Source organism: Sturnira hondurensis, unplaced genomic scaffold, assembly GCF_014824575.4.
Source record: "Sturnira hondurensis isolate 20B ecotype Veracruz unplaced genomic scaffold, ASM1482457v3 Scaffold0006413, whole genome shotgun sequence".
NCBI classification, from domain to species: Eukaryota; Metazoa; Chordata; class Mammalia; order Chiroptera; family Phyllostomidae; genus Sturnira; species Sturnira hondurensis.
In genome coordinates this window covers 6,399,043-6,471,131 of record NW_028079044.1, presented here as the reverse complement: position 1 = coordinate 6,471,131, position 72,089 = coordinate 6,399,043, and the positions used below count along the sequence as shown (strand labels likewise).

At 37.5% G+C, this 72,089-nt stretch overlaps 1 protein-coding gene across 1 annotated transcript; it reads left to right on the top strand.

Moving 5' to 3' along the window:
• The first annotated feature begins 14,070 nt into the window (after positions 1 to 14,070).
• Positions 14,071 to 66,399, top strand: PNPT1 (polyribonucleotide nucleotidyltransferase 1). Its single transcript, XM_037047951.1, has 28 exons — positions 14,071 to 14,251; positions 19,662 to 19,722; positions 20,298 to 20,372; positions 21,017 to 21,122; positions 22,475 to 22,524; positions 23,471 to 23,534; positions 23,628 to 23,675; positions 24,608 to 24,721; positions 28,882 to 29,068; positions 30,136 to 30,187; positions 30,428 to 30,485; positions 32,062 to 32,158; positions 32,612 to 32,714; positions 42,836 to 42,906; positions 44,210 to 44,246; positions 46,142 to 46,208; positions 46,302 to 46,391; positions 47,787 to 47,840; positions 53,560 to 53,666; positions 54,110 to 54,181; positions 54,270 to 54,333; positions 54,750 to 54,833; positions 55,151 to 55,234; positions 56,141 to 56,247; positions 56,328 to 56,383; positions 57,388 to 57,466; positions 63,482 to 63,529; positions 66,103 to 66,399. Exons 1-28 carry the CDS (start codon positions 14,091 to 14,093, stop codon positions 66,259 to 66,261), a joined length of 2,355 nt encoding a protein of 784 aa, XP_036903846.1. The 5' UTR covers positions 14,071 to 14,090; the 3' UTR covers positions 66,262 to 66,399.
• Positions 66,400 to 72,089: the final 5,690 nt, after the last annotated feature.

The following is a 72,089-nucleotide window of genomic DNA, read 5'->3' as shown; positions in this document are numbered from 1 at the left end:
AAAATTACTACAATGTTGACATAAAATATTTTTTTACATTACAGCTTTCAAAGCACTAAAACATATTAATACACAAAACCAGGATTCTGGTAAACTCTTGAAATTATCTCAAATTATGAGTACTCTGCTGGTCTCACTTGAAAATGCCAATGACTTTCGTTGAAGTCAACAGCTTTGTTTCCATTTACTTGATATTTTGTAAAGTTATCTTATGTATTTTGTAAAATGTCCTGACCTATGGCATGGATCTTGCTGGATTCATAGCACGTACCTATAGACAGGTTCAGAGCCAGGCCTAAAGAGACACAGCTCATGACATCTTTAAAATATTAAGTCCAACAAGTAACCTCTAGCACTTGCATGGTTGCTAGTAAGGCCTACCTTGATTGCTATAACATGATGTCAATATTTTCCTACCAATCCTTCCATCCATCAAAAAAGCTGATGAAAATTTAAATGAATTCCATGTTTTGATATAGCAACTGAATTAGACCTATATTCTGCAGTATTTCCTTTCTTTTAGGCTTCTAATAGTAAGCTATTAGCATTTAATAAATGCTATGTACTCTTCACAACAACCTTACATGATGAGTATTCTTGTTGTTTCCATGTTACAGATCAGGAAACTCAGACTTACAGTGGCTAGAATGCTCACCCAAGGGCATACAGCTACTTTGGAGCAGTACAGAGATAGGCAAGTATACTTCCATCTCCTTTCCTAGAAACATGTAGAGATAGGCTCACAGTAGGACCCAAAAGATGAGGTCACACTGTTTCCCTCAAATTCATTGCTAATGAGAGGTATTTTCCAGCAAATGCTGACATGGACACCAGCCCGCAGTGTCCACGTCATTATGGGTGAAATGAGACATTCACACGGACTACCGAGTCCAGTGGAGGAAAAGGGACAGCATGGCTTTTTCTCTCAAGGGGAGCAAAAGCATTGGCCCTTGCCATGACCAGCCTTTATTGGGTTTCTCAGCACATTACATGATGGTCCTCATTTACTATGCACAGGTTGCTTCAGGTGGTTACCTTTTACAGAAAATGAAGGAGCCGATGTTGCTAATCACATCACAGAAGAGGGATATTTGCAAATGAAAAGGGCGAAAGTGATTAGATCAGTTACACTGGCCCTAGGAAGGTTTAGCATGGATTTTAGGAAGTCATTTTGCAGTAAATATTTGCCGCATATCCAGGTGAGGGAGTTCTTAGCAAAAAGCACAACTCAAAGCGGCCTAGGCACCTTGCAGGCCTGATTCCCCACGGGAGAACCTATCTGTGGGCGTGGGTCCTGTGCATCTCTGAGTGGGAGTTGGGCCCATGACACGCAGAATGGTCTCCTACAAAATGCTATTTATATTGTTCTTAATCTTACTTTTTTCTAGAAGTTTTTCATCATAAACTCTTAACCAGTATGGCACACTACCGCTGTTGTTTTAAATCGCTTTGCCTGTAATAAAGAAAAAGCCAAGTGGGGACGTAGGTAGCCATCTATTTGAAGGTGCCCCTGATACTTCAACCATGCATTATCTTTACGGACCTGTTTCTCTGTTAGAGCCTTTATTTCCATAGAGGCAGCAACGTGTTCTCAATCCCTTGGAATCCAATCATCTATAACCTTTGACCTAGCCCCTCTCTAAAATGCAATTTATTGTCCAATCTATTTTGTCCCTGATCCCCTCCTCTCTGTTCCTGTTTCTAGCATCCTGGTACAGCCTCTTGACTCTTGTCTCTGCCTTCAATCTCTCTATGTCTACTTTGTCTCATATAACATCCAGGATTATTCTTCCCAAAGCATGGCTCTGTTTGGATCATTGCCCAGTGAAAAGCTCAATGCGCATTATATACAGAACACTGAAGGCCTTTCATAATTTGGCTCCAACCTGCCCAACCTCCCTCATCCAGCTTTAGCAAACTCTTTAGTCACAAACAAGAAGTCTCAGTTGTTTTCAAACAATATTGTAAGGGTACCCATGCCTTTGCCTGGACTTTTCCTTCTTACCACATGCCTATACCCATTCTTTACCCATCCTTCAAAGCCTAGATCAAACACCACCTTCTTTATGATTTTGAAAACTATAAATAATTTCTGCTTGTCTGAGTTTATTTATACTTCCTCTGTGCCATTAATTATTTTCAACCTTGTGTTATAGGGCAAATCTACATGGGTGGGCGATAAGCACCTCAAATTTTGCCTGACCAAAACTTGTATCATCTTCTCTCCTGCTCCAAACATTTCAGAAACCTGAGAGGCATCCTAGAATCCTCCTCCCTCACCTTCATCCCTTACTTTGAATCAAGGGCCAAATTTTTTGTTCCCTCAATGTCTTTAGCATTCACTCACACTCAGTCTTCTTGTAATATCCAAGTTTATGTTCCCCTCAGCACTCACGGAACTGTAGCAATTAGTCTCAACACTTTTCTCTTCCTCTGATCTTCTCCCGCAAGTTCATCCTCCACACCACCATACATCTCTTAGAAACTGAAATCTTCGTACCACTGCCTTGCTTAAAGCCACCTACAGTTCTATACTGCCTACAGAGTGCCCTTGTCTAATTTTTGGTCCTATTGCTTTTCACCTTCCTTTTACAGTCTAGTGCCCTGAACACATCCTGTTATTTTACACTTCTCTGCCTTTGTTCTGCCTGGATTTATCTTCCTTTCTTCCAAATCTTTCGAGTCGCCTTACCCTCGGGGGCATCATTTACACAGGATACAATGAGTTGTGCCAGCAGTGGCCCCTGGCACCCTCAGCCCCCATTCTGTGCATGATGAAATCATACCCATTATTCTGCTTCAGTTCAAAATTCTACCTCTTCTACGGAATTCTTCAGTAGTCTGTGCACATAGCTTCTGTAATAGTACCTTGATATATATATATATGATCATCTGGTTATGTGTTTGTCTCTCTCATTACCAGCATGGATGGGAAAGACCTGACTTATCTTTGTAGCTCCAACTCGTAACCCAGCACCTCATACATCAATAAATGTTGCCTCAACTGGAATATTATGGTCATACCATCTCACTTTCAGGATGTGACTTGCTACAGATGGGGAATTCTGGTTTACAGTATAACAACTTTACAGTTTTCCTAGTCACTATACAAAAAGCTGACTGAGTATTAGAACCTTCCAGAGATCTGTTTTAAATATAGTTTCCTGGAATTGAGTATATTACAAAGGTGGCATTACATATCACTGGGGAAACAAATAGCAACTATGTATTCAATAATGCTCATTTTTACAACACACATAGGAATACAATGTGATCAACAGTTTAAGAGTTCGATTGTGATACAGAGCTAACGCTGAGAGAGTAGAGAAAATGTGTGCAAAACATAGGACTCAGAGCCACTTTGCTGGAGTTGCTGGCTACTCTGTGGGCACGTCCAGTATCTATTTACCTGAGTATACATTTGCTCTTGTGTTTACGCTTGGTGTTTGCAAGGTATGCTCAAGTAAAACTGCCAGGTCAAAGCAAAGATTAAAGAGGAGAATGAGCCTCTAAAGTGAGTGCAATGTAAAGAAAATGAAGAAGTTTGCTCTGTTGGCAAATATAATATAATGTATTATTCTTAGCATTTAACAACTAAATGCACTTACATTCAAAATTCCTTTATTTATGAAATCCCTGCAGCAAAAATAACTTGGTTATTGTCAATCTAAAACTCTCTAAACTTTAATTTCCTTTTGCTACTGAAGCAATTGTTTTGATAACATACTTTAAAGTAGTGAGAAGTATCGAGGAGCAAGAGAGAATGTTAACATGGTCTGAAATTCCCCCTAACATAATCAACCAAAAGCAACTCCAAAAATATCCTGCAAATTTTAATCCACATGAATCACACATGATGAACACAGAGAACATAAACCACAAGGGTCTGGACCACTCTGACTGGGCGCACAAGGCACTCTACCACACACAGGCTGCTGTGCTCAGTTGCTCTTCCTTAGCACCAACTTCAAATGAACTGTTTTAAGAGAAAGAAGAATGAATCCACTAATCCACTAACGTGAATATTTAAGTAATAATCCAATGGAGGGTTGAATTTAGTCAGAATCCTAAAGATATAAAAACATACATAAAACTCTCTATTTAAATTGATTCTACTCATCACACTTCTGTAGAACTTCCTCTGAGACAGTTTGTGACGATGAATGAAGGCATCAGGAGTGTGGCCAGTACAGGGAAACCCCTCCACTAGAAAAAAATGACAATGACTAGAGGTGGAGGAAGTAACCCATAGCCATAACCATGGCGACTGGAAATATCCTGATACAGAAGAACACCCATGAGATTGAGGGTCTGGATACTGAGCTTAACTCTTAAGGTCTGGAAAAATTAGGAGTGATCCCCTCATTGGGACAGACCTCCTTCTGATGTTTGATTTTGGGGTTTTTTTTTGAGGGGGTAGGGGGACAAGGGAAATTTCAATACACCAAGAAACAAAATCAGCTGAAAGAGTTTTTACTATCCCTTATTCTCCAAAAATGTAGCAGCAAGTATTGTCTATGAATTATTTAACCTTCTCCTACCCTCTCTGCCTAAAGGTGGGAGTTTTTAATTATCCAAATGACCCAGAGCCCCAAACTACTCAATTCACTTTGTTCCTGGGAAAGATAGAAATGTCTGCTACCTGTTCCACAAGTCTGGGTGACCACTCCAAAAGAGAGAAATATGCTAACCTTACCCTGTTATTGCTTTCCTTATAGCAAAAAAAATGTGGGCCAGTTACAGCTCTCTTGATGAATCTATGACAACGGGAAAGGGGAATTTTCTTAAACGTTCCCTGGACCCTCTTATTTGCAGCACCGGAGGCTTGTGAATTAAAATAACAAAAGACAGATTAACAAGAAAAAAAGGCAATTTTATTGAAGTTGATATTTTCGGCTGCACAGGGGGCTTCACAGGAAAGAAGTAAAAAAGGGCAGTAAATTGTAGAGAAGCAGCTAGGCCAGGGGTGTCAAACTCATTTTCACTGGGGGCCCCATCAGACTCGCAGTTGCCTGCAAAGGGCCAAAATAATTTTAGGACTGTATAAATGCAACTTCCTTAACTGTTAAGGAGTTGAAATTACACTCGACCCTTTGAAGGCAACCATGAGGCTGATGGGGCCCCCGGTGAAAATGAATTCGACACCCCTGAACCAGACAAAGGGCAATGAATTGTAGAGAAGCAACTAGACAGAGGGAAGCGGGGTGGGAGCTTCATGGAATATATCCAGCATCTGATTCCCTGGTTATCTGGAATAGATCTAATGCTAGAAATGGTCTGAATTAATTTCCAGTACCACAATTCTAAGAAGTTGTATGATGCTGTAAAGATATTCAATGTGGGCTTTTAAGGGCAATAAATTGTGAGAAAGTGACTGGGAAATACAACAAGTGCATGAGGAAAGCTAATAAAATGTAAGCTATTTTAGTAAATTTTGTTTATGCAGACTCATCTTAGGGCCAGCCCTCCCTCTCCAGTGATAAGGGCCACTCTCCTCACCCTGGTAGGGGAGCACGGGGAGAACTGGAGTCACCTTCGCAAAGGGAGATTCATGGCCTGCTTTTGGGCATATAAGGGGAGGGCAAAGAACTCTTTCTGTACTTGTTGATCTTCAATTTCCTTCAGCTCAAAATAATTCTTATTCCAAAGTACCATATGTGGGCATACATTATCAACTACTTCATTATATACACACCCACCATGTATTATGTAGAACTATTTTGAATGCAAATGTCAGAGGCCCATAACAAATTCACTCAAAAAAAACCCACAAAAAAAAAAACCACCATTGATTCACTTACCCAGAAACGACCCAAATATCCATTTACTGGTAAATGGATGAACAAAATGTGGTATATCCATATAATAAAATACTATTTGATCATGGAAAGAAATGACATACTGATGTGTGCTACAACATGAGTGAACCTTATAAACAACCACCATCTTTTATGCCCACTGCTATATTCAACTTTCAATCCAATAATCCCAGTTCTCGTTCATAAACATTCACTTGGCTTCACATTTGGAGCTACTTTTTCAGCCTAGACTCCACAGTTCCATACCTATAGTAATTCCTCTGCAAATATACACAACTCCTTTGCTCCTCCCTCCCTCTGTCATTCATGCATAGTGTCTTAGCTTAAGCTGCCATAATAAAATACTATAGACAGGGTGGATTAAACACCAGCTATGTGTTTTTCATAGTTCTGGAGTGTAGAAGTCCCAGATCAAGGTTCAGCAAGATCAGTTTATGGTTAGAACTCTCTTCTTGGCTGGTAGATGACCTCCTTCTCAGTGTCCTCACATGGCAGAGACAGAGAGAGACAGAGAGACACACACAGAGAGAGAGATTTTGATGGCATTCCACCCAAGAGAGCTAAGAGGCAAGACAAGAACATCTTAACAGCAAAAAGCTATGCTGCAGACCACCAGGAGCAGAAGCTGGGAAAACCACAAAGAGTCACCCAGAGAGGACCCACATAGACAAACTGTGTAGTTTGGTGATCCCAGCATAGGTCACCAGCCAACCCACAAATACACCCTATATCATAGTCAACCTTTGGATATCTGCTGTAATGGTAGAGGTGAAATCCAGACAGTGTTAGTCAAGTAAGAACGCCACTGGCTCCAGAAATTGAATTCTTTCATCGATCCGCTACTCTCTCCTCCCATGTCCCAGTCCTGGAATTATAGAGGCAGGACAAAGCTAAACAAATAAAAAAGGGAAAGAACAAATTTACCTTTACTTCACTTTTCCGGATGAGTAGAACAGAGAGGTCTTGAACTATATGTGAGACCTCTGGCTTCCTGCTTAGAAAACAGAAATCTGGAAAGAGCATCCCACCTTTAAACAATCATAAAAATACCAACTGTAACAACAAAGCCAGACAATCTGAAAATTCACAGCTCTTCCCGAACCCATCAGAGAGTTAGAGTGACACAGCAATCAAGCAATGTCAAATCTGAAGAAAAATAAGAGCTTCCCAAGAGAGACAGGAAATGAGTTTTCTCCTACCAGGAACAGTCACCAACAGACATTGGTAAGAAGAATTCAGCTAAATTTTTAAACCAATTTCTAAAAGCCAGGCGTGGGCTACTGAGAGAATATAGAACCCCTGAGGACTGCAGACATGAGAGGAACTCACAACCATTCACAGGCTCTTCTCCATGGGCCTCACCGAGTGCTCACAAAAAAAGACTAGGGTAACAGCAAGTGTCCTGAGAAAGCGTGCCTCACAGTGCCTGGAGAGGACAACAGCTGATGTGAGAAAGTCAGAAGCCCCACTAGATCCTTCTGCTCTATTGCTCCATAGAAATACAGGCCTTATGTGCTGTGGGAAGGTAACTAGTACTGCCACCCTTGAGACACTGTGAAAATGTATTACAGATGGGAGAGGGAACCCTTTACCTCTGAGGAAGGGGCAGACTACCTTCTGGGCCCAGTTACAGTGGCGAGAGAGACATGAGCACTGAGAATGCTAGTCCACTCAACATGCAGGCACACAATGCCTTCCTAAGACTGAAGGTTAATCAGAACAGCAGAAAACATCATGCCCCTCACCTTCCACCCCCAGGATAACAAGCTTCTAGTAACAAGTAATAGTTCCTACTGCTGGGAAAGAGGAAAGACTATGGAGAGAAGCCCTCTCTGAGGAGCAATGTAAAAGAAAGCAAGAAACAGGAAACTCAGATAAGTTCTGAAGCAAATTTAATGAAAGGACTATTTACAGCCAGGAAGGCAGATTCTGAAACTAACAATGAGGAATGCTAAGACGCTGAAGGAGGAGCAACAGTGGAAAACGGTTAAGTCTTGAACAGCAAAAAGAAAGAGTGCAAATAGAGAGATAGCACCAAGTAAGCAGGGCCACCTGGCAGATGCTCTAGTGACAGGGGAATGCAGTCACTGCCACACATAAAAGAATTATGGGTTTATATTTTAAGTTTCTCTCTTCTCTTGCCCCCTGATCTCCAGCTGGTGTCTCCAATGGCTGACCCAACCAAAACTCAGAGGACCAGGGCGCTGGAGTATTGCAGTCTATAAATCAATCCCTGTGGTACAGAGCAGAGCCAAGAAGGGTAGAGAATGGTTGGAGGGGGTGTAAATAGAAAATAACCAATGCAACACATCCTAGCTTTTCTCTTGCACCAACACTGACCCCATCTCCATAGACTTGGCAGCCTCCTCAGAACTCAGACCCAGGCCTTCTCTTTTCTTTTTACCTTCTCTCTAGGTAATATCTGTGATTCCATGGCTTGTGATGCACTTGGTATGCTGATCACTCTTTATATTACTCTAGTCCTCTCCTTGGATACGACACTCAGATGGAACCATTTTGACAGCTGCTCTTGGGTGTCTCAGACACTGCATTTACAAGCCATCTAAGCATATTAATTGTCTTAATTCCTCTCTCTCAGTGTTCAATTCATCAACAATTTCAACACGAAAATATAATCCAAATCTGTCCATCCTTTCTCCTTGTCACCCTTGCCACCATATTACTCCTGATCCCTACATTCCTCTCTTGCCCTCCTCCCATCCATTCTGGACTCAGCAGCCAAAGGGCCCATATTAAAATGTGGACTAGAACATACTACTTCCTTGCTTAAACTTTCCAGTGCCTTCCTTTCCTACCTCATCTTTGCAACATTCCTGCTTACTACTCTCTAGCCACAATGGCTTTTCTTAGTCTTCACAGATGCAGAAACTCTTTTCTGATCAGGGGTAACCCTCTGCTTCCAAGCTGTTGCACCCACCTGGCCTCCGTGTTTTAGAAGCTATCTCCTCATTCTTTAGGGGGCTTAGATATTTCGTCTTCAAGAAGGCTTTCCCTAGCCACCTTCTTTGAAGTTCAGCCTCCTCCCACTAGTCCCTATTTTTGCACCTAGGTTATTTCCTCCTTAGCATTATTTTTTGTAAATAAACTCTAATTTTCTGTCTATTCATTTGGCTGTGTTGTTTGCCTCTCACACTAGACTGCAAGCTCCATAAAAGGATTACTATCCCCTGAACCTATCATAGTACCTATCATAAACAGATATTAAATAAACATGGGCAAAAGGAGGTGTACAGCTGTGACTATGCAAAACACAGTTTATTCTTGTATTACTTTTATTAATCGTTGTATTATTTTCCATACAAACAACTCTAAAACTACTTTGGAGGAGATCCAAGGTGGCAAAGGAGTAAGTAGAAGCTACACTAACATCCTCCTAGGACCAATGAGGAATTACAACTAAATTGTAGAGAAATCATCCTGAGTAACCAACTGAACACCAGCTGGAGAGAAGCCCTATACAGACAGAACAAACAGAAGAAACCGCTTCACCACAACAATACTGGTAGTGAGTGCAGAGGAGGCGTGAGAGGGCTGGCTGGGCTCCCATGGGTGGCAGCTGAAGCTCCAGAGGGATATTTCAGTGGCCTGGAGGTTCCCTCTGAGAAGTGTGGAGTCTAAACCCCAGGCTGGCTCCCTAACCTACAACACCAAAGCTAGAAAGGAACCCAGATGACATCCAGCTATGAAAAGCAGCAGGGTTTCTATCTGCAAGGAAGGGAAGACTAGAGATGCAGAGAACCTCTTAAAAGGCCGCACACAGAATTTAATTTGCAGTCACTTACCCTGGGCTCTGGCAGAGGGAGGGCAGAACGGACTAGAGATGTTTCAGGAGAGACTGGTGTTGGTGGCTCTGGGGAGAGCACTGAAGGAATAGCCACCAGGATTCCTCGGTTGAGTCATTCCCCATACTGCAGGAGCCATCTTTCTCAGGTAAAACACTCCTCTGCAAGGAGCATCAGCCTAAAGGGAAATAATAGCCCTGCCTGCAGGAACTACTCTGCCCCACCCTGTGGAGGGTAAGCCCAGCTGCTTACAGCTTGGTTAGTTTAACAGCTGATCAGTTCAACAGCTGATTAGTTTCACAGCTAAGGCAGATAACACAAAGGAGTCAAACCAGGGAAACAAAGAAGCAGACACAGAATGAAAGAACAAGAGAATTCTCCATAACAAGAACTAGAAGAAATGGAAGCAAGCAATTCATCAGCTAGAGAGTTTAAAGTAATGATTATAAGGATACTCAACAGCATGAAAAAAAGACACAGAGACCATAAAAAAGGACCATTCAGAAATAAAGATTGAAATATCTGAAATAAATAAGTCACTGGAAGAAACAAACAGTAGGTTAGATGAAACCAAGGATTGAATCAGTGATTTGGAAGACAAGGTAGGAAAAAAAACAACACTCAGGCAGAGTAGCAAGAAGAAAAAAGAATTTAAAAAGTGTGTATGCTTAAGAAACATTCTTGGACAAGATGAAGTGTAACAACATTTTCATCATAGGAACACCAGAAGGAGAAGAGAGCAAGCAAGGGATGGAGAACCTATTTGAAGAAATAATGGCCAAAACTTCTCTAATATAGTGAAAGGAAAACACACACAAGTCCAGGAAGCTCAGAGTCCCAAAATATTGAAAGTGGATCTGTCTTTTGACCCATCTATCCCACTTCTGCGAATATATCTGAAAGAACCCAAAACACTAATTAGAAAGAACATAAGCACTCCTATTTCATTGCAGCATTATTTACAATCACCAAGGTATAAAAGCAGCCCAAGTGTCCATCAGTAGATCAATGGATAGAACAATTATGCAACATTTACACAATGGAATACTGCTTGGCTGTAAAAAAAAAAAGACAATTTTACCCTTTGCAACAATATCACTGGACCTGGAGAACATTATGCTAATTGAAATAAGCCAGTCAGAGAAAGACTAATACCATATGATTTCACTCGTGTAAGAGAATCTAATGAACAAACCGAACTAACAAGGAAAATGAGGACAGACTCATAGATGGAGAGCAGATGACAGCTAGTTGTCAGGGGTGTAGTTTAGGGGGTAGAGGGATTGAACAAAAAAGAAAAAGAACCCATGGACATTGACAGTAGCGTCATGATTGCTTGGAGGTAGGGTATAAGGGGACCACATAGTAACAGAAAAAAAATACAATAAAGATTAAGCCAATTAAAAAAATAAACTTACCTTTGCCCCACCCTGTATTATAACACCTTATTTCTATGTGCCGGGGATTATGCTTAGCTCCAAAAAAATAAAACTGCACTTAAATCTGCACAATGACCCCCTAAGAGGTAGGTATTATTATTATTATCATTTTACAAAGGAGGAATCTGAGCCATAGGAAAGGTAAGCAACTTACTAAGAATAATATGTGACACAGGTGAGTTTCCAACCTATCTCATGTCAGAGCTAGCATTTTAACCACTATGAAATACCCACTACCACATGCATCTCCAGGGATGACGTAATGGCTGTATGGATTAATCAGTAAAGTGGAAAGACAGACATAGGTTGTACCCAGAAGGCAGCCTGGGCAAGTAAGAGAGGATAGTGTTGAAGTTGAGCCGCAAGGACAAAGAATCGTACATGCAAAGACACAGTCAGGAGGCAAGGTGGTATGTCAGAGGGGAACAAGTAGTCCAACTCTCACTGGGAGCGTAAAATGAGGAGAGGGAAGACAAGCAGTAGAGTAATAACTCGAAATTGATGAGTCGCTACAGGAAATATTTATAGTACTCACAAAGCAGTTTTGATTTTATTCTATAGATTGAGGATTTAAGAAACCACTGAAGAATTTAATTAGGATGAAGACACAGTTAGGTTTTGATTTAGAAAGATCCCTCTGGCAATGGTGAAGAGCTATCTTTCTTATGGTTGAGGACACTACATTCTTTCAGAGAAAAAATTTTCATGGACCCTCTCAGTGTTTGCTGATATTTTCTGTTAGATTCCTTAAATGTGTGCATATACATTACAAGACATAAAAACTCTTTATATAGGCTCTAAACCAAACTACAAGCCAAGTTAAATTTTAATTCACAATAATATGATGTAATGTTTTACTTAGAATTGCTACTCAGAGTGTAACCATTTTGGTTCACGTTCATTGGATTTTAAAGGAAAAAAAGATAGGAGAAACATTTGTGTTGCATTTAATTGGATTACCTTTAATGTCCTTCAAGAGTTATATGTAAAGAAATTTCTTTTAAATCATATTCTGTTTGTCAAAGTATAACTGGAAGAACTATACTTCTAAACTGTGACATCTCAGATCAAACCCCATAGATAATGCTTCGGTAGTTAGGACCACAAGAATTTCAACTTTTAATATTTTTGCTTCTCTGTTATTCTTAAAATGTTTAATATAAACATAGTCTAGATCACCTGTATGACTACTTCATAACAAAGCTCTACCACAAGATTTTAGTATCAACAATTGCCTTTATGATCCAATAACTTCCATTTTAATCATTTTGTATTGGTGCGAGGAAACAGGTGGGCGTAATGTATAAATGCTGCTTTCCAGTGTTTCAGGTTGGACGAAAGCTAACTGATCCACAAGGGTCTGACGGGAAGAGGATTATTAACTATTTCAAATAAAGAAAAAAAACTAGGGGGAAAGCTAAGAAAAGGTTGGATCCAAGTTGTATCTACCATTTATTGAGTGCTGACATGCCAGATACTGCGATAAACACCTGACAACTTTGTCATGTTTAATCTTTACAAAAACCCTTTGAGATTCATATTATTATCCATTTCTATAGATGGGGAAACTGAGGCTTAGAGAGATACGAACAAACAAGTAAATGACAGAGCCAAGACTGGGACCACTTAGGACTAACTTCAGGTCTATGCTCTAAACTATTAGGCAACACTGCCTGAATGAAAATGATTATGCAGTATCAAGTACATTGCCAAAAGGTGATTTAGTTATTTTAGTGATTTTAGTTATTGTTATTTTATAAACCCAAAGTCATGTTGAGTTATGGCAAATAGATTCTGATAGATTTGTCATTATCAAAGGTTTCCATGGATTAATCTTGAAAATACTGCTGCAACATAAAGTAAAATCAAAGGTAGAGGAAGAGGCAAAAAAAAAAAAAATACCTTAACACTAAATAGCCATAAATAGAGTTAGCAGTAATACCTTCTACTGATGTGAAAAGTCCAAATCAGTGATAATAGATCATGAAAGCAAGGTGTCAAGTAGCTGCTTTGTCACCAAATCACTTGTCTCTTTGGAATTCAACATTTTTAGTTCTGTGTGTGTTTCTTTTTTTTTTTAATTGTTCAAGTATAGTTTTCTGTCTTTTACTCCCATCCCAGCCCACTCTCTCATCACATTTTTAGTTCTTAAAATCATGTCGGAGTGTGTGTTGCATTCTGTTGTTCCAGTTTCTTTGGGGGGAGGGGGTTTATAACCCCCCCAAAAGAAAAATATGACTCTCATATTAAAAATAATAATAATAATAATAATAATAATTGGTTCATTCAAGGAACCACATAAAGATTTTTCCAACACATTGGACTAGGAGTGGTGGGAGAAATTTATCCACTCCTTAAAATTTATCAAACTCAAATTTCAAAAATATTTTCCAAAATTGACTTGGGCCTAGAAAATATTACCATTTAAATTAAAGGGGTAGTGAAATAAATTGCTAAAGAGTAACAATGAAAATGAAGATGAATCAGAAATTACGGTATAAAGATACCTAAAATGATACAGATCGATGAGAAATTAAGTTACTAAAATAAATTAACATAAAGCAGTAATATATTTATTGTGTGAAATTTATAAAATAAAAACCAGGGCACACTGGGGAGATGGAAATCTCTTGCTATGTATGGTCCACCACAAAAGTTCTCCTAATTCTCAATTTACAGAAGCCAAATAACAATAATGTGTTCTCCGATGACTTCTGTTATTACTCCATATATCATATATTTACTCTACTTATTTAACACATTATTCTAGAACTTTCTTTTAAATGACAGCCCCAAAAAGCATTATTTTTCTAATTACCTTTCATTGGCAAATATTAAGAAGAAAGGCGGGTTGTCACAATTTCATTCAAATAGGTTTGACCCTCTCTGGTTCTCGTAGAAAGCGGCCAAGGCATCTCCGTCCTCAGAGTTTCCCGGTGCCACCGAACGAAACTGCAACAGGCTCCTCCCCGCCATCCGTAAAGTGAGCCAATCAGATCGCAGCCCGGGCTGACCGCGTGCCCGGTGTCATGGCGGCTTGCAGGCATTGCTGCTCTTGCCTACGGCTCCGGCCGCTGAGCGACAGCCACCTCCGACTGCCTGGCCGGAATCGAGCACTCAGGCAGTTGCAGGTGCGAGCACTATGGGGTGGCGTGGGGTCCCGTGCCGTGACCGTGGACTTAGGCAACAGGTAAGGAACGGCGTGCATTCTCTGCCCTTTTACAAGGCATTCTGTGTGGCCAGCACGAGTACATTCATCTCTCAGGGTAGGAGTCTGGCACCCCAGGTCTCTTTCCCATCTCTTTAACTCCAAACCTAAATTCCAAGTTTCTCTTTCCGGGTTTGGAGTCTGTCTCTGTGNTACAATTTCATTGGCAAATATTAAGAAGAAAGGCGGGTTGTCACAATTTCATTCAAATAGGTTTGACCCTCTCTGGTTCTCGTAGAAAGCGGCCAAGGCATCTCTGTCCTCAGAGTTTCCCGGCGCCACCGAACGAAACTGCAACAGGCTCCTCCCCGCCATCCGTAAAGTGAGCCAATCAGATCGCAGCCCGGGCGGACCACGTGCCCGGTGTCATGGCGGCTTGCAGGCATTGCTGCTCTTGCCTACGGCTCCGGCCGCTGAGCGACAGCCACCTCCGACTGCCTGGCCAGAATCGAGCACTCAGGCAGTTGCAGGTGCGAGCACTATGGGGTGGCGTGGGGTCCCGTGCCGTGACCGTGGACTTAGGCAACAGGTAAGGAACGGCGTGCATTCTCTGCCCTTTTACAAGGCATTCTGTGTGGCCAGCACGAGTACATTCATCTCTCAGGGTAGGAGTCTGGCACCCCAGGTCTCTTTCCCCTCTCTTTAACTCCAAACCTAAATTCCAAGTTTCTCTTTCCGGGTTTGGAGTCTGTCTCTGTGTCTCAGACTCGTGCCCTTTGCTTCTTGGCCCTCCCTCCTGTCCTGTTGCGGGCTTCCCTTCACCTGAGTCTGACCAGCTGACTTCCATTCTCTGCAATTCCGGGGAGTCCTGGACCCTGAAATATGAAACATCCCACCTCAGTATAATGAGCTGACAATGGATGCGTACGTCATGCAGCCCAATTTCTTGCCTAAGAGCGTAGCTAGTATGACCCTGAGTATGAAGGGGAAACGTCAGTTTACTGAACACCAGTGATATGATACACTCTTTGAAAACCTGTAGTAAAGGTACTATTACGCCCATTTTTATAGTTAAGAAGGCGGAGGTTCAGTAATGGTTAACTTTCTAAGAGTCAATAAAACAATACTATGAGGCTCAGTAAATTTTGAACTAGTGTTTCTCTGTTACAAACCCCGTACTTTTCCCAGGATTCTGTTGCCAGAATTCACGTCTAAAATTACTTTAAAAGATTCTATTTCAATCATTTCTAAAAGAAATGAAATTGCTGATGTCTATGTTATATGTACATATTTACATATACACATTTTTTACATGTACTTAAAATTACTTTTACTCCAGGTCATAGGAAAAGCCAAAACATCTGGCTTTAAATCCAGGCCTCTCTCCCTTAACTTACTGAATGACTGACTGATCTTGAACAAATTACTTTACCTCTTTATTTCACAAAACGAGGAGACTAGACTGGATCAAGTGTCTGCCAACTTTTTCTGTAAGGGACCAAAAAAGTAATTATTTTAGACTTTGTGGGCTGTGTACTGTCTGTCACATTTTCATGTGTGTGTACAATTCCTTTAAAAATGTAGACACATTCTTCTTAGCTGAAAGGTTGTACAGAAACAGGCTATAGTTTGTTTACCTCTAGACCACATGATCTATAAGGCTTTTTCCACCTTTGGCATTCTTCGATTCTGATTTTTTGAGGGAGAAATTATCTCTTCCATTCTTCAAGGACTGAACAAGTGCCCCAGAACATTACATGCAGCAGACACCTACTATGTTTTAGACACTAGGGACTCAAAGCACCAAAATCAGCTCCTGCCCTCCAGATTTTCCATAAATAATCTACCTTGAATCTTTTATTTATTAACCAAGTAAATAAAGCTCTTTTGTAGCTAGTTCTTTTTAAACCTGTGTCAAGTGTTGCAACAACTAGACTCGTAAGTATCAACATTACTGAGTAAGTTTTTTTATCTTTGTTACAAGGTTGTTTGCAACATTTAGTGGATGACTACCATGCACTTTATATTTGCTATCATGTAAATTTAGCAATGAGAAAGTTTTATACTGAGAAAGTTTTATACTATTGTGGTATTTTTCAGATATGTATTTAACACAGTAACCTTTGAGGCAACTGTTTAATTTTCATTTCAACCAGCTTTTATTGAGTACCTACTATTTACAGGGCTCTGTATAAGGAAGTAACAAACACAAATACAGTCCTGGGAAAATCACTGTGGCAGAGGTATGAACGGAGTACTAAGTGAACACAGGCATATTTATCCCATGCTAAAGCTTCCCATCGAGAGTGAATATTGAAAGGCAAGAAGAAAGTAGCAAAGTTTAACTACAATGGCAGAGGTGAGAGAGTGCCTTTGAGTAAGCGACAAATAACTCACTGGATGGAGCAAAAAGTGAAATGTCAGTTTAGCAATGAAGGTGAGCCCAAATGACGTAGGCAGAGTCTACACTATAAAGGTGGTTTTTGGGTTTGTTTGTTTAGTTTAGTATTACTGAATTTTTCTTGGTGGATGCTGGAGGAAGATGTTTCTGAAAATGTTCTTTTAAGTGTCTCCCTGTAATTCTACTTCCTGTGGCACAAGGCTCCTCTCTTCCCCTTCTCATTTCCGGAGCTACCTTCTCCCACTCTTCTTTCCACCAACAGAATCTCCTTGTTTATCTTACTCTTTTTACTATTTATTTCTTCAAATGCATTTTTTGATTAGGTATTCACCTACATGGTTCAATATTTTAAAAGCTCAAAAATCTCCTTCCCACATAGTTCCATAGCCACCAATTTCAATTTACAGAGGACACTGATGTGTTGTCCATCTTATATGTAGTATTTGGAGATGTTTTATGCATGGAATACTGATTTCAACTAGAGGCTTGTGGGAGTCTGCTTGATGCTGCTGTGTGGCTGGTTCTGGGCATGGCATTCACCCCTCCTGCTATTCCAGCTCTGGCCTCATCTCTTCCCCTCATCATCCCATCTGTTAGCGGATGCCATTTTATTGTGGACTGTAAAATGGCATTGAACACTGAACAAAAATAGAAGCCCAACCAGAATTCCTCAAATATTTATTGTGGTTAAAAAAAAATCTCCATAACATTTCAAGGTCAGGGCTGATAGTACAAATGAACGTGTTATTCTGACTTTCAAACTTAACAAAATGTGTCTAACTGAATAGATAAACGTGCTTTTCACAAACTCAGGCTTCTGTGACAGTAATGGATGGCAGTATTAAGATGAGTCATCCACTCATCCCGTTGACATGTGATGGATAAAATAATTTTACTTTGGGTAGGAAATTGGGAGGGTGGTGTGCACATATACATATTTTCTTGTATATTTCTCAGCACTGGACTATGTTAGAATGTTTCTAAAGCTAATCTCATGGGTCTGAACATATTCCTAATTATCCTCAGGAGTCACTGAGGTAGTTGGCCTCACAATACTGTCTCGTGAATTATGGACTCTGACAAGAGTTGTTTGTCTGTTTCAAGCCATTGTACTCTTTGAAGTAACTGGGAAGTAAGGCTGACAATGTTACCTAATTCATATATTGTATAAGATAGCTTTATTAACATATACATTTTAAATAGGTAAATTGTATGGTATATGAATTATACCATACAGTTTAAAATGTACAGTTCAGCAATTTTTGAAATATACAGTTCAGTAATTTTTAGTATAGTCATAGGGATTTGCGACCATCACCAGTAATCAGTTTTAGAACACTTTTATCACCTAAAAAAGAAACCTCTTATTGTTAGCAGTAAATTCTCATTTGTCCCTAGACCCCAAAGTTCCAGGCAACCACTAATGTACTTCGTGTTTCTGTGGATTTGCCTATCCCAGGCATTTCCTATAAATGACATCAAATGATAGGATGTCATTTGTAACTGCCTTCTTTCACTTAGCATACATGTTTCCAAGGCCTATCCGTATTGTAACATATATCGTTTTTAATGGCTGAATAGTATTCCATTGTATGGATTATAACACATTTTATTTATTCATTTGTCAGTTGATAGACTATTGGGTTATTTCCATTTTGAGGCTATTAAGAATAATGCTGCTATGAATGTTCATATGCAAATTTTTGCATGGATATATGTTTTCATTTCTCTTGGGTATATACAGGAGTAAAGTTGCTGGGTCATATGGTATTTCTGTGTTTAAACTTCTGAGGAATTGTCAGATTATTTCCCAAAGCAGGTACACCATTCTACATTTCAGTGTATGAGAGTTCCAGTTTCTCCACATCCTCACCAACACATTCTCCTAGTATACAGGAAGTCGTATCTCATTGTGGTAAAGTAGTATCTCTTTGTGGTTTTGATAAGCATTTCCCTGGTGGCTAATGATTTTGAGCGTATTTTCATGTATTTATTGGCCATTTGTAGATCTTCTTTGGGGAGACATCCAGATCCTTTAGCAACTTTTAAAATTGGGTTGTCTTTTCATTGTTGAGTTGTGAGAATTCTTTACATATCCCAGAGACAAGTTCCTTGATTTACAAATATTTTCTCTGTGAGTTTTCTTTCAATTTTTTTAAGTAGACTTTATTTTTTAGAGCACTATTAGTTTCACAGCAAAATCCAGGGAAAGTACTGAGATTCCCCACCTACCCACTGCCCCGCACATGCACAACCTCTGTGGCCATCAACATCTCCCACCTTTCTTTTACTTTCCTGGTGATAGATATCCCATGAAGCATGGAAGTTTTTAATTTTGATGAAGCCCAGTTTATTTTTTCTTTTGTCATTTGTGTTTTTGATGTCATATATAAGAAGACTTAGAAGTTTATGGAGATTTACTCCTATGATGTATAGTTTCAGCTTTCATACTTAGATCTATGGTCTGTTTTGAATTAATTTTTATTCATAGTATAAGGAAGGGGTCCAACTTCATTAACTTTTTTGCATATGGATATCCAGTTATGCAGCACCATTGGTTGAAAAGACTATTCCTTCCCCCATTGCCTTGTCTTGGCACCACTGTTGAATATGGTCTCCAGAGGCAATTTTGGGGGTACGTATTATCCTGAAAGCAGTGGGGAAATGAAAGGATTTTTAAGTAGGGAAATGATCCAGTGTGTTAAAAGGCTGTGTTAATCAATAAGGCAAGGGATGAAGAGACTAAAGTAGGTGGTAAATGGGAATTAACATTTAGGAAGAGAGTTTCTATACTCCAAAAATACTTCCATTCAGATTACTCCTGTGCCTTGGCTTCTGTATTTTCCTTTACATAGCCTTTAAATTCCCTTTGTACTTTTAATAATGATTATAAACTCTATCCCTTTTTTGTTTGTTTGTTTGCTGGGTGGGGTCCTGTAGGGCTGGTAACCTTTAGTTCATCTGTTAGAGTCTTTGATCATTTTATACTAAGCTGGGAATTAAACTGATGATTTAAGTCCTTTTTGTATTGAATTTTTATTTTTTAAGCAGAAAATTGGAAATATCTTCTGGAAAACTGGCCAGATTTGCGGATGGTTCTGCTGTAGTGCAGGTAAAAAGTCTGGTTTTTTATATTTTCATTTCTGACTGGTACTGAATATTCTTATTTCATGTAACTTTTTGGAATTGTGACACTGGAAATAAATTCAGACCATTTCTAGTGTCAGACCTGTTCCAGATAACCAGGTAGTCAGAGGGCTGAATATGTTAAATGACTTTTAAGATCTCTTCCAAAGTTAGGGTTCTATTTTAGTGTATTAATAAATTCTGTAATGCTTTTCCTGAGAAAGTAATCCTACTGGTTTCTTCCACAGTAATACTTCAGATTTTTTTCTTTGTGTATAGCCTAAAATTTTCTCATAAAAAATAAAAATGTGATTGGATGAGCCTCTTTCCTTATAGTTCTATTGCGTCTAAAAAGCTCAGCGACTGTTCTAATACAGAAGGTGACCATGCAGAAGAGATTTAGATTGAACAACTTATAAAGTTACTTTTGCTGTCATTAGGCCATGGGGTAACAGTCTTCTTTCCTTGAGTTTAACTGGAGTGAGGATTCACTGGGTCACTACTTACATGTTAATATCTGATTTTAAAGAAATTTACCGGTGTTGTTTATTTTTAACTAAGTCAGGTGACACTGCAGTGATGGTCACAGCGGTCAGTAAAACAAAACCTTCGCCTTCCCAGTTCATGCCTTTGGTGGTAAGTGTTTGCTGGTCTACCTGAACTATAATATTGCATAAATATAGAATTTGTAGTAGCTTTGTCCACTGTCTAACTTCCCACAACAAAGGATTTGCCTTAGTTGTCTGATAATGAGTAATTGAAAGAATTTAAACTGATTGCTTCATACCAATTATGTTAGTAGTTAGCATACTTTAGAATGTCCAGGTTCAGAAGTTGACGAGAAAAGGGGAAGTACATGAGTACTTGATGTTGAATAAACAATGAATGCATTATTTTCATAGGTTTCCCTTTAGTATGAGTCTGCAAGTATTACTATGTGTTTGCGAAAAATGAAAAGTTCATTAGGATTTTACAGTTTTTTTCTATTATGAGGAGGGTTGATACAAAAAAAAAAGAAAATATTTGACCTCACCAGAATAAGCTACTGTGAAGAGTAATGGAGGCTTTTAAAAAAAATCAATTTGCTAAAACATTTCTACTAGCTTTCCTTTCCTAAGTGATACAAAACTCTAAAAGTGAATAAAATATGCTCTACTCTTAGTCTGGAATATGTTGTTTGCATCTCACAAGAATTAGAATCATCATAACAATTCTTAAGGAATAGTTTTTTTACTACAAAAAGCAGCCAGTGAACTTCATTCTTTTCATTGCTACTTCAGGTTGACTATAGACAGAAGGCTGCTGCTGCAGGCAGAATTCCTACCAACTATCTTAGAAGAGAGATTGGATCTTCTGATAAAGAAATCCTTACAAGTAGAGTAATAGGTAAGATATTGAGAGAGAGGCATTAACTTTCTCTATAATACCTGTTTTAGCTTCCCTCTTTTTCATCTGTGTTCTACAATATCTCCTAAGTTTTCTTTCATTGCATTAACACTGCCTAAGATTATTTACCTTCTGTATTCCTTCACCCAAATATGGGCTCCAAGAGAGAAAAAAACGTTCTTTTTGTTCACTACTGAATCCCTTGGACCTAGTATACTAGCATTCAAATATTTATTGAATGCCTAGCACAAAATAGGTGAATGAATTTCACTGAGTACGTGAATTCTGTGGCCCATGCCTCTACCCTGTTGAACTGTCCCTAGTAATTTTCATTTTTATGTTTAGCATATAATTCCTAAATGCATTACATTCAACTACTGAAATGTGTCTGTAATCTTTCAAATCTTTGACATCCTTTTTTTTTTCAAAGTTTTTACAGTTTTTACTAAGGCTATATGCCTTTGGATTGAAGAAGCTCAATGAACCCCAAATAGAATAAAGTACAAAACCGCATTAAACCAATCACTGTATCGTTTAAGAATTGACAAAGATATAATAAAAACAACAAAGAAAAGCAAAGGCAAGATTAAACAAAATTCAGGATCATGGTTACCTCTACGGAGAAGGATTGGGAGATGTGATCACAGAGGGCAGCTCAAAGATTTCAAATGTATTGATATGTACTTTTTCCCAGGTGACATAAAGGGTAGATAAGTGTTAATTATTATTCTGTAAATTGCATATATGCAAAATAATATACTTGTATGCATAACAGATTATAATATAAAGTAGAAAATAAATTAATGAAGTTCATGCATTCTTCTGTGTTACCTGTAACACAAGCCAAAAACCTAAGATTCGTCTTTGACCATCCCCTCAACCAAATCCAATTAATTATTTCTCCTGAATCTTTCTCATCTTTCCCTTCCACTCCCATACTCTGGTCCAAGCCTCCACCTGTAGCACTGAAACCTCTTTCTCTCCCTCAAGGCAGAAATCTTTGACATTTAAATATTGTGGGAGCACTTGTATTTGGTAGTTCTTATACCCGGAAGTTGTTAGTTTGTATATGCGTTTATCAGGCACAGAATACTAAGGAAGGATTTTCTTTTAATCTGCTACTGGTCTTAAGTTTCTTTCCTCTGCTTATATAAGTGATACCTGTGGAACCAGAATGAGGAGCTGCTACCCAATTTTATCTGCCCAAAGCAGTGCCTGCTTTGCTGATTTTTTGTTGTTAGGGCATAGTCTGTATTAATTGAAGCGCTGAAATTTATCTTTGTCCTTTTCAGTAAATCTGTCCAGGGTTTTTTTTTTTTTAAATATCTTTCCTTTTTTTTTTTTTTTGGCAGATCGTTCGATTAGACCTCTTTTTCCAGCTGGATACTTTTATGATACACAGGTAAGGTCTCCTTTAGGTTATTTGTTTCCAGGTCGATCAAAAATTATTTAATGAAGCTCTATAATACCTTTTGGCTAAACATTATATAAAGAATACAAAATGAGAGATTTTGACAATGCTACTACATTTGACATTAAATTTTTTAAAAAAACATAATTTTAAAAAGTTAATATTTATTCAGTGTCAATTTGAGCTGATACCCGAATTACGAATAGGAGTTAGCCAACCCAGGAATGTGGGAAAAGCATTCCAGACAGATGGAATGGGAAGCACAAAAATCCTGAGGCAGAAAAGAAATTGGTGAGTTTGAAAGTTGAGAGTGGTTGAGGTGGGTGGGGGCAGATCAGGTTGGGCCTTGTATCAGTAAGAGAGGCTAGCACAGGCAACCCGCCTCACCTTTGTGGCTCATTTTTATTACTTAGTACTCTAAACTTCTGCTTCGTTGTATTTTCATACTTTCTGAATATTTTCCTTCATAATGGCCCATATACTTTAACTATTTATTTCTTTGAAAAAATAAATATGCCTTTGCAAGAATGTCATTGCCTCAAGAAATTACTTTTAAGTATAAGACATAGGCATTTTATTGTAGTATAAAGTAATTCATTGGCTTGTTTTGTCTGTACTTAACAATATTTTTATGTAAAAGAATAGCTAACATTTACTGAATACTTTCACCATGCCCAGTTTTATAAATTGTTTACATACAATGTTTCCAGTAATTTTCTTACAAACCTTTTAGGAAGATGCAATTATTTTTTCTTTTAAGGAATTTGCCCATTGTCAAGCAGGTAGTTAAGTGATAGAGTTAAGGGCTTTGACTATAAAGGCCATGCCTTTAACCATGTAGTGCTTCTATATTTTAGGACAAGATATTAACTGAAATGATAATCATTCTAAATCAAGAATATTTTGTTAAATGCTTTGAATTTTTGCTCTGTACCAGGTCCTTTGTAATTTGTTAGCAGTAGATGGTGTTAATGAACCTGATGTCCTAGCAATTAATGGTGGTAAGTATAAAAATAGAGATTAATATTATCACTATTGAATTTTTAAAGCAATGAAATATTTTTATTTCAGCTCTTTTTTTTTCTTTTTTTAAGCTTCTGTAGCCCTCTCATTATCAGATATTCCTTGGAATGGACCTATTGGTAAGTTAAGACTTGAAAATAAGGAACATTTATGATATTCCAGGAAATACTTGGGAGCATGCTGTTAGCAAGGGCCTAGATTTATTGGCTCCAATGTATTCTCTATTATTTTCTTGAGATAGATGACATTCTAAGATTTCTTTCAGCTCTTTGTGACATTTTCATCCTTCCTTGGGTTTTGTTTCTAATAGCAGAATGTTAATAGTATTAGAGAGTTTGTGTTCCTACATACTTTGACTTCTTAGTTGCCTCTTCTGTTTAAGGACTTTTCTTTTGACTGAGAAATTGTCAAAGTACATACTCTTTCAAGATAAAAACAAATATATGTTTGTAATTTATAGCTCTTACAAGTTATAATGATGCAATATAAAAATGATTTGTGGAGTAATTATTGAGTGTCCTAAATGCCAGATACTGAGCTAAGTACTGAAGGAACAAAGCCAGCTGGCCACCAGCAATTCAAAGACAAATGAGGCAGTTCTTGGGAAACACAAATAATTATTTGTAAACTGTATTGTAAAGGGAAAGTCAAAGTGCTAAGAAAGTGATAAAGAAGCATAGGTTCCTTTAGTATTGTGAAGTAAGGCTGTGTCAAGAGGACTTCTCAAGAGTAGTCAGCGTTTAGGCTGAACCTTAGTAGAATCAGAATGTAAGCATTTGCCTTGGACAAAGTACAGTCTAGATCAGGAGAAGAACTTGAGCATAATCACAGAGACATGGAAGAAATTGTATGTTTGAGCAACTCACAGTGATTCAGTGAGGCAGGAAGGTAGGGTGGGGTAAGATGCTCTTTGGGCCTTAAATACCATGGTGGGAATATGGACTTTATTTTGGTCACCATTGAAGATAGGGATTGAAGCCATCACTGGAATGATGTCTTAAAAAACTGAGAGTCTTGATGAAACAATTGACAATGTTTTAATGTACTCTAGGGGCAGTACGAGTAGGAATTATAGATGGAGAATGTGTCATTAACCCAACACGAAAAGAAATGTCTTCCAGTACCTTAAATTTAGTGGTTGCTGGAGCACCTAGAAGTCAAATTGGTAAGTAGTTTAAGTACTAAATTTGTTCTGGGTTTTACTTATGAGTTCTGGCTTAAAATGCATTTAAAGTTTTTTGTATGTGTGTTTTATCAGTCATAAGAATTTTTGTTTTATTGCTGCCTTATTTTGGTAGTGCGCTTGTGTCATATATATACCTGAGATTACCTGATAATAGCTGAAATTTTAGAATGTTATACAACTTTGATTGAAATACAAAAATCTTTAACAAGATAATTTTAGTAATTATTTTTAATGTTTTTATTGATTTGAGAGAAACATATATTTGTTCCACTTATTTATACATCATTGATTGATTCTTGTATGTACCCTGACCAGGGACTGAACCCGCAACCCTGGTGTATTGGGATGATGGTCTAACCAACTGAGCTACCTGGCCAGGGCCAGAAATTATTTTAAAATTGATATGCTAATCTAAAATTAAAGTTCTAAATCTGGTAATAAATTGTTTTATAGTTTAAATATGTTCATTTGGCTAACTCAGTCATTCTAAGCTTTTTTGATGTCTTCTGAGAAGGAGGTGACCTATTTCTGAAGTGGAAAATTAGTAATAAATTAGAAGAAATGCATTGGGTCACCTTGACTCCTTGTAACAAAAATGTCATAAATGCATGAATGAAAATCAGAGCCTGGTTCTGTTGAAGGAGGATGGGCTTTAATAGTCAGAATGAGCTAGGTTTAAAACCCAGCATCTGCTACACGTTAACCGTGTTATCTTGGACAGATTAATTAAAGTCGGTTCTCGGTTTATTCCACTACATATTTGATGTCCAGGACTTTTTGACATAGGACCTTCTGATGTGGAAATATTTTGATGAAATATAAATTATTAAACTTTTAGTTCTTCTTTTGGTACAGTTAATGTATGCAACAGCTCATTTCTAGTTTCTTTTGGATTATTGGACAGTAATGGAATAAGAAGTAGTTGCTATATATTAGAACTCATGTAACAGGAGTTGTATGTCATCTACATATTAGTTAGGAATTGTGTTGTTAAACTAAACAAAAAGGCTTAAGATGGGAAATTATTTTTCTCTCAGGTAAAAGAAATTCAAACATAAATGAGTCCAGGATAGTTACAGCACTTAGGAAACCTGGACTCCTTCTAGCTTTCTGCTCTGCCATCCTCAAGGCGTGGCACTCATCCTCATGCTTATCTGGCTGCCAGAGCTCGGGCCAACTTATCGGACTTAGGGGCAGAAGAAAGAAAAAGGAAGGGAATAGCAAAAAGGTGTGTGCCAGCTGAGTGAGTTACCCTTCCTTTTAAGGAGCCTTTCCATAAGTCACCACAGCAGTTTCCACTTCCATCTCATTGGGCAGAACTGACACATGATTGCATCCTTGACTACCAGGGAGGCAAGATGGTTTTCGGTTTCTTCCTCCAGAAGGTGGGGTTCATACTGTGGAGAATTAGCACAATGTAAAGAGGGTATTCCTGAGATTTGGGGAAGCCATGAATAAATAGATGGCCCCTACTTCATATTTGAGCATCGCAGAAAGGGCCTTGAGCAGAGTATTAGTTTACTATATAACGTTCATTTATTTGGTCTTCATCTGAAAGCTTTTTTTTGCTTAAAGTTACAGTATCAACTAGTAAATTGACCTGACTACTTTACAGTGTGGTGTGGTGAAGATTAGAGTCAAGGTTTATGAAGTGCCCACCATAATACCCAGTACCTAATAGGCATCCAAGTAATATCTGCTATTACCATTAAGACACAAAAACAAACTTGTTTCTAACTGGTCATGTAACCTCTATCTGCCTTAAAGTTTCAACCCCTCTAATTTAAAATAGACGTTGGAGGACTGAACCAAGCATATTTACTATATCTGTGGCATGCCATGAAAAACCCATAAGGCAGCCTTTCAGCTGACTTTTTTCTCCTGTCACTCTCTAGATGGCAGAATGATACTTTAAACACTGCATAAACCATCAGAGTGTAGTTAGAGGGAAGCCGAGAGTGATTCCGAACCAACCTGTAAGGAGACGGGCTTCAGAAATGACCAGCCTCTATTTTATGACTTTTGCATCACTATTTCCATGAAGATACGTACCTGCTCTCTGTGCTTTCATAAAAGCGAATACATACTTGTCCCCATGTTCATGTTAATGTTAACAGTGGGTCCAAATCAAATACCACTGTCATGGAACTTTGGGGATACAAAAAAGTAATTATTTCATTTTATTATTAAAATATTGAGTAATCAGAATCTTTAAAGTATGACCTTCTGGTGTAAGGATAATTTTCTTGTGCTGTCAACTGCTAGATTACTTCAGTAGCCATTATTCGACACAGTGTCATTCAGATGCCTGTTTTCAACTGGTACACATATTATTGCTATCTTTCTTTGTGTACTCAGGTACACAGAAAGACGAATGATATTACCAAGAGCCCTACTGGGCACCAGTAGTTACCCTGTTGTACAGCACAGATCTCTACATTCCAAACTAGAAGGAATGTTCTTATAAGCATTTTTAAAAACGAATTGCTTTAAAATTTAAATGGTAAAAACCAACTTTATTTTAGAAATATTCATTTTCTTTACCACAGTCTTTTTATAGTCTCTTTTTAACATCAATATACAGAGGTATAATTTATATATGTTGCATGCATTTTTTAAATCTCCAATTAAATTCTGTAAAAGTGAAAGGGGGTGTGTTATGGGAATACAGATAAGTAAAGGAATATAACCATCTCAGTATCATGGTATCAAAGGAAGGTTCTTCATGCTGCATTTGACATATTGAACCCTCACCTCCCTTTAGCCTCTTCCATATATAATTGTTTTAATATTCCTCTACATTTAAAATCACAACAGGCAGTAATATAATTTCTGCTTTGCCTCAGCCATCAAACATAATTCAGAAAACTCAAGAAAAGAAGTGTATATTTATCCATATATTTTCATTGGGTATAGGAAAAATGCTATACTACTTCCTTCTGGCCTCCATGATTTCTAATGATAAATCTAATGTTATTTGAACTGCTTTCCCCATATGGGTAGGGTGTCATTTTTCTCTGGCTGGTTTCAAGAGTTTTTTCTTTATCTTTGGTTTCCAGAAGTTTAATGATGATGTGTCTTTCTTTAATTACCCTATGCAGAATTTACTCAGCTTCTTGAATTTGTAGATTTGTCTTTGCTAAATTTGGGGGGTTTTAGCTATTTTTTTCCCGGTACTATTTAGTCCTGCCATCTTTCTCCTCTCTTTCCAGGACTACAATGACACAAATGTTCTATTTGTAGTTTCACAGGTCTGATGGAGTTGTTTCAATTGATTCATGGAATTCAAACATATAAAGCACTCGGAGATTTTTTTTCACTCTAGATTACACCTAGACAACTTAGAAGTGACTTTTTATATAATAATAAATCTTAATGACAACATGATGTGATTAGACTGTTAGATATGATACTGACTGCATTACATGACCTTTGACTTGGTACAAGTTGAGAAATTCCAGAAATGACATACAAGTTGGCACGACTTGGTTCAGCCTTGTAGAAACCAAAGCCAAATTTGAATAGCAGATTTCAGTGAGATATACTAAAAGGCCTACTTTGAGGTGTACTGTTTAACATGGGAGTCTTACTGTTACAAACCATAAAAGCAACCATTTTATGGTAGTAGCTAGTGTCTGCTCATTGGCTTAGTTACAACAGCATCACAGCAAAAATTTCCCCCCTGGTAGAAGCCTTACACAAATGTGACAGTGAGAGAATTAAGTGGGAGGTCATGTCAAATAGATTTCAACAGGCTACATTTATTGGACACCTACTGTGCTATTTTAAAATTTCATTTTAAATACATATTAAGATCAGTGTAGTTGTGTACTTTAAAAGGTGGGATTTATGGTATTATACCTAAGAAAGATGCTATTTTTAAAAGTACACATAGTTTATTTTCTTTTGTTTCATTTTTTGTGAGCAATCCCTCATAAGAATATAAACCTGACTTCGAATATCAAAGTTTTTTCCTTCATTTAATGAGTTTACATTTTAGAAGTGTGTTGATCCTGAGAAAGTAAATTAAAAGGTAAATGTACCATTAACAAAAGTGATCTGTGGAATTTGTCATGTTAATTGAAAATGTTATACTGGTAACATGTTCAATGGCGACCTTTTTTTTTTTCTTTAAATAGTCATGTTGGAAGCCTCCGCAGAAAACGTTTTACAGCAGGACTTTTGCCATGCTATCAAAGTGGGAGTGAAATGCACGCAACACATCATTCAGGGCATCCAGCAGTTGGGGAAAGAAATTGGTGTTGCCAAGAGGACACCTCAGAAGTTATTTACCCCTTCGCCAGAGATTGTGAAACACACTCATAAGTAAGAACATCTGTTCAAAAGAAACGGCAAAATTGTCACCAGGTTTAGTTTCCTCTCAGGAAAATACTTCACATGGAAGCGCTGTCCATATGTTACTTCTTAAATAGCACCCTTCTGTTTTAAGAGTCATCGCCATAAATACCAGTCTAATCCTTTTAAAAGGAGGCACCCACGTACCTCTTCAATGGCCTAAGCTTGAATTTCAAATGAAAGGGGGAGTGATCTTATTGGTCAAGGTTCAGATAGTCTGCATATCTCTCTGTGTCAAGGAAAAAAGAATAAAGCATAAGATACTTGAATCTCTAAGGACACTATTGAGGTTGTCAAAGAGAAATCAAGTATAGCCACTACTATATGACCAGTGCTTAGAACAAGGCCTGCACATAGGCAAGCTCTCAGTAAGTATGAATTAATCTGAAAACTGTTTCATTTATGTAACATAAATTGAGCCCTGGCTGGTGTGGCTCAGTAGATTGAGCACCAGGCTTTAAATCAAAGGGTTGCTGGTTCGATTCCCAGTCTAAGGCATAGCCAGGGTTGCGAGTGTCCCTGGTGGGGGGCACTTGAGAGGCAACCATGCACTGATGTTTCTCTCTCTCTCTCCATTCCCCTCTCTAAAAATGAATAAATAAAATCTTTAAAAATTTCAAATAAATTGAAAAAGTTAACATTTCCCCTATTATCAGTCTCAGAGCCATCAGATAAAAAGTTATAAAAACTTCCCAACAAAAGAGTTATACATGCAATAACAAAACGGAGAGAAGAGAAAAAAAGCAAGAGGTTAAAAAAGAGAGTGTAAGAAAAATCTATGGTGAAATAAATTGAACAATTAAAAACATAGGACATACCATGTGTGAGTGATTCCCCTGAGAGGTAAGGAGAAAGAAATTTGTGTTCTGTGTCATATTCTAAGTAGTAAACAGGTTAGCAGTGTTAAAGAGCAATAAGTACATTTTTAATCCTTTGTAAAGAAATTAAATATTTTAGCTTATTAAATATTTCAGTTTTGTGATTGACACTGCTTCTTGTTTCTAAATATGCTGATGTTTATTTTTTTCTTAAAATAGGCTCGCCGTGGAAAGACTCTATGCAGTTTTTACAGATGCTAAACATGATAAAGTAGGTGCACCTGGATTTTCTCTTACATAATTGTTCTGGGAATTTCTTTTTGCCATAACTCAATTAAATTGTATATGAATGTCAGTCCCATTTTTATGAAAAAAATCTCCAAACAGAAAGCTGAGGACTACTACCATTACAAAAATCTGAGTACTGTTACAATGTGTTAATTGTAAAATAATTCAAAAATAGAAATGTTGTCATGTATTGCATAAGAACTGAACCTCAACTTTCTTTTAGATTTCCAGAGATGAAGCTGTTAACAAGATAAGATTAGATACAGAAGAACAACTAAAAGGTAATTTTTTTTAATTTAAAAAAGCATTTAAAGGAATAGATTTTTTAATTTTGGGATGTGAAACCTTGAAGGAATCAGTTATTCTCATTGATCCTTAATTTATCCTCAGTAAATTTGTGATAATGATACATCCCAAGATTTTAAATTAAATTCTATGAATGTAGTCAGCACTGCACCTGACACAGTGTGCATCAGTGAATGGTAAATGTGAAATATTCCTGATCTTTTCTGGATCAGGTTCTTACACTCTAAGATGGATATCCTTGTGTCCTGTCATGGATAACTAAAACCTGGAAGATGTTCTTTAAAATTCTTGAGTTCTTAATCTGTGAAACTGTAATACTAATAATACCTAGTTTATGGGGATTATGTAAGTGAATAATTTATATCTGTGCCTGGCACATAGCATGTGTTCAGTAAATGTTAACTGATGATTTTTATTAATATCATGTGGACTTGTGAAATTTAGATTTTAGAGAATTTAGCTCTTAGATATTATTAAGCAAAGGATTTTATCGTAGTCAATCACACAGAGTATGTTCCAAATATGACATATAGCTCTTGTTCATTTTTCTGCTAATAAACAGATGACTTCTCACCTAGCTATTTTAAGATTAAGAATTCTGCTATAAGCACTGCTATTAAGGCCATTGCCTTTAATTGCCATTGAAAAAGTTTGGTCTTCTCTCACTATATCTCATCCCATTAAGAATAACACATTATATAACACCTGTTACCTTATTTTTATGAAGGTGACTTTGTGTATATTGTACACAGTAGAATATCTTCATGACTCTCTGGGTTCATAGGATAATATTTTAATGCTTTGTTAGTAATTATTTTCCTCTCCAAGTGCAACCCAGCTAAAGCATACAAGTTCGTATTAAAGTATAATATTTAAAATTATTCTTGCCTGATGAAGATACAGTACTTCATACATGTCTCTTTATTTGTATTTCTTATATTCTGGTTACTTTAAAGTTATATTGAATAAACCAAGTGCTTGAGAGACCAGTTCTTAAAACTTGACATGAATCTATTGATAAGGTAAAGTAACTTACCATTTAAAAGCATAGGCCTAGGCAAAGGGATCTACATTCAGATCACAGCTGTGTCTGTTCCTGTCTGTTTTCTTAGACAACTTACTCCACCTCTTTAGACCTATTTGTTTCTTCCATTGAATGAAGATAATAATAGAATTTAACTCATAAGTTGTTACAGGGATTAAAGACATTAAAAAATAAAACATGTAAAATACCAGGGGCATGAAAGAATTTGATAAATACTAACTAAAAAACCCATCAGGAGATATTTGTCATATATAAAGAAAATCATTCCTCTATTTTCAGACTAAGATAAAAGTTCCTCAGGCAAAACAGGAGGTGACTACTCTTAAAAGTGTCAGGCTTTTTCATAATATAATTGGCTGGATTTGTCAGGGAACATAATGCAATAAAGAGCTGATTTCAAAGCAGTGTTCTGGTACAAAGCAATTGATACATTGAACTTAAGAGAAATCCTGTCTTCCAAAAAAAGTAAAGTGGCATTTTGTTTTTCATTTGTCTTTCGTCTATAGAAAAATTTCCAGAGGTCGATTCATATGAAATAATAGAATCCTTCAATGCTGTTGCAAAGGATGTTTTTAGAAGTATTATTTTGAATGAATACAAAAGGTAAACATACCCTTTTTTCATGGAATTGAAGCCTCTGCTGTCTGTGCAAGTTGCCTTGAAAGTGGCAACTTTCTTAAAGCAGGGAGCCTTTTTTTTTTAAGTGAACAAGAAAGAATTACATTTATTTTATAAACAGGTATCTGTTGAAGAGTGTGGATTTTGTGGATGTGCTTGACTATCTCTCTTCGGCCTTGTGTACAGAACAGTGCTTTATGGTAGTGACTGCATGTTAGAACTACCTGCAGAGCTTTTTAACGGTGTAGTTGTATGGGTCCCAACCCCCAAGATTCCGATTCAATGGGTTTTCAGGTGGGGCGCTAGAAAAGTTCAGATTTTTACAGATGATTACAATATGCAGCTGGGTTTGAGGCCTTTCCTGGTAGGGATAAAGTAATTATATGTGATTTTTCTGATTTCCAACACTGCTTTATATAATTTCCTTTATTGCTGTAGGTGTGATGGTCGAGATTTGACTTCACTTAGGAATATCAGTTGTGAGATAGATATGTTCAGAGTTCTTCATGGATCAGCATTATTTCAAAGAGGACAAACACAGGTAATATATATAAAAAGTAATTTTATGTGATTATTTGCTGATTCAGGATTGCTTAATTAGATCTATTAGAAGTCCATTACGTAGAAGCTATACTATAGGTTTTTATCATATAGGTTTTTATCTGGTTAATATATTAACCACATTTATATCTGATCATTAAAAATATTCTAAAAGCTTTTTTGAAGTATGCAAAATTGAGTTGTTCATATTCCTTAGGTTATGGGATATTGCCATTGCTGCTGTTTTCAAGACCCTCTGTTTGTTTTCTCCATTTAGCCTATTCCTCAGTCCTGTTCTCCCTTACATGAACATAGGCACCCATTCTCTTGTATTTAACATGCATGTGTATTGTGTGTATCTAGTGTTTTGTATATGATATTATGCTTTATACCTCCTCCTTTTTAAAATTTTTTCAATTTTTTAAATTTTATTGTTGTTCAAGTACAGTTGTCTGCCTCTCCCCCCACTACTCCCCCGGTCCCCTGATTCCACACCCCAACCTTCATTTTGTCCATGTGTTCTTTATAGTTGTTCCTGAAAACCTTTCACCCTTTTCCCCCTGATTACCAGCTCCCACCTCCCCTCTGGTTACTTTCTGATCTTAACCTCAATGTCTCTGTTTATATTTTGCTTGCTTGTCTGTTTTGTTGATTACATTCCACTTAAAGGTGAGATCATATGGTATTTGTCCCTCACTGTCAGGCTTATTTCACTTAGCATAATGCTCTCCATGATGTTCCATCCATGCTGTTGCAAAGGGTAGGAGCTCCCTCCTTTCTGCTGTGTAGTATTCCATTGTGTAAATGTACCATAGTTTTTTGATCCTCCTTTTTCTTTTATTACTCCCTACTTTAATTTTGCCAATCTAATGGATACAAAGTGGTGTGTAGTTTTCATTTGCATCGCCCTCATTATGAACAAGGTGTCTTTGTGTAATAGCCAGTCAGAAGGGTTACAGTGTAAACTATTTCCTGGGGCCTGAACACTGTTAGTGCCCTATTTTCACATACATTGTGTGCCAGGAGCTGTGCAAAGTGGTAGCACTAGTTTAGGTTTGCTCTTTTGTGATTTACCTGTTCATATCCTTTGACCATTTTTGTTTCTTTTTTAAGTATGGTTTACTGTCTTTTTTCTGCTATTTTTCACGGATCTCTTATGTGTTTTGGGGGGAGTTTTTTATTATTTTTCTTTTTATTGATGTTCAAGTACAGTTGTCTCAATTTTCCCACCACCACTTTCCCCCACAGCACTCGTACACACCTCCCACCCTCATTCCTTCCCCTCTTTGGCTTTCTCCTGTCCATGGGTTTTATATACATGCTCCTTGACAACCCTTCCCTGTCTCGCCCCTATTAACCCTCTCTCTCCTCCCCTCTGGTCACTGTCAGTTTGTTCTTTATGTCCATGAGTCTGGTTCTACTTTGCTTACTTGTTTATTTTGTTGATTAGATTCCACTTATAGGTGAGATCATATGGTATTTCTCTTTCACTGCCTGGCTTATTTTACTTAGCATAATGCTCTACAGTTCCATGCGTGCTGCCCTAAGGGTAAGAGCCCCTTTCTTTCTGCAGTGTAGTATTCCATTGTGTAAATATACCGTAGTTATTTTATCCACTCATTTACTGATGGGCACTTAGGTCGTTTCCAGTACTTGGCTATTACAAATTGTGCTGCTGTGAACATTGGGGTGCATAGGTTCTTATGGATTGGTGTTTTAGGGTTCTTAGGGTATAGTCACAACAGCAGAATTGGAACTCAAAAGGCAGATCCATTTTTAGTTTTCTGAGGAAATTCCACACTGTTTTCCCTACTGGCTGCACCAGTCTGCATTCCTGCCAACAGTGTACTAGGGTTCCCTTTTCTCCACAACCTCAGCAGCACTTGTTTGTTAATTTGTTTATGATGGCCATTCAGACTGGTGTGAAGTGATATCTCACTGTGGTTTTAATTTGCATCTCTCTGATGGTTTGTGGTGAGAGCATCCTTTTTAAAACATTTTTTAAAGATTTCATTTCTTTTTTGAGGGGGGTAGGAAGGGAGAAAGAGAGGGAGAGAAACATCAGTGTGTGGTTGCCTCTCACACACCCCCTACTGGGGACCTGACCCACAACCCAGGCATGTGCTCTGACTGGGAATTGATCTAGCAAACCTTGCTTTGCAGACCAGCTCTCAGTCCACTGAGCCACACCAGCCAGCACTGAGCATCCTTTCAACTGTCTCCGGGTCCTTTATATGTCCTAATTGGAGAAGTGTCTATTCAGGTCCTTTGCCCATATTTTAATTGGATTGTTTGTCTTCCTGGAGTGGAGTCCTGTGAGTTCTTTGTATATTTTGGAGATCAAACCCTTGTCTGAAGTATCATGGGCAAGTATATTTTCCCATGCGCTTCGTTCCCTTTTCATTTTGCTGATGTTTTCTTTAGCCATGCAGTTTTTTATTTTGATGAGATCCCATTTGTTTATTCTTTCCTTTATGTCCCTTTCTCTAGTGGTCATATCAGTGAAAATATTGCTGCATGGAATATCTGAGATTTTTCTGCCTATGTTCTCCTCTAGGACTTTTATGGTGTCACAACTCATATTTGAGCTTTATCCATGTTGAGTTTATTTTTGTGTACAGCATAAGTTGGTGGTCAAGTTTCTTTTCTTTTTTTTTTTTTTAGCATATAGCTGTCCAGATCTCCCAACATCATTTGTTGAAGAGGCTATTTTTACCCCAGTTTATGCTTCTGCCCCCTTTGTCAAATATTAATTGAACATAGAGACTTGGGTTTATTTCTGGGCTCTCTATTCTGTTCCATTGACCTATATGTCTTTTCTTCTGACAGTACCAGATTGTTTTGATTACTCTGGTCTTGTAATATAGTTTGATATCAGATATGGTGATCCTCCTACTTTGTTCTTCTTTCTCAAAATTGCTGTGGATATTTAGAGTTGTTTGTGGTTCCATAAAATTTTTTAAAAGTTTCTTCTTTATCTGTGAATATGTCATTGGTATTTTAATAGGGATTGTGTTGAATCTATAAATTGCTTTGGGTAGTATGGACATTTTGATGATGAAATTCTCCCAATCCATGGACACAGTATATTCTTCCACTATTTGTGTCTTCCTTAATTTCTTTCTTCAGTGTTGTGTAATTTTCTGAGTATAGGTCTTTTGCCTCCTTGGTTAGGTTTATTCCTAGGTACTTTTTTTTGTTGTTGTTGCTATAACAAATGGGTTTTTTTTGTTTCTGTAATTTCATTGTTGGTGTACAAAAATGCCTTCAACTTCTGATTATTGCCTTTGTGTCTTGCTGCTTTGCCAGATTCACTTTTAGGTTGAGCAGTTTTTTGGTGGGGTCTGTATAGGGTTTTCTATGTACACTATCATGTCATCTGCAAACAATGACAATTTTACTTCCTCCTTTCCAATTTGGATGCCTTTTATTTCTTTTTCTTGTCTGATCACTGTGGCTAGAACTTCCAATACTATGTTAAATAGAAGTGGTAAAAGCGGACATCCTTGTCTTGTTCCTGATCTTAGTGAGAAAGCTTTTAGGTTTTGCTCATTGAGTATGATGTTGCCTGTAGGTTTTTCATAATATGGCCTTTATTATGTTGGGTTATGCTCTCTCTACTCCCACTTTGCTGAGTTTTTATCATAAATAGGTGCCGAACTTTACCAAGTGCTTTTTCTGTATCTATTGATATGATCATGTGATTTTTGTCTTTGCTTTGGTTATGTGATGTATTATGTTTATTGATTTGTGAATATTGTACCATATTTGCATCCCTGGAATGAATTGCACTTGGTCATGGTGTATGCTCTTTTTAACATATTGCTGGATGCGGTTTGCCAATATTTTGTTGAGGATTTTAGCATCTATGTTCATCAGGAATATTGGCCTCTAGTTTTTTCTTTGTTGTGATTTATCTGGGTTTTGGATTAGGATGATACCGGCCTCATAAAAAGAGTTTGAGAATCTTCCTTCTTGGATTTTTTTGAATAGCCTGAGAAGGATAGGGGTTAGTTCTTCCTTAAATGTTTTACAAAATTCTGTGAAATTATCTGGTCCCAGGCTTTTGTGTGCCAGGAGTTTTTTTATTATTGCTTCAATTTCACCAGCTGTTATCTGTTTGTTCAGGCTTCTGCTTCTTCTTGATTTGTTTTGGAAGATTATATTTTTCTAGAAATTTGTCCATTTCTTATGTGTTTTAAATATTCTTTTCAGTTACCAGAATTTGTATATATCACCTTTTCATATGCTTTTAAACTTTGTTTGTGGTAGCTTACCATATGTCTACAAGAAACCCGAAATCTTTAGTTTTGAAGTAGTTAATCCTTCCCTGTGTAACTCTTGTTTGTGGTTTTCAAGTCTTACTTAGAAAATCCTTCATTCCCTCAAAGTCACAAAAACATGCACCTTCTTTTTTCTATTAGTGTTCTAGTTTTAGCTATCGAATTTAAACCATTAGTCTGTCTTGGAGTTGATTCCTACACATGGTATTAGGTCAAAACCTCCAGAATGAGTCAATTGTACAACAGTGTTTATTAACAATTCATTTTTTTCCCATTGATTTGCAATGTCACCTTCTTAATACATTTGGAAACATATTCTCTTACATTGCCCTGTGAATTTCCTGGGCCACTGTCAAACTGTTTTAAATGTTATGATTTTTGGTGTATGTCTTAATATATGAAAAACAAATTCTCCTTTTTTATTCTTGCCTCCCCACCCAATATTGTTTTGTATGTTGTCTTTCATTTGTTCCATCATTTTGATTTTACTATTATATCAAGTTCTTTTTTAAAATTATATTTTATTGATTATGCTGTTACAGTTGTCCAAAATTTTACCCCTTTGCCCTCCCCACAGAACCTCCCACACCCTCAGGCTGTCCCCATACCTTTATTCATGTCCACGGGTCAGGTGTACAAGTTCTTCTGCTACTTCATTTCCTATACTGTACTTTAAATCCCTGTGGCTATTCTGTAACTACCTATTTGTACTTCTTAATCTTCTCATTTCTTCACTGTTCCCCAAAGCCCCCTTCCCATCTGGCAACCATCAAAAATGTACCTCATATCCATGATTCTGTCTTTATTCTTCTTGTTTTCTTAGTTTGTTTTTTAACTCAATTGTTGATAAGATATGTGTTTATTGCCATTTTATTGTTCATAGTTTTGATTTTCTTAAATAAGTCCCTTCAATATTTCATATAATAGTGATTCAGTGATGATAAACTGCTTTAGTTTTTTCTTATGTGGGAAGCTCTTTATCTGTCTTGCAATTCTAAATAATAGCTTTGCTGGGTAGAGCAGTCTTGGCTATAGGTTCCTGCCTTTCATGACTTTAAATATTTCTTGTCAGTTCCTTCTAGCCTGCAAAGTTTCTTTTGAGAAATCACCTGACAGTTTTATGGGCCCTCCCTTGTAGGTAACTAACTGCTTTTCTCTTGCCACTTTTAAGGTTTTCTCTCTCTTTTTTTTAAGATTTTATTTATTTATCTTTAGAGGGAAAGGGAAGGAGAGAGGGAGAGAAATATCAATGTGTGGTTGCCTCTGGTGCATCCCCTGCTGGGAACTGGCCTGCAACCCAGGCATGTGCCCCAACTGGGAATCGAGCCGCGATCCTTTAGTCTGCAGGCCCATACTCAACCCACTGAGCTACACCAGCTAGGGCAAGATTCTCTCTTTATCTTTAATGTCTGGCATTTTAATTACAATGTGTCTTGGTGTGGGCCTATTGGCATCCATCTTGTTTGGGACTCTCTGCTTCCTGGACTTGCACATCTATTTCCTTCACCAGATTAGGAAAGCTTTCTTTCATTATTTTTCAAATAGATTTCCAATTTCTTACACTTTCTCTTCTTCTTCTGGCACCCCTATGATATGAATGTTGGTATGCCCAAAGTTGTCCCAGAGGCTCCTTACACTATCCTTGTTTTTTAGAACTCGTTTTTCTTCTTATTATTCTGTTTTTTAAAAGATTTTATTTATTTATTTTTAGAGAGGGAAGGGAGGGAGAAAGAGGGAGAGAAACATCAATGTGTGGTTGCCTCTCAAGCGCCCCCTTCTGGGGACCTGGTCCGTAACCCAAGCATGTACCCTAGACTGGGAATTGAACTAGCAAGCAACCCTTTGGTTTACAGGCTGACATTCAGTCCACTGATCCACACCAGCCAGGACTCTTCTTGTTGCTTTGATATTATTTTTTGTTTCCTTGTGCTCCATATCATTAATTTGATCCTCAGCTTCATCCACTCTACTGTTGATTCCCTGTAAGTTGTTGTTTATTTTTATTAGTTATCCTCCATTTCTGCCTGGACTTTTTTATACCTTTGAGGTCCTAAATTCCTTGAGTATCTTTACAACCAGTGTTTGAACTTGGCATCTAGTAGCTTACTTGTCTCCATTTTGTTTAGTTCTCTTTCTGAGTTTTTTGGATTTTTTTCCCTTTCATTTTGGCCATGTTTCTTTGTCTCCTCATTTTGGCAGCTTTCTTGTGTTTGCTTATATGCATTAGGTATAGCTGCTATAACTTCCTGTGTTGGTAGTGTGGCCTAATGTAGTAGGCGTCCTGTAGGGTCCATTGGCACAGGCTCCCCATATGCTACTCCCCACCAAGCTACTACCTTGGTGCTGGAGCTCAGTGGGAGTGAGTCTGAGTAAGCCCATGTGCAGGCCCTTAAGAGGAAATGTTTGGGATTTCATTAGTTCCTTTCACTGGCTCAAACCCTGATGGTTTTTACAGCCAGAAGTTATGTGGACTTAATCTTCCTGGAACTGGAACTGTGGGCTGGGGTCCTGGTGTGGGTGTGACGCCAGCTCATTCCACTGTCCACCTCTTCGCATCTCCTGCCAGTCTGGGTGGTAGTTGTTCTTCAGTTCCACAGTTGTCAGACTTGCATTCAACTCAATTTCTGAAATCTCTGAGTGATGATTGTTCTAATATTTAGTTGTAATTTTGATGTGGTTGTATGAGGATGCGAGCCGTGTTTGCCTGTGCTTCCATCTTGACCAAGAGTCTATTATATCAAGTTCTGGGAAACAAAATCTTTCTAGCATTTAAATTGGTATTTCACTGAATTCATGAATTCATTTGAGAAATGATAGCTTTACAATTTAAATCAGAGTGTTTATGATGAAGATAGTCTATCACCTATGATTCAGGTTTTTTATACTTTTTAATAGTTTCTAAGATAACTCCATTAAGATATAATATTATTTGTACTTTCATTAGCCATTCTAACAATCTCTGCCTTTTTAACCAGAGTATTTAGTCCATTAGGTTGAACTTATTACTGATGTGATTGAACTCAAATCTGTCATTTTGGTATTAGTTTTTGTTTGGCCCCTCTGGTTTTTGTTTTTGTTTTGTTTTTGTTTTCCTGTTCTTTCTGCCTTCTTTTTGGATTAATTGAATGTTTTTTTAGAATTCCATTGTGATTTGTCTCTTTTGCATTTTAGCCATACCTTGTACATTTCAGTGGTTACCATAGAGAATACAATATACATCTGTCACTATCCAGTCTTTTTAGAGTTAATTTTGTCCACTTCACAAAAAATGAGTCAAGTTCCCAACTATTTAGGTGTATTTTTCCTTCCTTCTATTCTTTATACTATTGTTGTCTTATGAGATACATCTACACATGTTATAAACTCCACAAGGCAATGCTGTAACTTTTATTTTTTACAGTGATATGTATTTTAAGAAGGTAAGAGGGAAAGATTTTTTTATATATTGACCCACATATTTACTATTTCTGATGCTTTTAATTCTTCCTGAAGATCCATGTTTCCAGCTACTATTATTTCCCTTCAGTCTGACAAGACTTCCTTTAGTATTGTCCTCTGGATCTTTTGACAACAAATTCTTATTTTTCATTTACCTGAAATGTCTTTATTTTCCCTTTAATTAAAAAGAATCTTGGCCCTGGCTGGTGTAGCTCAGTGGATTGAGCGCGGACCTGCAAACCAGACGATCGCGGTTCGATTCCTAGTCAGGGCACATGCCTGGGTTGCAGGCCAGTTCCCTGCAGGCCAACTCCCAGCAGGGGACGCACGAAAGGCAACCATACATTGATGTTTCTCTCCCTCTCTCCTTCCCTTCCCCTCGAAAGATAAATAAATAAAATATTTTTAAAAAAGAATCTTTTTCCTGGATATAGATTTTAAGTCGATGCTTTTTTCTTTAGGCACATAAAAATATTCCACTTGCTTTTCTTTCTCCATTTTCATCTAATGAAAAGTCAGGACTCATTCATATCATTGTTCCCTGTATATTACTTGATTTCTTTTGGGTGCTTTCAGGACTTCATCTTTGGTTTTCAGCGTTGTGACTGGGAATAGTGTGGTTTTCTTTGTGTTTATCCTGCTAAGAGTTTCCTGAGCATGAACCTATAAATTTATCTTTTGTTTAACTTGAGAAATTTCAGCCATAATTTTTAAATATTTTCTTTTTTTTAATTTAATTATTGTTCAAGTGCAGTTTTCTGTCTTTTACTCCCATCCCAGCCCACCTCCCCAGTGCTCCCCACCTCCCTTCCATTTCCACCCCTGTTAGTTTTTGTCCCTGTGTCCTTTATACTTGTTCCTGTGAATCCTTCCCCTTTTCCCCTGAAATGTCCTCCCCTCTCCCCTCTGGTCCCTGTCAGCCTGGTCTCTATTTCAGTGTCTTTGGTTATATTTTGCTTGCTTCTTTGTTTTACTGTTTAGGTTCCTGTTAAAGGTGAGATCATATGGTATTTGTCTTTCACCACCTGGCTTATTTCACTCAGCATAATGCTTTCCAGTTCCATCCATGCTGTTGCAAAGGGTAGGAGCTCCTTCTTTCTTTCTGCTGCATAGAATTCCATTGTGTAAATGTACCATAGTTTTTGGATCCATTCATTTACTGATGGGCACCTAAGTTGCTTCCAACTCTTGGCTATTGTAAATTGTGCTGCTATGAACATTGGGGTGCATAGGTTCTTTTGGATTGGTGTTTCAGGGTTCTTAGGATATAATCCTAGCAGTGGAATTGCTGGGTCAAAAGGCATATTCATTTTTAGTTTTCTTAGAAAATTCCATACTATTTTCCATAATGGTTGTACCAGTCTGCAGTCCCACCAACAGTGAACTAGGGTCCTCTTTTCCCCACAACCTCTCCAACATTTGTTGAATATTTTCTTTTACCTCATTTTCTTTCCTTCTGGGATTGTGAGTACATCCGTTAGTCCTCTTAATAATCCTCTATTCTTTAAATTGGCTGATTTCTATTAATGTCTTCATGTTCACTGACTCTTGTTATCTCCTCTCAATGTAAGATAATATATTTTCAGTTCTAGAATTTACACTGGTTCTTTTTTATGTCGTTGAGTATAATAGCTATGGATAGTCCTTATCTGGAGCCCTGGCTGGTGTGGCTCAGTGGATTGAGTGCTAGCCTTCAAACCCAAAGGGTTGCCAATTTAATTTCCAGTCAGGGCACATTCCTGGGTTGCAGGCCAGGTCCCCAGTAGGGAGGCACGAGAGGCAACTACACATTGATGTTTCTCTCTCTTCCTTTCTCCCTCCCTCCCCCTCCTTTTAAAAATAAATAAATAAAATCTTTTTTTTTAATGTACGGAAAAATGAAAGGAAAGTCCGTATCTGTTCATCTAACATCTGATTTAGCTCAGGGTCAATTTCTATTTATTTTCTTTTTCTCTTTAGAATGGTCCATTTGTTCTTTTGGGGTTTTGTTTGATTGTTTGTTTGGGTTTTTTTTTTTTAATAGATTCTATCCCAAATGTTTTGAATGTTGCATTGTAGTCTCTGGTTTATGTTATGGCCCTTCAAAGAAGATTGATATTTTTTTTTTTATAAGGGAGCAGTTTTGTTCGCTGAAGCTTTACTGAGGCTTTCTTTATGATCAGGTTTTAGAACTCTTTCTTTCTCTTCTCCTAGCACTTCTATTACAGTGTTTTACATATGCACTGCATGTGATGTTAGACCTTTGGATTATTGATGATTACTATATTAAGTTCTATTGATTTGTATAGATTATATTTACTGCATTTCTTTTAAGAGCTAATTGGGTTCTTCTAATATTTTTCATTTTTATCTTTGTTGTTAATAAATCAAAGCTTGAGGAGTTGTGTTTCTTCTTCTTTAGGTGCTTTGTACTGTTACATTTGATTCACTAGAATCTAGTGTAAAGTCGGACCGAATTATAACTGCTGTCAAGTAAGTTATGTTTTTTGGTTATGATGTTCCAGTGGTGTGATTGAAGCTCACGTGGTATATTATTAAGCATTATTACTTTTAAAACCCCATACTTTAGTCCCTATTTTTTCTGACTACAAATAGTAATTTCAAGGGATTTTTTAAAATGTTGTCTTTTAACTCATTGGTTGGAACAAATATTAGTAAAGAATTTAGTTCTTTAGTATGGATACATTTAGTTTATTCTGTGTCTCTAGAACCATTCCTCAGGACAGATTTCCTGGGTAATCTTGAATGGATAGGTTTTTCAGTTATAAGGAAGAGAGCAAATAAATAAGTAGGAATCCAATTGCTGAAATGAATCTGGAAGCTATTACTGAATGAAAAACCTTGTCTTATCCCAAGGCACATTTGAATTTGTACTCAGGAGTATTTGGCTCTCTTCTGTTCCTAGAAAGTCAGCAGTAAAATCCTATTGATCAGTTTTATACAATGAGAATCTTTATTACAATTCCCATCAGTATTACTGTGTCAAAGTCCTAGGACTCATGACCACATAGCTCATTCTTTCCTTAGTGCTTAACAAGGTTGCTTCCTTTCCCTGGTTGAGGGTCTCAGAAGAGGACAGGACATCCTCCCTCTTCCTGCCTCCCAGCAGATGAGGATAATCCCCAGAGTCTTCATGATAGCAACACTAATTGTTTTTCATGTATCTGATAAAATTTACAGTGAAGATGTTTGTAGAAGGTCAGAATGTTCGTCATAATCATAATCCTTTTGCAGGGAGCTTTTATACTTTGTATTACAAATTCTGGGTCAAAACTTGGTTACTGTGTCCTTCTTCACTTTGACTCAGTTCTCCTCTAGGAGGCAACACAGCTTCAAACCCTGAAAACATCTTTGCCTGTCAGATATTCTGATTTCTCTCAGAGATATCATTTCAGTTACTGACCTTCACTTCACATGTTGACTGAGAGAAAAAATGAGATTTAACTAATGACTTGATAACATTTAGGATTTTCCCAATAGTCGTTAATGCTTAAAAACATAAATATGGTTTTATATATATAGCCTTAATATTCAATTCTGGATATTTAAGTGCTTGTTGTATTTAAAGCAAAACTGTTTTTCTAAATCTGTGTAGAATTTAGTTATAAGCCCCAGAAAAAATACTGTCTCTAACATCCTTCTAACTCTCTTTATTTTCAGTTTCAGATCAACTCTTTGATACACAATTATTTTTTAAGTCTTCTTAAGTCTTTTCTGTTTGTTGAAATAAATTTGTATCTGTGTGAGGTTTTGAATATTATGGTTTTTTTTGTAGTGGAATAAAAGATAAAAATTTCATGCTGCACTATGAGGTAAGTGAATTTTTATTATGAAAAATATTCAGGATACAGCAAAGTTAAAAGAATTTTACAGTGAATACCTGTATAGCCCCTACCTAGATTCAACCATTAACATTTTACTATGCTGGTTTTAACATATATCTGTTAAGGTAGATTTGGAGGCTGTTCTTTATTGCATACAGAAGGAATTTAAGAGGTAGTAGTAGCTCTCCCAACTTCCTGTTGGGAGTCATACATTAAAGTATAATAAACAATATTGTTTTATCAAGAAAGAGCTGTACTTATTCACATGTGTCAAACAAAAGTGGGGTTTTCCAAATACCTCAGCTGGCAAATTACCTTCTCTTGTGGTTCATTTATATACTCATATTTTTACTCAGTTGCTTAGTAGTCAAAAAACTGAAGTGTTTAATATTAAAGTGTTTTATATAGACTTATTATATATAATTGAGTTTGTAATCGACTTTATTCACAACTAATTGTAAAGGACCAGATATGACATATAATGCTTAAATTTTAGTATTTAAATCACAGACACTGGGAAGCTAGTGTAAAGTAGCAAAGCACTTCACCTTTGAGTGATTGTTTTGGCTGCCCAGAGTCCCAATATCTCAGTTTTGGTGAACCTGCTATAATTAATAGGGAACATTTGATGTAATATATGCTAGAGAATTTCCATAAACCTGGTGATTCTCACAGGTCTTGAGGCCCTTATAAATATGCTGCTCTGGATATACCCAGATGCTGCAGAAGCGCATCCTTTTTCATAAGCTGAAGAGCACATAGCAGTCTTTTTAAAAAGGGCAGCTGTGAAAAATGTAGCTCTACCTGATAATTGGGAAAAGAGGTAGGGGAGAAATACAGGCTATGTTGTATCATCACATTTTTAAAAATCTTTGTATTGTAAAATAAAATACAGATACTATGTTAAACAAAGGATGGCTTAATGCATTTTTATAAGGCAGACACCCATGTAACCACCACCCAAGTCCCTGTCACCCAAGTCAGAGAATAAAATGTTGCCAGTCAGCCCAGAAGCCACTCCACATTTTTTATCCCAGTCTTCACACCCTTCTTCCCTACAAGCAACTGCTCTCCTAAGTTTTATAGTAATCACTTTGTGTTTCTAGTGCACATCCCTATCTACTGTAGTTTAGTCTTCTCCATTTTTAAAATTTTGATATTTCTTTAAGTCTCTTTTAACCCATCGGTTTCTCCTCCATTACATTCTTTTCTTTATAATCTGTCTGTTGAAGCCCAGAGCTCCTTGGACTGCAGAGTTCCCCAGAGTCTGGGTGCTGCTGACTGCACCCCCATAGTGGAGTTCGGGGTGTTTCTCTGTCCTTCTGCCTCCTGCAATTGGCTGCTCAGCCCAGAGGCTTGATCAGATTCATATTCCATTACTCCTACTTAAAAATACTGTGTCTAAAAAAAACTGGGATTCCAGATTTCTACAGGAAATATCCCAATTTTTTAAATGATCACAACTAATTTATATCCCTTTAAGACAATATATTGGTCAAATAAAAGTTTGCAACCTCTGGCCGAAGTAAAACCCTTATTGGAAAATATGTTTCCTCAGTGTGGATTTTTAAGGAAAAAAGTATATATATTTTTTCATACTACAAAAATATTTCTTGCTGTTGTTAAAAATTTAAACATAGAAATTTATGGTATAAATCCCCATAACCACTTAATTCCCACCCTAAGTGCATATACACTTAGAAATACTTTTAGTAATTTGTTATATATTTTAGATGTGCAGACATTTATATATATATATAAATGTACTTTTTTTGTTTTAGCAAATGAGATCCTACATTTTTGTAACTTTTTTATTATTTTGGTAATACAGCTTGGATGTCTTTCCATGTCAGTTTCATATGTGTGGGTGGGGTTTTTTCCAGTTTCCTCCTTATGCAACAAATGAAATTGGTAAAATCACTGGTGTAAATAGAAGAGAACTTGGGCACGGTGAGTACACCCTGAGTACAAATTTATAAACTATATGGTATTTTTACAGAGACTTAGTACATGTTTTGCTCATTACTTTTTATTCTATTTTAGGTGCCCTTGCTGAGAAAGCTTTGTATCCTGTTATTCCGAAAGATTTTCCTTTCACCATAAGAGTCACATCTGAAGTCCTAGAGTCAAATGGTATGGCATTGAAATATATTTTTTCTAGTTAAAAAGACCAGATTCCCTGTTATAGCCTTAACCTTTCAGAACTAATGCTACATTGTTTATTACTATAGTACCAAACCCATTGCAAGAGGAAAATGTATTTAGTTAATTGTATACTTGTCTGTGTCCTGTTCTTATCTAATTAGATGTTTGGAAAGCAATATAAATCAAATGTTTCTCTGTATGTATCTGATATAATAGATCCAGTTTGGGTTGTTTTTTTTATTTTCACAAACTATAGAGCAAAGCCAGCTTTAAGAAAAGAAGGGCCAAAATAGAGTGATCCATTAGGGAGGGGACACCTGTCATGTATCACAGATATAAGTAGACACCACAGAGAGAGGCTGGGTTAAAAGATCAAATTAAAATTTAAAAAATCAGCCCATAGGTCAAGACAATTTATGATCTTTAAAGGCAGAACAGGGCACAGAGTTCTCAAAGATGCAGCATATATTATAGGGTCATAGATTATTTTTTAAATTAAGTACTGATTTTAAAAAGAGAGCCATCATTTTTGTTGTTCCACTTATTTATGTATCCATCGGTTGATTATTGCATGGGATCAAATCCACAGCCTTGGCGCATTGAGGTGGTGCTCTAACCAGCTGAGCCCAGCTAGGCAGATTTTATATATATGTATGTCTAAGGTTTTTTAAAGATTTATTTATTTTTAGAGAGAGAGGAAGGGAGGGAAAAAGAGAGGGAGAGAAACATAGATGTGCAATAGATATATCAGTTGACTGCCTTCCATACACCCCAAGCTGAGGACCTGGCTGGCAACCCAGGCATGTGTCCTGACTGGGAATCAAACCAGCAACCTTTCAGTTTGCAGGCCAGCACTCAATCAATCCACTGAGCCACACCAGCCAGGGCAGGTATTTTTTAAAAAGCAAAATAAAGTAAGATCAGGATTACTACTAGAGACTTTCTGTTCTTTACTGGATGTGGCTAGGTGCTTACGGCCCAGTGAGAGAGCCTAAGCCCTTTAGTGTATCTCTGACTGCCTTTTGAGTAAGCAACAAAAGAGAGGCTGGTTATTCTGGGAGGATTCTTAGAATCAGAATCTCCAGCAGTGCTACCCAATAGAACTCTCTTTGATGTTGGAAGTTTTCAATCTGTGTGCTATCCACTGAGGGACTGAATTTAATTTGGTTTAAATTTAGTAGCTGCATACAGCTAATAGCCATCACAGAGGACAGTGCAGCTCCGTAGGTCACGTTTTAGCAGTGCTTCCCTTAAGTGTTTTTAAAAAGAACAAAAAATATCAAATTTTATATTATAGCCAAATATTTGTAAGAAGATAACCAATACTAATAATTTTGTATATATTTTTAAAAATCAGTATATTATAAATACTTTCCTTTATAGGATCATCTTCTATGGCATCTGCATGTTGTGGAAGTTTAGCATTAATGGATGCAGGTAAAAGAATTATGTCTCAAAACTTCTAATGCTTTATATATACTTGATTTGTATAAAGTATAAGGTTTCTTTAAAACTGGATGTTAGTAAAACTTAAAGAAGTCAGATTACTGATAACCAAAACAGGGCAAAAGCGAAATAGTTACAAAATACAGTTTAAACTTTACAGTTGTACAACTATACAGATACTCTGCTGGGATTCCTTTTTTTTCCTTCTTTTTTTTGGGGGGGGGGGGCAGCTAAAAGCAGTACAACAAGATTTTTTACTTGCCTTAGTAACCCAGCAAGCTTTCTCACCTTCCAAAAGGTGGAGAGCTCCACAGTTGATTGCGTTCACCAAAGAAGTTTGGATTGGCAAGCAGAAGTGTTAGAACCATAAGGGAAAATGACCACGTAATCTTGTTGTTTACGTAGAAGTTGATTTATATAGGCCATAAGAAAAACAGTACCACTCATAGAGTATACACAGAATTTTAGGAAGGAAGACTGCAATTGGTTCGGAATAATCTATGGGTCTGCAATACCATAAAGGAAAAAATTGCAATATTATGAGTCTCTGATGACAATTATTGCCAGATAGTCATTTATAATACTATTCAAGAAGGAAAAAGACCTAGAGTCACTTTAAGAAGCCACAAAAGGAGTTCCCTATAATTTATACATTTATAATACAAATATGAAAGATAAGGCAACCTAACTAAGGATGAAATGAAAGAATGCCATGAATATATAACAATAACTAGAAAGATTAAAACTTAAGCCAAAAGTAAAAAGCTAAGGGCAGTTATAGGCACTATTCTAGTTGTATTCAGTGGAAGGGAAACATAATCCGATATTTAAGGTACTGTATTTCGCCATATATAATGCACTCCCATATACAATGCACACCCACGTTTTTAGCCAAAACTTTCAGGGGAAAAAATCTTTTGTTTTAATTTTTAATTCAATTTTTAATTTATTTATATTTAGATACAAAACCCATTATTGTATTCCAGGGTATTATTTTGCATATGGATATTGTTATATAATCAGTAATATTAAAAATTTAAATTTGACTAGAACGAATGTTCAAGTCCTTGGGAAGTGCCAGCAAAGTGTAGGCAACTCAATTAAAATATGAGTACTAGTGGAGTTCCAGTCAAAATGGTGGCATAGACAGACATGGCTCTCCTCTTCGCACAACATCAAAATTACATCTGAAATACAGAACAGAACCAACAGAAATCAAGTTGAATTGAAGTCAGACAACAACCAAATTAAAGAAACCATATCTACCCAGACCGGTAGGAGGCGAGCAGATGGGAAACAGGCTGGTCCCATACCCAGGTGTGGTAGATAAAAATTAGGGCGGGATATCTCAGGAGCAAGGAGTCCCAGCCCCACAGCAGGCCCCGCAGCCCAGGGTTCCAGTGTCGGGAAGAAAAGTCCCTACAACTTCAGGCTGCAAAAACCAGCAGGTATTGAGTTGCTGGAATAAATTGTTGGAGCCCTAAGCAGTTCCTCTTGAAGAACCCACACATGGATTCACCTAATCAGACTCACTCCCTCTGAGCACTAGGGTAGCAGCTTGAAAGTCACCAGTGTCATACTGGGAGAAACTGAAGTGTCTGGAATCAAGGCAAGCAGAGGCCATTGTTCCTTTTCTAAACACTCCCCCCAACAGAACCACAGAGCCAGTAAGCTATGCCTCATCAACCTGGCTAACACTGACCCATCTTGGAGATCCCCAGGGACTCTATCCCACCCAACTTACAGGCCCACCCAAGCTTCTTTTCCATATAAATAAATGTTGGTCTTGGCTCGTGCTGCTCAACTTTCTAAATCCTCCCAAACAAGCAACAGCTAGCTATAGTGAGCCCCAGGCCCAGCACTAGCAGCAGCAAACCTAGATTCACAGCTTGGCTTTTGTCTGTGAATCTCCAACCCAGCACAAGTAGCAGCCATCTCAGATTGCTTTATACCTCCGGTAGGGTGGTACCAGGGAAAACAGAGGTGAGGACTGACCTGGTCTACACTACCTGGGAAACTCAAGGGCCAGTGCACCCTGTGGACAGTAACCACATCAGAGCACCACTACCCTGAACCTGCACAGCTGATACTCCATGGAGTATGGAGGTTGGTGGTCAGTGGTCAAAGCCAGTCTTTGCAGCTGACTGGCCTGGGTAAATCTTCCCACTGACCTGCCAACAACATTCAAGGCTCAACCACAAGAGGAAGTTGTACTCAGCCCACATAAAGGGTGAACCTTGAGCATCTTGCTTGGGTGAAAGGAGAGGCTGTGCCACAGGACACCTACTACATTAGGCAACACTATCAAGACACGGAATCGAAGCAGCTCTACCTAATACATAGAAACAAACACAGAGAGGCTGCCAAAACAAGGAGGTTAAACAACATGGCCCAAATGAAAGAACAGATCAAAACTCCAGAAAAACAATGAAACAAAATGAAGATAGGTAATATGTCAGATAGAAAATTCAAAACACTGGCTATAAGGATGCTTCAGGAACTTAGTGAGGACCTCAGCAGCATAAAACAGATCCAGTCAGAAATGAAGAATACACTAATCAAAATAAAGAACAGTTTATAAGGAAACAACAATAGAGTGGATGAAGCCAAGAACCAAATCAATGATTTGGAACTTAAGCAAAAACAACCAGTCAGAGCACAGGAAGATAAAAGAATCCAAAAAATGGGATAGAATAAGCAGCCTCTGGGGCAACTTCAAGTGGTCCAACATTTGCATCATAGGGGTGCCAGAAGGAGAGGAAGAGCCAGAAATTGGAAATGTATTTGAAAAAATAATAAAGTTTTTCTAATTTGGTGAAGGAAATAACACATGCACTCAAGAAGCACTGAGAGTCCTAAACAAGATGGATGCAAAGAGGCCCACTCCAAGACACATCATACTTAAAATGGCAAATGTTAAACACAAAGAGTGAATCTTAAAAGCAGCAAGATAAAAGCAGTTACTTACATACAGGGGAGTTCCCATAAGACCATCAGCTAATTTCTCAAAAGAAACTTAGCAGGCTAGAAGGGAATAGCAAGAAATATTCAAAGTCATGAAAAAGCAGAGACCTACAGCCAAGATTGCTCCACCCAGCCAAGCTGTCATGTAGAATCAGAGGGCAAATAAAGAGGTACCTAGACAAGAAAAAAATAAAAGAGTTGATCATCACCAACCCATGACTACATGCAATGTTAAAGGTACTTATTTAAGAAAAAAATCAAAACTATTAATAACAAAATGGCAAAAAATACATTATCAGCAATTTAATCTAAAAAACAAACTAAAGAAACAAGAACAGACATAACCATGGATACAGAGAATGCTTTGATGGTTGCCAGGTGTAATGGGGGTGGGTGAATGGGTGAAGAGTTGAGGGGATTAAGAAGTACAAATAGGCAGTTACAGAATAGCCATGGGGATATAAAGTACAGTACAGGAAATAGAGTAAAGAATTTCTGTGTATGAACCATGGACATGAACAATAGTGGGTAGATTGCCTGAGGAAGTGGGGGTCCCTGGTGAGGTGGGCAAAGGGAGAAAAATCAGGACACTGTAATAGCATAATTAATAAACTAATTAAAAATTAGAAATAGCATGTGCAAAGTTATGAAGCAGTACATTGTGTTTCTGTTATGTGTTTTAAAGAAGTGATGAATTAATGAACTGGGACCAGATTTGAAAGGTCATTGTTATACTAAGTTTGAACTTAAAGCCAGTATTTAGCAACTCAGTGTTCCATAGGATGTTGATTATTGTACACCATGAAAAACATTACTCTGTTCTAAAGTATTGTACATTTGAGCAGAGTTAAGCAGGTTTATTTATGGGTTAAGTAGACCTTAATATGCTAGTGTGAATACTGGATCTTTAGGGAACAGGATATGTACTATTTTCTAAACTTTTTTGATCACAGAACATGTTAAAAATTTCCCGAAAAGAGATGGGAGTCTTGCAGGATTTTCTGTAGAGTAGCATAATTTGAACTGCTTTTTTTTAAGGTAGTTTTTCCCAGCCAGATGATCCTTGAGTGCAATGAGAGAGAGTGGGAGCTGGGGAGGAGAGACTAAAATCAGGGAAACCAGACAGGAAGACTGTTGGCAAGGCAAGAAATAATGTTGACTTGAACTAAAGGAGTAATAATGGATATTTCAATATTTAGGGGAAAGGAGAACTTTCTCAATACTTGAGAGGACAAATTAATCAATCTTTGATGAGATAGGAAATAAGGAAGGAAATGTTGATTCTGCAATGAGTGTCTTAGTTCCTTCCAACCAAGGTAGGGAATGCAGGAAAAAGTGTATTGGGTGTGATTAAATTTTAAATACATGTACATATAATTTTTTACGGTGCTTTGTAGAAATTTAGCTGGAAACATCTAATATGCACGTTGACTCTACATCTCCCAGGCTTAGCAAAGAGAACTAGATAGGAGGGATAGATTTTCAAGGCATCACCATTCTAGGCCTAACCATGTGCATAACCATGTGCTCAGAGAATATGAAATGAGATCCCTACCACACTCCATTATACCAGATAAGTTCCAACTGGTCAAAATTTAAACTTTTAAAAAAAAATTATCAAAATCTTAAAAGAATAAAACCTTCCTAAGCAAAAACCAGGAACCATGATTCCATATAACTTTTAAAATTCTGTACAGGAAAATAATTCATGATAAAGTCAACAGTCTAGAAATTATATTTAATATATTTATTTACTGTTATATCACTTCTACTTAACAAAGGTCTGCTGTTCATATTGAAAGCTCTTGTGAATCAGTAAGAATGAGACTACCAACCAAAAAGTAGTTTAAGGGCATGAAACACACAGTTTACAAAAAAGAAATATAAATAATTTATAAACATGAAAAGTTCAACCTCATTCATAAGGACAAAAATCAAACTATAACTATAGCTACCATTTTTACCCTTTAGATGAACAACGGTCAAAAGATTTGACAAGAATCAATGAGAATATAGAACTAGCACCCGCATATGCTGCTGGTTAAAGTATAAATGCCCTACTCTTTGGTGGGCATTTTGACAGTATAAGAAACATAAATCCATACACCCTTTGACTCAGTAATCCAGCTTCTGTCGTGTGACTTATACAGAATTACTATGCAGCCATTCAAAAGAATATGGTAGGGCTTTGTTTTATATCAGTATCCACAATGTTAAGGGAAAAAAGCAAGATGCAGAATAGTGAATGCGTTCAGCACACTCCATGAGTAAATAAAGAAAATAAAAGATGACACTTATATTTATTTGTGAACAGAAATTTTCTGGGAGGATACACAAGATCTAACAATGGATCTCACGGAGAGGTGGACTGAGGGGTCCAGGCTGGAAGGGTTTACACAATTACTTTTCAAAAAGAAAAAAAGAATGTACCAAAAGCAAAAAGGCAAAGGAACAAATTACTTTAAGGTTTAAATTTACTCTTATTAGAGAGATTTGTGCTGAGAAAAAGGGATTACTTATTAAAATTGTTTTAAGGGGCTTTTTAGTATCTGTTTAAGAAAAATGAGATAGTCAGATGACTTATTAAGACCATTTCAACCTAGTTTTAGTGACTGTCAATTTAAAATACCATCCACATACATTAAAATAAATGTCAAAAGCATGGTAAATACATGTGTTAGGCTGGTGTATACATCACACGAAGTTCTTTGTCTATTCACACAGAAGTTCTCTCTCTCAATTATAGGGGTTCCTATTTCATCTGCTGTTGCGGGTGTGGCAATAGGATTGGTCACCAAAAATAGTCCTGACAAGGATGAAATAGAAGATTATCGTTTGCTGACAGATATTCTGGCAAGTATATTCACACTTTCAAATATTTAATGGTGAAGATTACACGTACTTTACAAGCATCCTGTGCTTAGAAGAATGGTACTAGGACTCAAAAGATAGAGGCTCTTGTTCTTACTCTCCTCCTCTGCATATACTCCTCGGATTTAATAGGATGTGAATTAAAAAATATATATATAACAGTATAAGTATCTATAATATATCTCACTTTAGGATGACTATAAAGTAATCCTTATGCATTTGGGGGGAAACATGATCTAAAAATGGTGACTTTTCTGATGAAATATTTCTAACTTAAAAAGCCACAAATTGGCAGCAGTTAATATAGAAAATGTGTGTTACCTTAGAGGTTACTTCTAAAGGAATTTTTTTAATTCCTCTACAATGATGATGAATACATTTTGGTTTTGTTTAAAACTATATTATAATTTCTTAAATTCCTTAAGGGAATTGAAGATTACAACGGTGACATGGATTTCAAAATAGCTGGCACTAATAAGGGAATAACTGCATTACAGGTATTTTTAAACTCATTGTTTCATTTTTATATTATTTAATAATGTCATGAAACAACATTTATATAATTTTTTGACTTTTTCTTATTAGGCTGATATTAAATTACCTGGAATACCATTAAAAATTGTAATGGAGGCCATTCAGCAAGCCTCAGGTAAGCCAAGACAGTGTTCCGCATTCTCCTTTTACCATTGTCTAGTTTGTTAATAGAACTATAATTCTTAGTAGGCTTATTACAAAAAATAGGCTTATTATAAAATACTGTTTTAGGAAATGAAATTGTTCATGCAACACCCTAGATCAAGAAGTATTATTAGGCATATGACTAACCACCAAAGTCGGAGACCAGTGAACATTCATTTTTTACAAATTAAGTAACTCTCCAAAATAGGATTTATGGAAAAGGAACTATGAGTAGGATTATCAAGGAAACTAGAGTGTGAAGAGCTTTGATTATTAAGCTAAAGAGTTTGAATTTTCTGCCATAAAAACTAATAATATTGCTGCTATATCTGATCCTCTTTATTTAATGCAGTTATTATTTTAATTGTGTTTTTTAATATCTCCTAGTGGCAAAGAAGGAGATACTACAGATTATGAACAAAATTATTTCAAAACCTCGGGCATCTAGAAAAGAAAATGGACCTGTTGTAGGTAATACATTAAGATTACTACTGATTTCATGATAAGGTAAACATTAATACTGAAAGTATATTACTGTTTTTCATTATTTTTTAACTCCATACAAAACTATTTTAAATACTTTTATTAAATACTTTAAATTTGGGGGGAAATTTTTCACATTAGAACTTATAGTAATTTTAGTCAAGAAACACAAATTGTTTTTCTATTTCATACTGAAATATTTTTACATGTGTCTAGGCCAAACAAAAAACAAAAGTGGCCAGGACATGTTGTAGATTCATCTATGTACTTGAGTTATTTATATTTTTGTCTGTACTACATTTCAGAAACTGTTCAGGTTCCATTATCAAAACGAGCAAAATTTGTTGGACCAGGTGGATATAATTTAAAAAAACTTCAGGCTGAAACAGGTAAGTGTTGCCTGAAGCTGGGGTTTATTTAATGCTGGGCCATGTGAGTTTGCCATTTCACTTCTGTGGTGTTGCTCCAAAAATACACGTTTGGTAAATGAGAGAAGGACAAAGAGAAGGATATAACAGACATGTCTTTACTGCAAATTTTCTGTATACCTATGAATAAATTAGCAAATGATCATCCTTAGCTATATCCAAGGATGACCTAGAATTCCTCAGGGTTTTTTTTGCAACAATTTAAAACTGAACATTTAGAAAAATATTTAGTTTTTTACCTTAGAGGAATTTTGATTTTCTCTTAACAGTTACTTCGGCGATTTTTCACATAGTTTTATTTACTCTTTTATTTAAAGAGTATGTGTAGGAATAGTATGCTTTTAATTTGTTTTTTTCTGGAAGCGGTCTTTGGGTTACCTAGTACTGACCAGCTTTGAGGTAATTGAGAGAGAGAGGCAGAATCACATTAGTCAGTTCGGATGGAGAAACTGGTGTGATTTCATCCCTCATCCACCTGTTCACCACTCTAATAGATAAGAGGGAAAAAGAAGATGGGTAAGGAAAGAGTTCTAGTATAGTTTCTACTCAATTAAAAGAGCAAAACTAAACCCTTCAAAAGTAGAACTTAACATGTGTTATTCCACCAAATGATGGGCCTAAAAAAACAGGTCGGGAAGAAACAGGCCTGCAAGAAACAGGTCGGGACATTGGCTGGCACAGTGTTGGGTACACAAGAGGGGTGCAGTTGTATTTGTTGGTGAGTCCCTTCATTCCTAAAGCATCAGTTAAACATAACACAACTCTGGCCAGCTGCTTCCAGGTCACTCTCCTCTGCACATACTACTTTCAAGAATAGTCTCCACTGGAACAACCAAGTTAACTTTTGTGAAATTATCTTTTTAAAAGGTGTAACCATTAGTCAGGTAGATGAAGAAACATTTTCTGTATTTGCACCAACACCCAGTGCTATGCATGAAGCAAAAGACTTCATTACTGAAATCTGCAAAGATGATGTAAGTATAGATCTTATAACAGTTGTCTTTTCTTTTTGTTGTTTTCTTAATGAATCTTATGGCTTATTTTCCACTTACAGCAAGAGCAGCAATTAGAATTTGGAGCAGTATATACCGCCACAATAACTGAAATCAGGTAATATCAAGTAGTGAGTATACTGTGCGGATTTTTTTAACAGAATGTGTATTAAAACCATGTTAACTTCATATATGTTTGCTTTATTTACTTGGAAATTATGTTTAGATTATACATCAGTTACCATATAATTAATTATTTCAAGATATTTTCTACACTAGTTTGTAGATTTCAGTAACATGGTTCTGTGATTATAATTATATTAATAGATTCTTCTGTCTGTATTGTTTAGTCAGATTTCTCATCTTTTTAATTTTCCCAGTAAACAGTTCACAAACCCAAAACAGACCTAACAATATTTCCTTTTTCTTTCTTTCTGTATTTAATGCCTATATAGCACATTTTGTTTTACCAGATGGAAGAATTGGATTAAAAAGAGAAATTTAATCTAGTATGAATAGTCAAAGAAATTTGAAATGAACAATAAAAGGCAGTGGGATGATTTAATGTCACAAGCGATTAAATTAGAAAATGGAATAGCTTATTGTAGATTATAGAATATAAGAGAAATGTTTAAATAAGTATCCCAGTTTATCTACCCCCCCCTTTCTTAAGTCACTATTTAATAGGTTGATGGTAAATCTTAAATTCTTTGTCATCTCAAATTTTCCTGGAAATACTATGAAGTACAGCAAAAGAATATATATTCTAAAAACCTTTCACTGCACATTTTCTATTATCTCTTCTCTGTTCTCTGATACACAAATATTTAAATACAGGGTATATTTTCAGTTGAGAAACGTAAGTATCCCTTTTAGATAATCATAACTTTTTATAGTTATAGAAACATGTACCAATTCATTATGTTATACACCTTAAACTTATACAGTGTTACATGTCAATTATATCTCAATAAAACTAGAGAAAAAAGAAAGAAAAAAATCATATACTGGAGAGATTTTTTTTTCATTTTGTTCTCTCGTGTAATGTAATCACAGTTTGATTATCAGTAAGTAGATATATAGATATATAATGTTTTAACCAGGCCTATTTCCTTTTTTTAGAGACATTGGAGTAATGGTTAAACTATATCCAAATATGACTCCGGTACTACTTCATAACTCACAACTTGATCAGCGAAAGGTAAAAAAAATTTTAGGACATTTGCTTTTTAAAACTGCCTTAAAATAATTGGTAAAATTTCCTAGGTTGATGAAAACTGTACACTGTGTCTATTACTTACCTCATTTAGAAAACCAAAAATGATAAAGATGCTGCTAAAAAAGGTTTTACATTGTTTACCACAGATAATTTGCTTCTCTTTCCATGATGAAATAGAAACACCCTTGAACGTGTTTTGCCAGAATGACATCTAGAGTTAACACATGACAGTTGCTTAAAATAGTTAAAACTCTGTTTACCCAATTTTTGTGACCAGCCAATTATGAGGGCAAGATCATTCTTAAGAGGTTTTTAAATTTAATCTTTGTTATAATTCATAGGTGTAATAGGAAAATATTCAGGAAAACTATGGAGGCAGGGGAATAGTAAGTGTCTCTTTTACGATATAGTAAAATGTAAAACTATAGAGAGTCCGAGGTTCAATTCCCAGTCAGGGCACATGCCTGGGTTGCAGGCTGGTTCCCTGCAAGCCAACTCCCAGCAGGGGATGCACGAAAGGCAACCATACATTGATGTTTCTCTCCCTCTCTCCCTCCCCTCTAAAGATACATACATACATACATACATACATAAAATCTTTAAAAAAAAAACCTATAGAGAGTCAAATAGTGTGTTACTAGCCCAGAAATAGACAATCCATGAAACAGGAAAAAAAGAAAAGAAATAAACCAAGTTATCTCCTGGTGATCAGGATGCTCACAAAACTGGTTGATTTTAATCACAAATTAGAGGAACAAGTGAAGGCTAAACTAATTGAAATGAAGGGAAATGCACAGGAAACCAATAGTGATGGAAAGGAAACTGGGACTCAAATCAAGGGAGTGGACGAGAAGGAAGAAACAACCAAACAGAAAAGAAGGAAAAAACAAGAATTCCAAGCAAAAAAAAAAACCAGGACATCTTTAAACGTTCCAACATCCCAATTATAGGGGTACCAGAAGGGGAAGAGGAACAGCCACGAGTGGAAAACTTTTTTTTTAAAGATTTTATTTATTTATCTTTAGAGGGGAAGGGAAGGAGAGAAGGAGAGAGAAATATCAATGTACGGTTGCCTCTCCTGCGTCCCCTGCTGGGAACTGGCCTGCAACCCAGGCATGTGCCCTGACTGGGAATCGAACCGTGATCGTGGGGTTTGCAGGCCCGTACTCAATCCACTGAGCTACACCAGCCAGGGCAGTGGAAAACTTATTTGAACAAATAATAAAGGAGAACTTCCCCAGTCTGGAAAAGGAAACAGACTTTCGGGAAATCCAGGAAGCTTAGAGAGTTCCAAAGAAGTTGGACCCAAGACAGAACACACCAAGACACATCATAATTACATTAGCCAAGATGAAAATGAAGGAGAGAATCCTAGAAGCAGCAAGAGATAACGGGACAGTCACCTACAAAGGAGTTCCCATCAGACTGTCAGCTGATTTCTCAAAAGAGACCTTACAGGCCAGAATGGGCTGGAAAGATGTATTCCAAATCATGAAAGCCAAGGACCTACAGCCAAGATTGCTCTATCCAGCAAAGCTTTCATTTAGAATGGAAGGACAGATAAAGTGCTTCTCAGATAAGGTCAAGTTCAAGGAGTTCATCATTACCAAGCCCTTATTATATGAAAGGTTAAAGGGACTTCTCTAAGAAAAAGAAGATAAAAATATGAACAGTGAAAGGACAGCAAACTCACAGATAATAACAACCACACCTAAAACAAAAGCAAGCCAAGAGGACAGCTAGATCGGGAGCAGAATCATAGAAATGGAGATCACATGGAGGGTTAGCAACAGGGGAGTGGGAGGAGGAGGAGGAGAAGGGGGGAGAAGGTGCAGAGAATAGCATAGACAGTAGGTAGAAAATAGGGGGGAGGGCAGGAATACTATGGGAAATACGGAATCTAAAGAACTTGTGACACGTGGTTATAAACTAAGGAGGGGAGAATAGTAGGGGAGGGGTGTGCAGGGTGGAGGAGTGAAGGGGAGGAATGGGACAACTGTAATGGCATAGCCAATAAAATATTTTTTTAAATAAATAAATAAATATTTTGTTTTTAAAAAATACATGCTAAACATAAGCATTGTATTTTCAGGCAGGGAAAAATCATTGATTATTCAATAAATTGTATTGATACAGCTGGTTATCATAAAGCAGATTCTCCACTCTTTTTAACCCAAAATCCCATCTACATCAAGAAGCTAAATGTAAAAAATAAATAAGGCAATGAAAGAAAAAGAAAATTGGGTCATGGGTGACTATTGAGGGAGGACTAGAATATTTTAATAATCTTGGAACCAGTAAACTATTTCTCAGCACAGCAAATCCAAAAATGTAAATAAATTGGTAAAATTAGGCCTCCTGATTTTTTAACTATATGTCAAAATTACCATAAGTTTGAAAGACAAGCAACAATTTAAAGAAAAAGTGCTTGTAACATATAAAGAGTTTCATATTTACAAAGGGCTTATGTAGGTCAGGAAAAAACATGAGTATCACTAAGAAAATGAGCAAAGAACATGGACAGACATCATTTTTCTAAAAGCCAACCAACACATTCTTTGTTTTAAATTATATTTTATTGATTACACTGTTACAGTTGTCCCAGTTTTTTCAGATTACACTGTTGCCCCAACCACCCAGCACCTCCCACTCCCTCGGGCTGTCCCCATACCTTTGTTTATGTGCATTTTATGGGTCATGCACATAAGTTCTGTAGCTACTCCATTTCATATACTGTATTTTACATCCCCATAGCTATTCTCTGCCTACAGGTTATACTGCTTAATCCCCTAACCTATTCACCCATTCCTCTAAACCCCCAACCTTGTGGCAACCTTCAAAAAGCTTTCCACATCCATGATTGTGTCTGTTTATCTTGTTTGCTTAGTTTTCTTTTTTGATTCCATTGTTGATAGGTATGTTTTTTGCTATTTCATGTTCATAGTTTTGATCTTTTTCTTAAATGAGTCCCTTTAATATTTCATATACTAATGGTTTGGTGATGATAAACCCCTTTATTAATTTTTCTTGACTAGGGAGGTCTTTATCTGCCCTTGAATTCTAAATGATACCTTTGCTGGGTAGACCAGTCTTGGCATAAGTCCCTGTCACTGATGACTTTGAATATTTCTTGCCAGTCCCTTCTAGCCAGCAAAGTTTCTTTGGAGCAATCAGTTGACAGTCTTATGGGGACTCACCTTTTGGGGAATTAACTATTTTCCTCTTTCTGCTTTTAAGGTTCTCCCTTACACTGACTGGTGTGGTTCAATGGATTAAGCACCAGCCTGTGAGCCAAAAGGTTGTTTGGGGAACATGCCTCGGTTGTGGGCCAGGACCCCAGTTGGGGGCATGTGAGAGGCACTCAAATCGATGTTTCTCTCCTCTCTTTCTCCTCCCTTTCCCTCACACCAAAAATAAATGAATAAAATCTTTAAAAAGATATCTCTTCATCTTTAACCTTTGGCATTTTAGATTTTATTTATTTTCAGAGAGAGGGGGAGGGAGGGAGAAAGAAAAGGAAAGAAACATCATTGTGTGTGATTAGTTGCCTCTCACTTACCACAAACTGGGGATCTGGCCCACAAGCCAGGCATGTGCCCTGACTCAGAATCGAACTAGCGACCTTTTGTTTCACAAGTTAGCACTCAGTCCAATGAGCCACACCAGCCAGGGCCTTTTGCATTTTAATTATGATTTGTCTTTGTGTGAACCTGTTTGCATCCATCTTGTTTGGGACTCTCTTTGCTTCCTGGACTTGCATGTCTATTTCCTTCACCAAATTAGGGAAGGTTTCTTTCATTATTCTTTCAGGTAGATTTCCAATTTCTTGCTCTTTTTCTTCTCCTTCTGGCACCCCTAGGGTGTGAATGTTGACATGTTTATAGTTGTCCCAGAGGCTCCTTAACACTATCCTTGCTTTTTAGAATTTTTTCCTTCTTGTTCTGATACGTTGTTTTTTGTTTCCTTCTGTTCCATATACATTGATTTGATTCTTGGCTTCATTCATTCTACTATTGACTCCTGTAAAATGTTCTTTATTTACATTAGTATATCCTTCATTTCTGCCTGGATCTTTTTTATGCTGCTGAGGTCCTCACTAAGTTCCTTGAGCATCCTTATAACCAGTTTTTGAACTTGGTATCTAGTAGCTTGCTTGTCTCCATTTTGTTTAGTTCTCTTTCTGGAATTTTGTGGGGGGGGGTTTCTCTCATATGAGCCATATTTGTTTGTCTCATTTTGGCAGCACCCCTGTGTTTGTTTCTATATATTAGATAGAGCTGCTTTGACTCTGTGTCTTGGTAGTATGGCCTAATGTAGTAGGTGTCCTGTAGAGTCCCGTGGCACAGCCTCCCCTTTCACCAAGGTTCACCCTTCATGTGGGCTGAGTACACCCGCTTCTTATAGTTGAGCCTTGAATGCTGTTGGCAGGTCAATGGGAGGATTTACCCAGGCCAGTCAGTTGCAAGAAGTGGCTGTGACTACTGACCATCAGCCTCCAGCTTCTGTGGAGGATCAGCTGTGCAGGGGCAGGGTGGTGGTGTTCTGACATGGTCTGTAGCTGTCCACTGGTTGCACAAGGTCTGGGGTTTCTCAGGGGGTGTAGGCCAGGTTCAGCCACCATCTGTGTTTTGCCTGGGGCCATCCAGCATGTGCTACCAAGTAATTTACAAATGGCTGCTATTTGTGCTAGGCCTGGGACTGCTTATCCAGAAGTATAGGAGCTTTGGGCTCACTGACTAGCCATTGCTTGTTTGAGAGGATTTAGTAAGATGTGAAGCCAGAGCCCAGACCAGGCATTCATATGGAAGTGCCATTGTTAACAGCTTGGGTAGGCCCAAAATTTGGTGTGGCAGAGCCTCAGAGATTCATCATGGTGGAGCCAACCATGTAGAGCCTCATGTATGACCCCTGCCTGCTGGTTCTGTGGCTCTTTGAGGGGAAGGCTCAGAAAAGGAATAGTGGCCTCTGCCCACCTTTCCATCTGGAAGAAAGCTGCCCCCCAGATCTTTCCCTGATGCCAGACACTTCAGTTCCTCCTTGTAAGCCACTGGTGCCTTTCAGGCTGCTACCCTAGTGCTACAGCTCAAAGGGAGAATCTGAGTAAGAGTGTGCAGGCCCTTTTAGAGAAACAACTTGGGATTCCAGTAATTCCTTTACCAACTCAAACCCTGCTGGTGAACAGCCAGAAGTTATGGGGACATATCTTCCTAGCACTGGAACCCTGGGGTGAGGGGCCTAGTGTGGGAATGACACTCCTTGTTCCCAAGACATCCCTCCTGAATTTTTATCCACCACAGTTGAAAATTCCCTGTGTGGCCGAGAAGTGCATAAGAAATGGACATTTTCACACACTGTTGACAGGAATGTAAATTGGGACAGACTTTGGAAGGTATTTGCTAAATGTGTGCAAGTACCTTTGGACCTAGGAGTTCCACATAGGTCTTTGTTCTGAGAGGACAATTAGCGTAGATGAATACATAATCATTGTCAACACTGCAATTTATCTTTTTCTCAACTTTTTATTTTGAAAAATATATTAAACAGCCATGTACCTTTCACTTATAGTTACCAATTATTAATATTTGCAACACTGGAATTTAAAACAAATTAAGGGACCATATATAGGGGGCTGGTTGTATAAATTGTATCATTTGAATACTCAACTGTAATTTTTCATTTATTAACATAAAATTTGCTCAACATATTGAGCAAAACAACAAGCTCAGAAAGCTCCATTTTTCCAAATGCAGTACAGACACTAAATAAGGAGGCATTTAAAAAGGCTGGAATGTTAATAATAGTTTATAAGTAGAAGGGTTTTAGGTGATTATCACTATCATCTGAATACTCCTGTATTATTTTAAGTCTTTATAATTATGATTTTATAATCAGAAAAACCAATAAAACTATTTTCCACTTGGGGAAAAAAATGTATACTATCATAGATATTAAGTTATTATGCATGACAACTAATAGATTCAACATGTTCTCTTTCAGATTCAACATCCCACTGCCCTAGGATTAGAAGTTGGCCAAACAATTCAGGTACCTGTATTCAACCTTTTAGCCTTAGCATTGTAAATTATACTTGAATCTTCAATTATTTCAAAAAACTGAATCAATCCAATCAACATCTGTGATTTATGTTATTTTTATGCTGTGCTGCTTCTTTAACCTTGGAGTTGCTTAAACATTAAGGATTTAAGACAATTCTTCTCAAGGACCTTCCCATTTAGTTAGAATAATAGTCCCCCTTAGAGCTTTTAAAAATACATGAGCAGGTCAATGATGGCTATGCAGAATCAGTGATTTAGAGACAGGACATGACAGCCCTGACAAATATAACTTTGTTGAAGGTCTTAAATGTCATATTTAAGGAGTTGAGACTCTGATTGCTTTTACTCTGCTTGGGGCTAAAAGTTTTTGAGTTTGATAAAAGCCATGTTGTTCAGTTCTAGAATAACAAAATTGACCTTTTATAGTCTTTACAAGTAGGTGAAAGAACTTATGCTGGCATGGGTGTTTTTTGGCCATACTACATTTTGTTCCAATTATGCCTAATACCTATGATCTGAGTAACTATGACTTATGATTTATTCCCAGTCCATAATCTCATTCTTCAAGTAGCTTATTGGGAAAGGTGAGAACTAAGACATAATATCTCTGTATAAGAATAGTTTGGTTTGGTTTGGTTTAACATCATAAGGGATTTAAAAACTGCCACATTTCTCCCTTTCATTGTCTAAGGTCAAGCCAAGTGACCTCCAGTCTGATAATCCTTTGAGCAGTAGACTGAGTGACCTAAGTATAAGCCTGTACAGTTTGTAGCACAATTAGGCTCAGAAAGCCTTGGTCTAGAATTATTCACTATGACTTTCACTGTTATCACTGTTGTTCCAGTATAGGGACCAGCCCTGGAGAGAGTAAGAAGGCACAGATAAGTCTAACAAACTATTATAATTAGACAAATAATGCCCATATCTCTTCCTTTTTTATAATCACTACTTAAGCAAATTATATACAGGGTCTGGCACAAATAACACCCCTTTTTTATGAGTTGGTAATCTGTACCAAACCTTGTATTACAAAATCATAAGCATGTAATTCTATAACATGACAATATCACACTCAAGCACACCATATGACATTTTAGGTGAGATGTTCGAATAGCTTTCTCATATAAGACATTCACATACCCTACCAACTACACTAAGCAAGCCTTACAATATAATTCTACAGTAATATCATCAGTGAATTTGTTCCAAATTCTGTCTTTCAGTTCATCAGTGTTGCAGGGTTCAGTCTTGTACACAAGATCTTTAAGGACACTCCACAAAAAGAAATCAGGCAGAGTTAGGTCTGGGGATTGAGCTGGCTACTCCAGTGGCTCTCATGGCCCTATCCATCTCCCTTCAAAATGCATCCCTAGCCATTCTCTGACACTCAACACACGTAGTGTGCTGTCCTGCTGGAAGTCATCATGTTCAATTCTAGGCCCCAATTCTGTTTTTAGGACATGTAGGTAATTATTCTGATCAACATTACCATCAAAGAACACTGGTCCAATAATACCTGTGACTGATACTGCCACCCACACTGTTACCCCTGGTAAGTTTATGTTTCTCTAAAATAATGTATGGATTCACACTGTTCCAATGCACACAATTATGGCTACTGATATGACTCTTCAATTTGAATGTAGTCTCATCCAACTACCATACCTTGGAAAGTTCTCATCCTCACATAATTTGACCAAAGATCTTTCACACAATTCTACCCTTCTGTCTGAATCCCCATCATGTAAGTTGTCCAGCAACCTTCAAACACTTCTGTCACTAATACTGAGTTCCCCTGACAGATGCTTACTGGATTTTTGAGGTCTTTGTAACAGTGATGCCTGTAATTCAGTAGCCTTTTCTTCTGTCATCGCTAAAACTTGTCTTTGTGATCTTTTGGCATTATGCACAAAAATGTTTGCCTCGGCCCTGGCTGGTGTAGCTCAGTGGATTGAGCGCAGGCCTGTGAACCACACGATTGTGGTTCGATTCCCAGTCAGGGCACATGCCTGGGTTGCAAGCCAGTTCCCGGCAGGGGACTCACGAGAGGCAACCATACATTGATATTTCTCTCCTTCTCTCCTTCCCTTCCACTCTAAAAATAAATAAATAAAATAAAATAAATGTTTGCCTCAAACTTGCTGATCAGACTTGTGATGTTACCACTCTGTACGAGTCATATGCCAAATTCTTCACGTAACAAACAAGTGTTTGCTGCTCCATTGCACTGGTTTTGATAGTATAGTTTCACTGCTCTCACTTGCTGTTCCCTTGTCAGTTGATGGGCAATTTTACTTTGGGGAACCTGGAACACAAAGATTACTAAGGTTGCTAAGACAACACGTCCATTTATACTATGCTATACCACTTTAAGAAAAGGTGTTACTTCTGCCAGACCCTATATATAGATAGGGTCTGCATATACCCTCACTTAGCACTGAGCTATGCTTTCAATGAACAAGTAAAAACAGTAATCAGTGCCTTATTTGTACCATATAACTTTAAATATCTTTTAACTTGGATGTCGGTCAATGTGCAGTAACTTAAATTTGTTTAACACAGGTGAAATACTTTGGACGTGATCCAGCTGATGGAAGAATGAGGCTTTCTCGCAAAGTGCTGCAGTCTCCAGCTACAACCGTTGTCAAAACTCTAAGTGACAGAAGTAGTATTGTAATGGGAGAATCTGTTTCACAGTCATCATCTAATTCTTCCCCATGATATATTTTTAAGGAGAATTAACTCTAGAGTGATAATCTGTAGAACAAAATTTCAGTAGTATCTTCTAATGTATAGATTTATATGTAACTATAAATACATTATGATTTATATTAAAATGCTTATTGTACATGTGCTATTTTTTTATTTCAAGAATAATCTATATTTCCTTATTTATATTACAAATCAAATATTAAAAGTAAACCATTTATACATCTTAGAGAATATTACTACCTTTTATTTCCTATAATTCTGAAACATCTGAAAACTTAGAAATAATAGATCACATATATTACTATAATGTATCTCTTCCCACATATTTACTCTTGGTCATCTTATGGCTCACATCTTTGCCCAATTTTACTTGCCTACAAATATTTCACAGGCTGGAACTTGTCATATTCAAAGCCAGTGCCTGTTTCTTAATCCAGTTACCAGATATAGCAAGGAGTTGAGGGAGCTCATTTGATGTTCTTAAGGATATTTTGCCTTCCAAATTGGTCATAAAACTATAAATGTAGTACAGTTAATACTATAAATTGGGACTTCCGGCCAAAATGGAGGCATAGGTGGAAACACTGTGCCCCCTCCCACAACTAAATTTAAAGACAGCGGAATTTTAGAAACAAATGCAGCCAAAGCAGTGAAAACTGAACTGTACAGAAGTCCGACAACAACAAACCACTCAGCCAGACCAGTAAGAGGGGCGGAGTCAAAGGTGGAGTGGGGTCAGGCTGGAAAGACCTTTCAGTCCGACCGACCCAGGACGGGAGGCAGACAGACTGGAGGCAGCCAGCCTTTCACATGCACAGTTCAAAATACTGGTGATCAGGATGCTCACAGAACTCGTTGATTTTAGCCACAAATTAGAGGAACATGAAGGCTAATGATTGAAATAAAGGGAAATGCACAGGAAACCAATAGTGATGGAAAGGAAACTGGGACTCAAATCAAGGGAGTAAACCAGAAGGAAGAAAGAAACAACCAAACAGAAAAGAAGAAAGAAACAATTCAAAAAAATGAGGAGAGGCTTAGAAACCTCCAGGGCATCTTTAAACGTTCCAACATCCGAATTATAGGGGTACCAGAAGGGGAAGAGGAACAGCCATCAGTGGAAAACTTATTTGAATAAATAATAAAGGAGAACTTCCCCAGTCTAGCAAAAGAAATAGACTTCCAGGAAATCCCGGAAGCTCAGAGAGTTCCAAAGAAGTTGGACCCAAGAAGGAACATACCAAGGCATATCATAATTACATTAGCCAAGATGAAAATGAAGGAGAAAATTCTAGAAGCAACAAGAGATAAGGGGACAGTCACCTACAAAGGCATTCCCATCAGACTGTCAGCTGATTTCTCCAAAGATACCTTACAGGCAAGAAGGGGCTGGAAAGAAGTATTCCAAGTCATGAAATCCAAAGACATCCATCCAAGTCATGAAATCCAAAGACATCCAAGATTGCTCTATCCAGCAAAGCTTTCATTTAGAATATAAGGGCATATACAGTGCTTCTCAGGTAAGGTCAAGTTCAAGGAGTTCATCATCACCAAGCCCTTATTATATGAAATGTTAAAGGGACTTACCTAAGAAAAGATAAAAATATGAACAGTGAAAGGACAGCAAACTCACAATTAACCACATCTAAAACAAAAGCAATCTAAGAGGACAGCTAGATCAGGAGCTAAACCATAGAAATGGAGATCACATGGAGGGTTAGCAACAGGGGAGTGGGAGGAGGAGAATGGGGAAAAGGTTCAGAGAATAAGTAGCATAGACAGTAGGTAGAAAATAGATGGGGGAGGGCAGGAATACTATGGGAAATACAGAATCTAAAGAACTTGTGACACATGGACATGAACTAAAGGGGGCAAATGGTGGGGGAGGAGTGTGCAGGGTGGAGGGGAGTGAAGGGGGGGAAATGGGACAACTATAATGGCATAATCAATAAAATAATATTTTTAAAAATACTATAAATTGGATCCTAACTAGAATGAGGTAGTAGATTTCCAAATTTAGAAAACATTTAAGAAATACATAAAAAGCATTGACTCATCAAATAGACTAGAATCATATTTTGATTTTATAAGAGATGGAGGAATCATGATTTTCAGTTAATGATTGAAAGTCATATACAGAGGCTGTTGCTATAATTATTAATAACAACTGTTCACTCATCATTTAATATGCCACATTATAATTCCACAAAGTGGCTCAGAGAAGTCATAATATAAATACTTTTATAAATCTGGTATATTATTTACAAATTCAGGACCCAGGGCTAACTAGTTTGCAAAATACAAAAAAATGTAACAGCCAAGGATTTTTTTTTAATGTATTTAAGTCAGTAAACATTGATTATACATTTACAGTATGTAAAATAGCATGTTAGGCAGTACTGATATACTTTCTGAAATACTGAAGACTAACTGAAAAGTGAAAGATTAAACTATATGCTGTGTACATGTGATCTTTTTTATAATTTTTATTCTTTGCTTTCTATCATCCTTAATGACAGAATATAATTTGTCACTTTCCTATTTTTCAGAGGGACTCCCCAACTGCTAATATGGGAAAATGAAGCAAGTTGGTTTTGTTTTTTAAATATCTCATTGATTATGCTATTACATTTGTCCCAATTGTTCCCTCTTTGCCCCCCTCCAAACAGTTCCCATTCCCTCCAGCATTCCTCCCCACTTAGTTCATGTCCATGGGCCATGTATATAAGTTCTTTGGCTACTCCATTTCCTATACTGTTTTTAACATCCCCCCCGTCTATTTTGTACCTACCAATTTGTGCTCCTTAATCCCTGTACCTTTCCCCCCATACTCTCCCTTCCCCTACAAATGATCTCTGTATCTATGATTTTGCTCCTATTCTGGTTATTTGCTTAGTTTGTTTTTATAGATTCAGTTGCTAGTAGTTTTGAATTTGTTGCCATTTTAATGTTCATAATTTTGACCTTCTTTTTCTTAAATAAGTCCCTTTAACATTTCATGTAAAAATGGCTTGGTGATGATGAACTCCGTGAACTTGACCTTATCTGGGAAGCACTTTATCTACCCTTCCATTCTAAATAATACTCTGCTGGATAGAGTAATCTAAGTTGTAGGTCCTTGCTTTTCATCACCTCGAATACTTCTTACCAGTCTACAAGGTTTCTTTTGAGAACTCAGCTGATAGCCTTATGGGAACTCTGTTGTAGGTAACTCTCCTTTTCTCTTGCTGCTTTTTAAGATTCTCTCCTTTTTAGTCTTGGGTAATGTATTTATGATGTGGCTTGGTGTGTTCCTCCTTGGGTCCAACTTCTTTGGGACTCTCTGAGCTTCCTGGACTTCCTGGAAGTATATTTCCTTTGCCAGATTGGGTAAGTTCTCCTTTATTATTTGTTCAAATAAGTTTTCACTGTTTTCTTCCTCTTCCCCTCTGGTACCCCTATAATTCGGATGTTGGAAAGTTTAAATATGTCCTGGAGGTTCCTAAGCCTCTTCTCGGTTTTTTTGAATTCTTGTTTCTTCATTCTTTTCTAGTTGAATGTTTTTCTTCCTTCTGGTCCACACTGTTGATTAGAGTCCCAGTTTCCTTCCCATCACTATTGGTTCCCTATACATTTTCCTTTATTTCATTTAGCATTGCCTTCATTTTTTCATCAAATTTGTGACCAACTTCAACTACTTCAGTGAGCATCCTGATTATCAGTGTTTTAAACTGTGCATGACAGGTTGGCTATCCTTATTGCTGAGTTGTATTTTTTCTAGAGCTTTGATCTGTTCTTTTACTTGGGCCTTCTTTTTTTTTTTTTTTTTTTTTTTTTTTTCTTGGCACACCTGTTTCTTAGTAAGAGGCAGAACCTTAGGTGTTCACCAGGGTGGTACAATGCATGTCACTATTTTGCGATACTTTGTGGGGAAGGGGTCCAAGAGGAAACAATGGTGCCTGCTACACTCTCTGCTGCCTTGCAGTCACTTCACCCCACTACCCACAAGCAAAGTGGGCCCTTCTCGTGCTGACTCCCAGGTGGGTTGGCTTGTGTACATTCTAGGACCCTGTGGGTCTCTCCAACAAACTCTCCTGTGAGGCTGGGAATTTCTCCTGACACCTCAACCCCCACAGGTGTTTTCAATCAGTGTTTTGAGGCTTTACTTCCCTGTGCTGGGACCCTGGGTTGCAAGGGTCTGTCTCTCTCCCCAGGTGTTCCTCCATTGCCTCCATTTATCCACATGTGAATGTGGAACTACCCACTCCACCAGCCACCACCTTGCACACTCCGGTTCTCTACCACCGCCGCTTTGCAGTGAGTCCTCTCTGCCTGGCTGCCTGCCTCCGCCCCTCCTACTGGTCTGGATGGATATTTCTTCTTTAACTCCTTGGTTGTCAGATTTCCATACAGTTCAATTTTCTGTTAGTTTTGGTTTTTTGGGTTTTTTTTTTTAAATTATTGTCCTTTTGGTTGTGTGATGAGGCACAGTGTTTACCTACACCTCCATTTTGGCCAGAAGTCCTTAAGATTCTTTAACTTTAACCATTGGCATTTAATTATGATGCTTTGGTGTGTTGTTCTTTGGGTCCATCTTGTGCTACCTGGTCTCATATGTCAGTTTCCTTCACCAAATTAGGTAAGTTTTCTTTCACTATTTTTTCAAATACGTTTTCAATCTCTTGCTCTTCCTCTTCTCCATCTGCCATCCCTATGATTCGATGTTCGTAAATATAACGATGTTCCAGAGGCTCCTTAGCCTATTCTTGTTTTGATTTTTTCCACTGTTCTGATTAAATGCTTTCTTCCTTGTATTCCAAATCATTTGATTTGAATCTCAGCTCCATACCCTCCACTCTCAGTTCCCTGAAGATTTTTATTTTACTTACTGTAACTTTCATTCCTTCCTGGCTCTTTTTTATGCTATTGGGAGTACCCTATGAGTTCCTGGAGCATCCTGATAACCAGTGTTTTGAACTCTGCATTTGATAGTTTGCTTATCTCCATTTTGTGTAGTTCTTTTTCTAGAATTCTGTTCTGTTCTCTCATTTGGGCCATGTTTCTTTGTCTCCTCATTTTGGCAGCTTCCCTGGTTTTTTTCCCCCCATTTGTTTCTGAGTATTAGGTACAGCTGCTTTGACTTCCCATCTTAGTAGCATGGCCTATTGTAGAAAAGCACACCTGTTAAGCTGTATGGGGCAGAGCCTTAGGTAATATCAGGGCAGGGCAACCTGTATCACCACTCTGTGGCTCTGTGGGAAAGGGCTCAGAGAGGGGGCAATGCTGCTGCCTAGTCTCTGGAGTTTTGACAGGGAGGAAGCTAGCTTCCAGCTCTCACCCTGTTGCCAGTACTTCACTTTCTCCCCATAAGCCACTGGTGCCCTTCCAGCTGTTGCCCTGGTGCTAAATCCCTGGGGGGGGGGGGGTCTCTGAGTGAGTTCTCAGTCCATTGCAGGCCCTTTAAGAGGAGTCTTTTAAGAATCCTGCAGTTTCTTGTGCTTCCCCAACCCCCACTGTTTTTTACAGCCAGAATTTATGTGGGCTTATCTTCCTGGTACTAGAATGCTGGGATCCCTCACTCCTGAGGTATCCCCAATTTTTATCCACCACATGTAAATGTGGGAATGCCTGTTCTATGTCTCCAGGCCTCTCCACCTCTTCACATATATCTGGGCCTTTGCCCCTCCTACCCATCTAGAACAACATGGCTTCTTTAAATCCTTTGTTGTCAAACTTCCATACTGCTCAATTTTCTGACAATTCTGGGTGATATTTGTTTTGTAGTCTACCTGTAATTTTTGTTATAGTTGTGCATGGAGGTATGGTGTGTTTACCTATGCCTCCATCTTGACCTCAAG

Bases quoted from the DNA above. Each gene is read 5' to 3' on its own strand.
- PNPT1 (XM_037047951.1), top strand. From the start codon at position 14,091: ATGGCGGCTTGCAGGCATTGCTGCTCTTGCCTACGGCTCCGGCCGCTG. The intron at 14,252-19,661 runs GTAAGGAACGGC...TTTTTTAAGCAG, and splicing joins ACCGTGGACTTAGGCAACAG to AAAATTGGAAATATCTTCTG. The intron at 54,334-54,749 runs GTAAGCCAAGAC...AATATCTCCTAG, and splicing joins GGCCATTCAGCAAGCCTCAG to TGGCAAAGAAGGAGATACTA.